General features: G+C 36.1%; 2 protein-coding genes across 5 annotated transcripts; both read right to left on the minus strand.

Annotated features, from left to right (window-relative positions):
* Positions 1-2,635: 2,635 nt before the first annotated feature.
* On the minus strand, positions 2,636-19,951 carry LOC106067363 (solute carrier family 23 member 1-like). The gene is made up of 13 exons (XM_056020980.1): positions 19,546-19,951; positions 18,569-18,726; positions 14,492-14,586; positions 11,997-12,091; positions 11,380-11,456; positions 10,623-10,727; positions 10,268-10,388; positions 9,622-9,778; positions 8,295-8,548; positions 7,690-7,854; positions 5,772-5,880; positions 5,452-5,547; positions 2,636-5,035 (listed from the first exon to the last, which is right to left on the minus strand). The coding sequence occupies exons 1-13, from the start codon at positions 19,774-19,776 to the stop codon at positions 4,839-4,841; spliced, it is 1,860 nt and encodes a 619-aa protein (XP_055876955.1). The 5' UTR covers positions 19,777-19,951; the 3' UTR covers positions 2,636-4,838.
* A 7,159-nt stretch (positions 19,952-27,110) lies between these two features.
* Positions 27,111-60,601, minus strand: LOC106073827 (ATP-dependent translocase ABCB1-like). Of its 4 annotated transcripts, none has more exons than XM_056020991.1 (27): positions 60,344-60,601; positions 43,813-44,093; positions 43,008-43,304; positions 42,753-42,853; positions 42,474-42,645; positions 41,524-41,648; positions 41,137-41,308; positions 40,107-40,331; positions 39,886-40,011; positions 38,478-38,681; positions 37,421-37,591; positions 36,937-37,098; positions 36,618-36,645; positions 35,949-35,987; positions 34,544-34,719; positions 34,272-34,427; positions 33,746-33,850; positions 33,478-33,555; positions 33,168-33,251; positions 31,795-31,998; positions 31,085-31,185; positions 30,488-30,628; positions 30,222-30,378; positions 29,575-29,772; positions 29,116-29,322; positions 28,817-28,963; positions 27,111-28,453 (listed from the first exon to the last, which is right to left on the minus strand). In XM_056020991.1, the coding sequence occupies exons 1-27, from the start codon at positions 60,372-60,374 to the stop codon at positions 28,250-28,252; spliced, it is 4,092 nt and encodes a 1,363-aa protein (XP_055876966.1). In that variant the 5' UTR covers positions 60,375-60,601; the 3' UTR covers positions 27,111-28,249. The 4 variants fall into 4 exon arrangements, with proteins under 4 accessions (XP_055876966.1, XP_055876993.1, XP_055876984.1 ...); XM_056021018.1 differs by lacking the exon at positions 60,344-60,601 and adding an exon at positions 52,708-52,896; XM_056021009.1 differs by lacking the exon at positions 60,344-60,601 and adding an exon at positions 52,537-52,896 and having other exon boundaries at positions 27,112-28,453.
* Positions 60,602-71,198: the final 10,597 nt, after the last annotated feature.

Here is a 71,198-nt window from a genome sequence, read left to right on the forward strand (position 1 = left end):
CGGAGCATGGGTCAATTATGATTCAGACATTGAAAGCAACTGTGTGACAAGTTCTAATGATCTTACTAAACGCGTGTCTATAGGTATTAGCTTTTTCAAGAATATCTTTTGTGCTCTATGTAATTTAAGACCTACTGCCTACCTTGATTGTTACAGCACAGATTCCAATCATGAAGTTATTACATTACCTCCCTTTTCGCTCTTACTAAAAATTAGAAAGAATTATCTAAACAATGGAGATGAGATCAGAGCGTTCCATACTTGTTTTGACGAGTTAGGTTCGAGTCCAGATTGCCCTTCAGTTCACTGCTCGGAAGGTAAGGTCTTGTCTAGCAATACCTGCATCACAGCGCTGCCACAAATAAGAGGCTTAGCCTATTATATTGTGGGGCTGTATGAATTTCATAACGCGAGCTACTTGAATGAGAGTTTGCTTTCAACAAATATCTTGAGCGACATAGTGGAAAGTCTTAAGTCTTGGGTCAATAATACATTAGGAGAGTGGGCAGTGGAAAGCAATGTGTTGGTCACCACTGCTGCTTCTGGTGCTTTTAACAAGACGGCGCTCTGCTGCTTGACCAACGGCTCAAACAATTTGCATTTACTTCCGCCCACGACATTGTTCGAAAAACTTTCATCTGAATTGGTTTTCTTTGTCAGAATTGATTTCATCGCCAACAATTTTTACGGGCGGGATGAAGTGGAAAGCTACTTCACTGGCGTCTTAACGCTGGGAGAAATAGAGCTTAACGTCAGCGGCGTTTCCGTTCTTCTGAAATATGTTTCTGATGAGGTAACAGATCCGATGATCTTATGCAAGGCTAAAGGAACAGTTTGTTTCACCTCAGACCCTGATCAGCAACCAAGTGTTAGGCTCTTAAATCAAGTGTGGAGCGCAAAAGATATATTTATAAGATTGAACGCAATGTCAACGTGCCCCCATGTTATTTACAATCATACCCATTTTTACGTGAGAGTTGTTGACCCTAGGACCCCGTGGAAAATACAAATTAGTTTGCAATTAGGGGAAATAACTATTAACTTTACGTCCCATACCGAGCTCATTAGACTCAGCGTTAATGGTTATAAGACTTTGCATATTTGCTATGATCTATTAAAAAACAAAATGGCTGATTTAAAAAGAGACGGCAAAGTCCATAAGATTCAATTCTCTCAGTATGTTTTAACAGTGGTGTGTCTTTCTGTCTCCATGCTCTGCCTGTTGTGGACAGTGTGTACATATCTCTTCTTCTCGGTTCTCCGAAACGTGGCTGGACTGCACAACCTCTTCATCTCTTTGAGTCTTTTGCTTGCACAGGCTTCACTGCTGCTCAGTGTCCACGTCAGACTCTATGGCGCGGCCTGTACTGCTGTTGGTATTATGACCCATTTTTTTTGGTTGACCACTTTCTGCTGGAGCTTCTTCTGCTGCTTTCACATGTATTCTATATTTAAGTCCACGAACCGAACAATCTACGCCAGTTCTCACATAAAATGGCTAATGGTGAAAAGAATCATTGTCAGCATGTCGGTTCCCTTAGCGATAGTTTCTAGCGTTATTGCTAGCGATTATTTCTCTTCTGAAGGTCAAGGATTGGGCTATGGGAACACCTCCTGCTATCTAAACTCTGCTAATCTAGTTCTTATCTCTCTAGGGGCGCCAATGGCATGCGTCTTGGCGCTCAACTCATTCTTCTTTATCTCCTCTGTTTATGAGATTTATAAAATACGAAAGCTTCAACAAAACGCCAACTTCAAGAAAGACGAACGCCAGCAGATGTGCGTGTACATGAAGCTGTCGACACTGACCTGTATGTTCTGGGGACTTGCTATACTGTCGGAGGCTCTAGACAATGATCCACTGAGGTTTCTCTCCATTATAATCAACGGACTTCAAGGTCTCTTTATCGCGATGTCCTACTTGGGTAACAGGAGAGTATTAACTCTCTATGTGCAGTGGGTGGGTCGTTTGCTAACGTCCCCTGCGTTCGATGACAATGGGACATATAACTATAACTAGAGGTATTAGCTTGGACAAGATATTATTTCAGTATTTTTCAAGTTACATCAATCACAACACAAGGAACAACAAAATAAAAATGAATAACGAAGAAATCTTACGGGGCGCAGTTGTCATAATTGAATGTTCCACAACATCTGCTTTACTGGAGTTCAGAGTATGGTGTATATTATACATCAAAACTAACAGATATTAAACAAATAGATTAAGATAATAAATAGGTCTCCTTATTTTTAAAAGGCAAAAACTTAAATCATGCAATTTTTTTTTAATAAAAGAAATTAGACTTTCAATGTTTAGAATTATAACCCTGTTAATATATTGTCCCCAAAAGAAAATACATTTTTTACTTTTCTTTCTATTTAATGATAATATTGAGCTGAACTGGTACAGTCATAATGTAAGACATATATAACTCCTTCTGTCTCTAAAGACAACGGATACGCCCAGGTGAGTCACTAGCTTTGGTTTCGTCTTGAGACGGGGCAGAATCTGGAGTAACTTATCAAGCCAATACAGGAGAAGCGAGTTAGACACAGTTCGTGCATGCATATGCATCTGTCCTAGGGCTAGCAGACAGGTCAGCTTTCTTCTTCTTTTTCTTGATTGATGCAGCTCATTACATAACTCATTGTCAAAAGTCATCTTGTAATGTACGGTGGAGGTAGCATGAAGAAAGGCTCGTCCAAAGAAAATCTGGCTGGACAACGTAAATGAATGGACCAACCAGAACAGCTGCTGACCATGAAAAGGGGTGGGGTTCGATAACTCGAGCTGCCACAGCACACTTGCAACAAAAGTCAAAGAACAGATGAGAGAGATGCGAGAATGATAACACTTAGAGAACTAATCTTTTAACGGCATCGAATTTAAACAGGGTTTTATTTATTTTTTTCTCCACTATCTCACATATTTACCATTTTTTAAGATGTTTAACATTTATACTGACAAGAAGTTAAAATCGACCTGTACTTTTTTTTTCTTACTAAACATGTGCAGGGGCTTGGTGGTTAAGCATTTAAATTCCGAACCTGGGCTCCTGGGTTCGAATGAATACTGTGATTTTGAAATTCGGTATTTTTAGGGCACCCCTGAGTCCACTCAAATCTAATGAGTACCTGACTTTAGTTGGGGAAAGTAAAGGTGGTTGGTCGTTGTGCTGGCCACATGACACCCTCCTCGTTAACCGTTGGCCAAAAATAAAGATGATTTTAAACATCATCTGCCCTATTGATCGCAAGGTCTGAAAGGGGACCTTTACTTTCTCTTTACTAAACATGTTCATTTTTTTTTATTTTTTATAAATTTGTTTGTAATTGTCTTTGAAATTGTTTTTTATCATTTTGATATTGTTAATAAATATTCAGAGTAAAAGGAAATCTATACCATGCACATCATTTGGTACTGTTTCATTGGACATTTAATATGACATCTTGATGTCATTGACATTTACATAACACTTCACCATACTGTGATTAAGATATTGTTAGTCGTGCTGTTTGGCTTTTGAAATTGGATACCTTCCTATGTTTAACTCTTTCTCTCCGTAATTATTTACCACATTCTAGTGGAATCAACGTTGGAATCGTCAGTTAGGAGAGAAAGAGTTAATGAAATTGACGTAGTGCATATCTTACATTAAAATGTAATCTAAATATTCATACAAATAAAAGTTTTTTAATCCTACAAAGAATTGCCTCCAAATTATATGAGATAAAATAATCTGAAATATATGTAATTTTTTAAATAATGTACTTATTGTCCTTTTGTCGAAGTAGTATTAGTTTATTTTGCTTTAGTTACAAATAAGATCCAACCAATATGGACGACGTGAAAATAGAATAGAGTCCATAAATAAATTTAGGCTAATTTAACATTGTTGTTGGTGGAGATGGAATACTGTCTGTTCTTTCTTTAAGAAACATGCTCTTTACAAATATGCTGAAAATACAGTCAGACTTGCAGAAATAAAAGAGTTATCTTTCCAAGACTTTTGCGTGGTATCCCGCATGGTTGGGCCACGAAGATAATTATATATATAGAGAGAGAGATTGACTAGAAATGTGTGCTCGTTCAGACAAGTGCTAGGATCATAGCGTATTGAGAAAGCTAAAAGTATGAACTAGTGCTAAACGAAAACAATTGGTAACAAACTATTTCAAATGTCATGATCCACTGGTCAGAATTGTTTTCATCATTACTCCATTCCTTAAGGAACTGTATGCATTACAATGCACGTTTATTATTGAGTTCATTGTATATAAATTAGAAGATACGCATGACTGAATTTGATTGTTGAATAATATAATTGATAGAATTTGATAGCTGGATAATATACCCTTGCAATAAACAACTAAATAGACCCCAGCATTTTGACACTTTATGGCAATGACTTTAAATGTTTGTAAAATGTTTTACAATTTTCGGATGTTCCTTCAGAGTTGAAGATAAACTTCTTCCTAGTCCAAACCTCCCGCAGGGTGACTGAGAATGGCAGCGGGCAGAGTATGAACCCGAGACCGTCGAGACGACCGAACGACTGTCCAGCGTGCAAACCGCACGACCAGGCAGGCGAACAGAAGACGCGACATGTCTTCCTTTAGCCTTCCTTTTGCCGGAGGTCTGATAACCCTGAGATGGTGGCAAGGCTGGAAGGAGTCTGATAACCCAAACTACTGTAGAAAAATTATTATTAATAGAACTTAACATTTCTCCTAAATTTTCTACGATAATTCATTGTTAAGAATGATATCCAAGGTTATAAAGATAAAAAATTATATTTTTCACAGAAAGAAAAATTATTATTTTTATTTTGTCGTCATCTACCAACGGACGTTTTTCTCTTGTTAAATGTTGATAAACGTCTGGCTAGGCTTGAGTTTGCCAAACAAGATGGCAGAGATGAAATGAGGTCATATGTTTCTAAACCGTCTTCATAGGTTTCGTCATCATCAGCGAATTCATCTGGATTTAATTCTCTCAGTTGGTGCAGCATTCCCCTTTCTTTCAAAGTACCTGTAGATCACAAAAAAATGTAAATATTAAATTTCTTATTCAACAGATTCTCAGAGGTAACTTTGTCAAGTACAAGTACCACTTCCTTTCTCATAAATATATATTGCTTTTAGAGGTGTTATTATTATCAAGTGCGTCTCTAGCTTAAAGAGAGTAGGCATCTCCACACAAATCATGACTAGGGCCTCCTCTTTCTAAACTCCGGCACTGATGCTCGTTTTTTGAAGCAATCATGCTCCCATACACATGAAATGATACTAGGAGTAACTAATAAGATACTACAAAGAAAGTTCAGAAATAGTTTATTTCATAAATAACATCAATTTGCTTTACAAGACATTGTACATATAGGCCAGCCGCTAGACTATAAATTGTATTTCTAGGATAAACTAAACATCCAATAACTAGAGACTCACCAGGTACAGTGTTGTCCAAGACGAAGGCAAACGTCCCGCCAACAAAAGAAGGATTAGATAAAAGCATTGTAATAGCATTGTTCAGATCATCGCTACCTTAGAAATAGAACAAACATTTGTCTTCAAATGTCAGCTTTTATATCTGCCTTGAATTTTTTTATGCACACCATTAGATAAGTATTTTAGCAAGTGATTCATTCATACATTCTTACTGAGAGTTCCTAATTAAAGATATCATTTAGATTTAACAACTAAACTGACAAATAAATCATGATGTTGAATAGCTCATAATATAGTTAGTACAGTTTAGGTCTATTTACCTGTATCGATAGCTTGTGGGTTATTAGTAATCCAATATGGCAACATCATGCCTAACAATAAAGCGGTACCAATTATAGCCAGATTTCTCTGAGAGTTTAAGTCGACAGTCTAAAAAATAAATAAGGTTTTCAATAAGTCTCTTCTATGTAGTGTGATGTTGCTTATTCAGGCTGCCTTGAAGTCAACCAATTACTCTGCAATCGTTTGGGTGTAATTGTTCGGGTGTATTCCGTGTAGTTGAACAACAATACATATAGAATAAAACAACACCTGTTTTATAACTAGTGAAGAGATGTAGTCAACTCTGATGAAATATTCAACATGTATTTATTCTGATAAAAAGGCCACAGTAGAAGTCTCTGTCACTAAACACGTCGTTACCCTGGAGTATTCTATTGCTAACTGATTTTCCGGTCTCTAACCCAACATATCCCAAACGTCACTAGTCCCGTTCAATATGCGTCTTCTATGGTGCGTCGCTAAATAACTAACCTATATAAATAAGGTGTCTAACAGTAGATTCACATATCTGTGACTACAGATTTCCTGACAAACATTCTTTCATTAGACAATACCGTAATGAATCGCGTACTAAAATTTAATTCGTTTAATTGTTTACTTTATAATCCCATCCCTAGATCTAAAACTCTAATTCAACTCTAAGATGATAAAACTTCTCTTCGCACAGATAGTTTTATACTTTAACACATAAACATATTAATTGAAGTCCATTCATTTCATATATTGATCAAATAAACATTCAAATTTGGTTTTCTAAAGCTACATTCGCTTATGAAACCTGCGAAGCCGAGTTAAGATAGGCCTAGATCTATATTCATTCATGAATCGCGTACTAAAAATTATTTCGTTTAATTGTTCACTTTATAATCCCATTTATTTAACAAAGCTATCGCTCTTTTCTTTTTTAATAGTTATGAATGTATCGGCCTCGGGTAATCCCATTTTCGCAAACCTAATTTTATTTTCGTAGTGAAAGAGAAAAAACTTGAAAGGATCATTAGTTTAGTTTAACATTCATCTAAATCCAATCCACTAGATTAGTAAACACAAACTTAGACCCGCAGGCCGCGGGTAATGTCTGGCGAACATCCTTTCATTAGACATTACCAAATGGTTACACATAAACAGTGATTAACACATCTCTCTACTGAGTCTATTCCTAGGCCTAGGTCTAAAACTCATATTGAACTCTAACACATAAACATACTAATTATTGTCCATTCATTTCATATTTTAATAAAATTAATATTCAATTTGTTTTTCTAAAGCATTTTTAATACATTCGTTCGCTGTTCCCTAAAGCTGCGTATCCGTGTTGAGATAGGCCTATATTCATTCATGAAAAAAGGTCACGCATGCGCAACACAGAATGAACTCTATAAAAGCCAATTTTTAACTCTAGATTAGTGTAGATTTAGATATATGTCTACCTCAAGATCTACTTTATACTTTAACACATGAACATACAAAATTAAGTCTATTCATCTCAAATTTTAATCAAATATATGTAGGCCTACAAGCAAATGTTTTAATTTGAACAAATGGATTTAAGCCTATTAGCTATTCTGATTTGATAACTTCATTCACAGTATTTTTACATTGACACATTCGCTTTACTTATTACATTATTATTTCGTTTTATTGTTTACAAAACACTCTCAGTGACTATATCGACAGTAATGCGCAAATAAAGACCTGCGGGTCGCGGGTAACATATGTCTAGTATTTATATAAATGAAGAAATAAATTATATATCTATATATATATATATGTTTAATATATATATATATATATTTATTATAAATTATATATCTATATATATATATGTTTAATATATATATATATATATATATATTTATATATATATATATATATATATTATTTTAAAGATGTTACCTGTAAGTAAGATAATACCACTCCAATAAAAATGCCCATGGAAATAAGAGAAGATCCGCCTATGACAGGGTATGGAATAGCTATAAAGACTGCTCCTAACTTGGCGAAGACGGCAAAGAGAATGAATAACAGTCCACACATTTGAAAGACACTCCGAGACACTACCTGGCAATACATACAGCGTGAAAGATCAAAGTTTAGATCCTCTGTCTATACAAAGTTATATTTCATATCAGATACAAAATACTTTTAATACCAAGCCAAAAGATGAGAGCATAGTACTTGACATTCATGTTCGTTTTTAAGTAAGCTGCTTATTGACAACTTTTCCCCATTTGTGCCATCCACATATTTAGCAATGAAGAGGAAGAAACAATTATATGGTTAGTTTTTATTAAATCAGATTAGATTAAAGTAGCCCACTATTTTGGATTAATTGTCATTTTAGATGTCGTGTTAGTGTTTGTAATGTTATTACAGCGCCTTGAGCCTACGTTTTGTTAGTTAACAGCGCTTTATAAATACAATTCTTCTTATTATTATTATCAAAATAATGTTATCAAATATTCAAGCTAAAATCTCCATACAAAAAAAAAAGTCTTTACCCTAGTTATTCCCATTGCGCCAATGTTTCCACCATACGAGACGGTAGCATGACAACATCCCATGGCGCCGCTAAAGAAACTCATCAAACCTTCTACGGCGATGCCCCTGTTGAAGGCGTATCTTGGCGGGGGCGGCACTCTACAGATGCGGGCAATGGCGTTGTAATCGCCAATACTGTCTAGGACTGATCCAATAGTCGCCATGAAAAAGCTGATGAAAGCGCCAAGACTAAAAGAAAAACTGCCAACTTTCCCTGAAAAGAGATTCATGTATAGGAAGGCGCTGACCAGTGGCTCAACAAGGGATTTGAGGGTCCGAGGGGCTTGGCCTCTTTAGGGGCCTATGCATTTTGACATTCGACATCATACTTAATAAATATAAAAGTTTAATGTGTAAAATACATACAGCATGGTCACTCATTTACATAACAACTTGAATAGCAAGATAGCATGGCATTATCTTAACATTTAATTTAAAAAAAAACAACATTTTCGACACTCATTTGGGGGCCCCCCTCAAGTGGTGGACGGGGGGGATTTTCACATTTGGACTCCCCCCCCCCCTCCAACCGACCCTAGCTACGCCTTTGGTCGTGAAATACGATACATTTACTAACATGATACAAGTTTCCTTGAAAAAGATACATGTATTAGGAAGTCGCTGTCATCATGTTTCCATTAAGTTTAAGACTGATGAATATTCACATAGGCCTAGACACCTGTTTAAGGGCTTGCAAAGTTAGTAAATAGGAAGATTAAGGCTGTGGACGTCGCTGCTGACCTATCTTTGTGGAGTGAGTTTGACGTCCTATTCGCCGAAGGGAGCGTGAGGATCTAAGTCTTATAGAGTCTAAGTCTTTATAAGGAATGTCTGTAACTTAACTGATAGATAAATTTTTTAAAATTCGTTGTTTATATTTTTTTCAGTTCGTTTCTAGCGTGATTCGCGTTTCACTTTTTACAGTTAATGTTGAATTAATAAGTGAATTGCAACAACTGTTCTGTTATCATTTTAAAAATTTATAATTTTATTCGTTTAAACTAGTACAAACCATAACTTACAAAAAAAGATAAAAGGCACATTTCATATTCCATTCCTAATTCATGCTAGCACTCTTCTTCCCTGGTGCTATTTGATCAAGGAACGGGTGGCCTGAATAACCCAGGAAAAACCTACGACTTAGCAGAGTTTGAGTCTCTACTTTTATCCACTTCCGTGTTTGTTATCGTTGTGCTGATCAGACTATCAGAAAGTTAGTCTATCAGATTATGATAATATATGAAGCCATAAACGTAGAGATGTTAAGAAAAGTTGTAATGATGTTACCTGGATAAGGAAAAATGAACCAATCGGATTCGTGCACTATATGTAGCCTGGCATCTGTTCTGGCAAACTGTTCGATGCTGTCAGGGTCATCTGACATTGTGCCGGCCACTGTCAGAATGAGGGCTACAATCCAGCCAATAATAATACTCAGGAGAACCTTTCAATCATTTTTTTTAATTAGTTTGATACTTTGTACATTTAAGGTCAGAAGAGCAGACAGTCAGAGAAGCAGCATTCAGAGGAGCAAACATAGAAGCAGGGAGTCAGAGGAGCAGGCAGTCAGAGGAGCAGATATAGAAGCAGGGAGTCAGGAGCTGATATAGAAGCATGGAGTCAGAGGAGCAAACATATAAGCAGGGAGTCAGAGGATCAGGCAGTCAGAGGAGCAGAAATAGAAACAGGGAGTCAGAGGAGCAAGCAGTCAGAGGAGCAAACATAGAAACAGGAGGACAGAGGAGCAGAAAGTCAGAGGAGCATACTAAAATTTTTTAGTTTAACTAAATTTAATGTTTTGTTATTTAACAAGATATAGATCAAGAGTATTTGATCTTTTAACTAAATTTATATTTGGTTTGGTTGTTTCAACTAGATCTTGGTTGTTTGGTTAATTTTAACTAGATCTACGCTGTTGGTTGTTTCAACTCACCGAAAACACTTGATGAAATGGAAACCACAGAATGTGAAATCCTTGCTTTCGGTTCCACATTGGTATTGGTGTTTGTCGCTTGGACAAATACAGGGAGAGGATAAGGTTGACAGCACAAGTACTTTGGGCAGCCCATTGAAAAAATACAGATATAATAGCAGAAATAAGAATTATTTAGTTGTAAGATATTTTTAATCAATGTATAAAACATTTTAAATACCTTCTCATCGGTTAATAACTGGGTTAATTTTTTTTAAACTCTAAATAAATGTTTACTCTTAGTAATGAATATTGATACTGCATAGTCGAGTTTAGATCTACCTAAAATAAACTTATCAGAAACCTTTGTACTTACATACATGATAGAAGCCAGTTAGTTTCACAAAACTTTACTGCTGCCTTGTAAATAAAGAGACCAACCAGTGTTACTGTTGGTACAATGGTGATTGGTCCAATGTACCTACAGAAAAAGTATTAGGTTTTTTATTTAAAGGGCGATAACATTTTATTTTACCTATCATGTAACATAACAAGTCCATCTCTCCGAAATCCCCCAATTTTCACGTTATTGTGATGAACCAGAACAGGAGCCTACTGCCAGGAGCTAGAATAATTCCTGGCAGTGTAGTATGCATTTCCTGTTACATATTTTTAATAATAGTCCGTCGGTCTGTCTGGGTGAAATCTTTCACACGTTGTTCTCCCAATTCCCACTTCTCAGAAAATGTTTAAGCATTGCACAATTATTCGTTGTCGATGACAACATTTGAATCAATCGAATAGCATAGTTTAAGTAGTTGATTAACATGCATAACTAGATTAACATATGAAATACGCAGGACGTAATTATCTATAAAGATAGTCTAGGTCTCTTTTTATTTTGATTTTATATAACTTTCACCAAGCAAAACAAGACCCTCGCACGAATATCCCCTGTCCATGGGCGGATCCTGAAAGGGCCACCTCTGAGTTGGTGAGATAACACAAACTCTCTTTGTAATCTTCCTATTTATTTCTTTCTTTATTTGTTGTTGTTGTTGGTAGGTCACTCATGTACATTACCCATAGCGCCGACCTTACATTTTCGATAACTTTTCTATATTTATAATTACCTAATTAGAATTCCAATCAAACCTGTGGCACCAATCAAAAAGTGTAGACCACCTGCTAGCATTAAACTTCCAGAAAGCTGAGAGTAATAGGAAAGAAGTGAAATATTTTTTCAAAGTTTTTTTTTAGACATAGACAGGACTTGAATTAATTTTTAAAATGTATCCAATTAGACAATTACTTACTGGTAACTCATTATTTTGTTTAATAGCAACAAAGGAAACTAATACTTTACCATTTCTAAATATGGGTAAATTTGTTGGGTTTAGGCCCTTAAATAATTGTTAATGCTTTTTCTCCCTCACGCATTTTTCGATAAAGACCACATTGTCATTAAATATTTATTGTCATTTGAAAAAAAAATCAGTAAACAAAGACATTCAATTAGTCAATAAATTATTGGAAATTAATAATTTTCTTTGATATCGAATAAGGGAAATAACGTGTACATTATTGGTAGATATAGTTTTATGGACGGAGTTTTTCCCCTTAAGATAAACTAAGGGTTTTTTTAAATAATTTTTTAAATTTTGCTTTTAAAAAAAAAATATTCTAATTGGGATGACCGGTTGGGAGTTATTGGCCTTAGATAACTTTCATTTTTAGCCTGACAAAATACCTGGGCTAGTTTGTTCTCAATCACTTCTCTCGCAGGAATAACTGTACCATTTCCTACATCCGCCATCAGCACAGTGATGTTGTCATGGCGACTATCTAAACAAATAATAAAAATTCTTTTTTTTTTAATTGAAACGAAACAATTTTTTTTTCATTCTAGAAAAATGTGATGATGCTGATATCAAATATTACGCTTGTGTGATTTTTTTTTTCCAAAATGTTGTTGTAACTCTAGTGACGGACTGAAAGGGTTAATGTGTGTGCGGCCTACTGATACACACGACTCAGGCTAATCACACAGGTCAACGGCTGTCGATAGACAAGGGACAGTACTGCTAGTTCATGCAAGTATGACCTGTGTTGTGGTCATGTGATCAAGAGCCTTCACGGTCGAGAGACAGTGTGTTAAAAAAGTCAGTTGAGTCCAGAACAGCAAGGCATAAGGACTGAGGTACCTTTGAGTCCTCGAAAATGTAGCTGTACGAGCTAGAGACACTAGTAATGTTTAGTTAGTTCAAGAAAGCATTTGAATTGATGTAGCCAATTGTGTTGAATTGGCTGTCGATGTAATTGTCATTAAACCGCCACTTTGTTACTTGAAGCTCTTGTTGTCAAGTTCTTGTGTTAGATGTGCTGTTGTGTTGTTAAGTAGTGATTGCAGAAGGCCTGATTGAGAAGATCGTAACAATATTTTACAGTTTTGAAGACATACTTTCATTATAAGATATCTTTTTTTATAAAGCTTATATCAACTCAATCTAGCCGGGTGATTTTAAAGGCTATACATTATTTCGTCCTTCCCAATTTTTAGATCAAGTTTAAATTTTGCACATTTATTCATTCTTGATTACAACACGGAATCAAGTTATATATATATGTGAGAAGGTCAGGCAGGCGCGAGTAGGAGGGCCTATTCTTACTGCTGCTCAACATTAAATTTTATACAGTAGGCAGATGTTTGCGCTACTGGGTGGGCTCAATCTGTGACACCTCAGTCTACTACCAAGGGGCTAGAGTCACCTAAGTAACCAGACAACTAACTATACTAACTCAACTAAATGAAAACAAGATAACAAACTTTAGTTTAGTATAAATAAACAAAATGAAACTTTATTTACATGGAATCAAATAATAATAAAATATAATATATACACTAACCACTATAAACTACCCTCTAAATCTACACCACTACAAACACTAACAAACTAACCAAACTATCTAACACAAACTGATCAAACCAACTATCTAACAAAATCACTACAACTACTACACTAGACCTAGATCTACACCAACACACTACAATAAACTAGTCTAGATCTACAATATCCTACCCTTAAGCTCAGTACCTTACTATTCACTAAGAACAGAACTGAGAAACAAACTATAAATTATGAATATAACTAAGTTTACTAATAAGGCGATAATAAAGAAACAAAATAACACTAGCTTAAGCTTCCCTAGAATTATATCTAGAATAGATCTACAGAAACAATAACAAAACTATCAATAGCAGAAACAAAGTAACACTAACTTCCCTAGAATTAGACAGAAACAATAACATTAACAAAACTATCAATAGCAGAAACAAAATAACACTAGATTCTAGATTCCCTAGAATTAGAATAGATCTAAAAACAGCAGTTATAAACAGCAGCTATTAGCAGTAATATCCAACAGCAGCAGCTAAAGGCAGCAGTAAAAATAGCCTGCAAAACATAAATGCAAAACTATATTAGATCTATATTCTATTAGGACTGATGGACGCCGCCATCTTCTGTACAGCATGTTGCCAACTAATATTAGCAACTACCTTACACATAGTATAGATCTAGTAAAAAATATAAAATATTTCTACACTTACAGGCCGTCCCAGGTACAGGAATAAAAATGTAATTAGACGACAGACCACAACGATCTTCAGCTGTTACACAGACAGATATGGTACTGACCACTGGTCAACTGTACACTGAACTGTTTTAAAACAGCGTGATCACTTTTTATACACAAAAAGCGGAAGTACAAATAATAAGTTTGGCACTAGCCTATAAAAATAAAATATATAAAAAATATAGCTCTGGGAGCGCAAGCTCACATATATATATATAATAACCAATTGTTAATCAGTTAGTGGTAATTATTTAAATTGGTTTTATATTTTTAAAAAATGGGACGATAAACCTTGCGATATTGAGAGATACGGCAAATTTAGACGATCCTTCTTCCCTAGCGCTATTAGAGCATGGAATGGGTTGCCTGAGCTAGCCAGAAAAACCAGTGACTTGGCGGAGTTTAAGTCATTGGTTAACATGCATGACGCGTAGGACGTAATCATCTTCTTTTCTGAAGTCGCGTCTGTATCATATAAGATATGATAAGATTGAAGTAACGTCTGTATCATATAAGATAAGATAAGATCCTCTTCCTTCATTTATTGTAGGCTATGTTTTTATTCTGTGTTTGCTTTACTTTATATCAAGAAACTGCATTGACTCTTACCTTTAAATATGTTTGGACATTTCCACTCTGGTAAAGTGGACATAGCGATTAAGGGAATCAGATATGTTGAAGCAGGACCTTGGAATACTGGTAGCCTAGCAAAGATAGAGTTAATGTGTGAAATGTGATTCTATTCAACGGACAAATGTTAAAGAGTTAAATAATACATAAAGAGGAAAAAACAGAAGCAGTTGAAAAAGCTAGGAGAGAAACTTGCCAAATAAATACGAGTTTTCAAGGCATCGTTTTCTCGTTGTAATATAAACAAGACGCGCTGATGCGCTTCCTGGTCACGGCAACATTCTTATATGCATGCGAATCTTGGACGCTGACTACAGACAGATGCTAGGTGTCACAAAGACCGCGTTACGAATGAAGAGATTAGAAACAGGATTTATACAGCAATCGGCCCCCCACGATGACCTGCTAACCACTATCAAAAAACTTAAGCTCCAACTCTATGACCATATCACATGGTCCTCAAGACTTGCAAAGACCTTCCTTCAGGGAACAGTAAAAGGAAGAAGTAGAGGAAGACCACATCAAAGAATGGACAGACCTGTCAGTGAATGAAATGTTTCTATACAAGGTTAAGGACAGAGAGGAGTGGAGAAGACTTTTGACAGATCGTGTGTGGTGCCCCAATGGACCAATGAACTAAGGGATAGGTGAAGATGTATATAATCATTGATATTTTATTTTTTAATACAAGCTAGTTTTTTTTTTTAAACCCAACACCATGATAATGTTCACGTAGCCTATGTCGTAAAGTTTCTATTGACCTGGCAATGGCTGCTGGCTACAAGATCCAGGACTGGATTTACACTTGATAAAGCTCTAAGCTTTTTGAGATTTGAAGCCCTTTATGAGGCCCCTTTTTTAAATCGATCCTGCACTGACTACGTCCAGGTTATCTACAACATTAGGCAATTTTTTGGTTGTTTTTTTTTCGAAATGATTTTAAATATTAATGAAACCAAAAAAAGTGGGGCCCAATTTATAACGTGTGTTGCCTGTTGGTAACTCTAGGACTGACAAGATCAGATAACACTTTTTCTGACAGAGGAGTAATTAGCAGATTGTGTTGTTAAGAAAATAAGCAAAGAAATTGGGCTTACGTATTGTTATGACTTTTCCATGCGCACCACCATCCAGGTTAGTGCAGAGATGCGCACTTCTAGTAACCAAACTAGATCTAGCCTACTGTGCCTAAGAAAGATGATGTTTTATGAACTTGTGATGTCGTGTAAATAAAGATATATGTGCCTCGTTGAGTTGTCTCACTTAAGTTATTACAATTGGTCTCAGAAGTGGGATCATAGGCAACTCAACGAGATGAGGTAGGCTTTGATTACAATGACATATTTGAAGCTATTACATCAGCTCTCAATTAAAGATCTACGACAAGAGCTTCGGGACCGAGGTTTAAAATCCCTCGGTAGCAGGGAAACGCTTACGGATCGTCTGCGGCAAGCCTTGGTCGATGAAGAAGACATACAAATTTGAATTTGGGATTGTTGAGTTCTTTAGCAGGATACATGAAGAAATTGATGCAATGCGTGAACAAATTAATAGGATGGGGAGTAAAGTAGATGAAAGTGTATTGCAAGTAGAAGGCCAAATAGACCAAAGTGATAAAATTGTGTCGCTAGCAAAAGGAGGAATAAACTCGTTAGGAAAGGAGCAGTTGCCTCCACAAACAGTGGTGATGGAGGCGCTGGGGATTGGAGCGCTGTCTGTGACTGTGTTGTGGGCAAGTCTGGCGGGGCTGACTTTCATGGCGAGAAACGTGACAACGATTGCTGCGACGATCGTAATGGGATATACAGAATTGAAAGAAAAGAAACAAATGAAGAAACTAGAGAAGTCTGTTAAGAGCCTGAAACTTTTGTTCCTGGTATACCTGCAACGGACAGATCAAGACAACGTTGGGTCTGCGTCCAAGCTTGCTGCTGTGGACTTTAAAGACCTCTGTTTATCTGTCAGTACCTTTCATAAGAACTCAAGCCATGAAAGCCTCAAGACCGTTTCTGATTCCTTGCCTTTGATGTCGTCGAGTGAAATTGCGAATACGGGCCCCAACAATGGCCGAGACAGAAACAACGAATTTGACTTTGGCAGCGGCATAAGAGAGAACTCGATGCTTGGCAGCTGCATCCAGGCGATTGACATGAACTGTATATGCGGCGTCCTGCGGGGACAGTGCCCATGCCAAGAACCCCAACTACAAGACCTGAACTTGACAGAAATGTGTACTTCTGCCCACATCAGTGAAAGTGACTTGAACGGTGGTGAATTAATCCCAGCAAATCCTGATGTAGTGGTGGATGAACATTACAAGGATGCTTCATGGGCATACCTTAAAGATGAAGCTGAGAAAGACTATGTGCTTGAAACCATTGCTAGCTGTGGGCCTACAACTGTGTCACGACACGTCCATGGAAAAGGTCCGCTGACTCAGCGTCTTAGAACAACAACCCTGGAATCTACGGTGATCGCCACAACATCCATTTGTGTTACGTGGCTGGCAACCCTGACCTCCACTAACTCTCACTGTGTCAGCTGGCTGGCATCAGCGACTATCGTCATGAAGTCGAAGCAGCGACCACGATATCGACTCAAACATTGACTGGCCAACTGAAAGAAGAGAAAGCGACGGCCGTTGAAAACTGTGCAGATGGCTTCGTGGGCAACAGACATCCTAACGTCTGTGGTTCCCACCGATCGACCTCCACCTGAACTGTCAAAGCTCCACTGCACTGTTTCTTTTCGGGACGAAAAGTGCTAAGACGGGGGCAATGACTTTTCCATGCGCACCACCATCCAGGTTAGTGCAGAGATGCGCACTTCTAGTAACCAAACTAGATCAGGATGTTGACATGAAGAGAACGATTTCCGCCCAAGTTGAGAGCCGAAGTGAAAACACTGTGCCTAAGAAAGATGATGTTTTATGAACTTGTGATGTCGTGTAAATAAAGATATATGTGCCTCGTTGAGTTGCCTCACTTAAGTTATTACAGTATAAATTTAAATTAAACGTCCTGAGTTCAGGGTTTAAAAGGGGGGGGGGGAGGGCTCGCGATATCGAGAATCTTTTGTTCTTTTAACACCGCCAGCCCATAGCACAAATATTTTTTGCCCTGATCTGACACGTATTTGAACCATCGAAACTATTTCTAGAAAACTCGGCCTATTCAACAGTCTTTGTCTACACATTGGACCATATGCTTGTTAAAAATGGAGAGCAACTGAGCAGATAGATACAACAAGCAAAATAATTCATTAAAAAAAAAAGCTTACATTAAGTGTAATTGTATCATTTTGTGAGGATCAGTCCTGTAATTAAATGTGTAATAGATCTAGACTAACAATAATAAATATGTGCGGCGATAAGTTATTATTTTTACCAATTGTTTTTATTTAGCGCAATGGAATGCTTTTAGTTTTCTCATTGCGCTATGATCCTGTCACTTGTCTGGACCAGTTGGGAAAGGGTGGTGGGGGAAAAACAAGGGTGAATGAGTGAATGTTACATTGATCGCTTTTTAAATGCATTTTATACATAATTTTTGTTAAAGTTGTACCGGTTAAATATTTTAACCACTGTGTCTGCCAGAGAAGTGCTTTGGAAAATAGAAGGTTTTATCTATTGTTTATTTCAAACCTTAAAGGCATAGAGAGGACTAATTCAACTTAAGCAACCACATCTGTCATGTACAATTTCGTTCCCTTGTTCGATATCAAACAAAACAATTAATTGTCAATAGTTAATTTTCCTTTTTTTATTTTTATTGATTTTTGTTTTGTCAGATATAAGAAATATTGATCAAAATTTCAACTTAATTCGAGATTGGGTTGGGAGAATGATTCTCTGTTAATGAGCAACCAACTCAAGTGAAAAGTAAATAGACATCGGGTTGCATTCGAGAATGTAAACACCGTCATAAAGTTTCTTCAACTGAAACCCTTAAAGACAAAGGAAAATAGGTAACATTTAGGATATAGTGAACCAGAAAGTCCTGGAGTTTTGAAGCCCTCTTGATCACTACTAAATTTAATGAGTAGTAATTAATTTACCTGACTCCGAATGTGCTCATGGCGAACGTAGACACGCCAATCATTAAGAAAGAAGAGCTGAGAATGTACGTTTTGATGGCTTCATCCTGCTGCGCACAGATCACCTCAGCCACAATGATAGTCACTGCCAGGGGACTTCCAATACTTAGAAGACATTGCTGAGAAATGTAAATGTTTTTTTTTAAATATGTAAAAAAAAAAACTTTTTGTTTAAAAAAGGGTTTTATTATGTATAATTGTATCAATTACTGGGATCAGTCATGTAATTAAATTGGTCATAGATTTAGACTAACAATAATAAATCTCTGCTTTTAGAAATGTTTTTAACAATTCATTTTTGTTTTGCGTTATTTCATGCTTTTAGCTTTCTCAATGCGCTATGATCCTACAGATCCTATCACTGGACCAGTCGATAATAGCGCAGTGGCGGACGGGACACTGCCCCATAGGTGCATATTTTGCCAGGTTCCTGCCCAATTTTGATGCCCGTTGCCGACACTGCGGGAAATCAGAAGAAACAGTGGTGCACGTCTTGCAAGAGTGTCCGCAGCTCCGCGAGCTGCGGGGAGACGTATCCAATGGTCAACTAGTTTTGTATGGAGGCTATGAGGCACTACACCGGACAGCAGAGTTTTTTTACCAGGGCACTACGGGAGACCTAGGTCTCCCTGCCTTGTCACCAATCGGAGTTCATCTCAGGATGGAGGCGCGGTGGCCGAGTGGTGAAGAGCTTTGATTCCGAACCGGAGGGTCCCGGAACTAAGATTTTTAATTTCGAGATCTTTAGAGCACCTCTGATGGGTACCTGACATTAGTTGAGGAAAAGTGAAGGTCGTTGTGCTGGCCAGATGACACCCTCGTTAACTGTGAGCCACAGAAACAGATGACCTTTACATCATCTGCCCGATAGATCGCAAGGTCTGAAAGGGAAATTGTTTTCTGTATGTACAAAAAAGAAACTATAGTTTGTTACTTACTTGTAAGGCAAAGAAGATCAGAAGATGTGGCGGAGGTACTTCAGAAATTCTATAAATGAGAGGTTTCTTGTCTTCAAGCTCCACTGTCACAGTTATGTCCTCTTTCTGATCATTTTCTTCATCCTCTTCTGCTGGACTTGTTGATAAGAGTTTCGTCCCCTCTCTACCATTACCAATCAGAATATGTTGATCTTTCAGATCTATCTGCTGCACTACAGTATACTCCTCCATTTTGTCCTATGACCATACCAAACAGATGTTTCTAGCTTTCTGACATTGATAAGTAATCAGAATGTCTTGAACGACAAATTAATTAATAATGTGTTAAGATAATTTAGCAGCATCTGAACATCACATCTCTGTGTTCAGTTGAGTGGAGTGTTAAAACAGTACAGCGTGTTTTGATAGCTTCTTTTCAATTTGATATGCATGCGTTTCTGTTGGTCCAGTCTTTTTTTTTCCTTTAACAGCGATTATGTCGCTATAATTACTATATTTGTTTTGTAATGTTAATTAGCTGTATGTATGCCTCGTTTTCAGAGCGACTGCAGTATATGCATAAACAGACATTATCACGGGGAAATAAACTTCCAGGAACTTAGTTTCGTTGCATTGGAGAATTAATTTATTCTATTAGTATTCTTGCATTGGAGAATTAATTTATTCTATTAGTATTCTTGCATTGGAGAATTAATGTATTCTATTAGTATTCTTGCATCGGAGAGTTAATTTATTCTATTTTTGTGGGAAGCGTGGTCGAGAGGCTAAGTGCGCTTGAACTTGGCTTGGCTTGGATACTTAGTAGGGGGCTCGAGGTTCGACACCCGACTCGGGCAGAGTTATGTTTACTGAGCGTTTGTTAAAGGCAGCACGGAACCAAACTAGATACCCCTTTCCCCCCCCCCACTTGTCCAAAGCTGAGCTGACTGAGCTTGCTTAAGCATAGCTATATAAAAGCTATAAATATATAAAAGCTATAAATATATAAAAGCTATAAATATATAAAAGCTATAAATATATAAAAGCTATAAATATATAAAAGCTATAAATATATAAAAGCTATATATATATAAAAGCTATATATATATATATAAAAGCTATAAATATATAAAAGCTATAAATATATAAAAGCTATATATATATATATATATATATATATATATATATATATAAAATGTGAATGCGCTCCTGCTCCCGCCAGGGTTTCTTTTCTACAAAGCTTATTATCACCTCACTCTGTCTCGCTGACTGACTGTCCGGTAAAAAGTTTGTACCCGTTATTTCTCGGATCAAGCTGAAATTTTGCATAATTATTTCATTTACCTGATTATACAAGAATCAAATTTTAAGAAATTACCAATTAGTTAATTAACTATTGGTAATTAATTATTTTGTTTGTTATCTCGAGCACGTGAAAGACTTGACTGAAGTGATGATATAAGCTGAACTAGTCCACTTTAAAGGTCGCCGCTCTAAATTAAAAAAGAATATATATATAACTACACATTCCTCACTAGTAATAAATACCTCACTAGCAGAGTGGTTAGCACGTCGGGCAGAGAAAGCGTGAGACACGAGTTCTAATTCATGTTCTTCCCCTTTCTTTTCTTTTTTTTTTTTTTTTCAAAAACTAAGTAACTCTTTTTCTTTCTTTCTGTCTCACCCCCCCCCCTCCCCACCAATGAACGCGTATTGAGAAAGCTATAAGCATGAAAAAGCACTTAACAAAAAACAAAAATAACAAATATTTCTAATCGCACAGATTTGTTGTTGTTGGTCTAGAATAGTCTACATGTATAACAAATGTAATTACTTGACTGGTCCAAACTAATTGATACACCTACGCTACGTATAAGGTTTGCTTATATTATTATTATTATTATTATTATTATGTTAGAAATGAACGAGTAGTCATTCTCTGGCGCTGCCAGGGTCGAGTTTCGCTAAAGAGAAACAAAATTCATCGTAGTCCCTTTAACAGTTTCCACTGAGGAATTTTCGAGTGATGTGGCAGGTCTGCAGCAGTACCGCCTTCTGACAGGCAACGAAGATGTTCCTAGGAATGTTAAGGGCCTTGAAGGTGTCTGTGAGGTCAGTTGTTATTATCCCCTCGGTTGATATAACAATGGGGTATATTGTTATTTTGGACAATTTCCATAGACGCTTAATCTCCAAGCCTAGGTTCCCATATTTTCTTTGTTTTTCTATCTCAGTTTTTCTTAAATTATGAGACAGTGGTACGGCGATATCGATAATGGTAGCGGTTTTTTCTTTTTTATCGATGAACAGCAGATCCGGGCGATTGAAATCTACCGTTTTGTCGGTCAGAATAGGCCTATCCCAGTACAGCAGATGTTCAGTAGACTCGAGAACCTCTTGCGGAGAGTATTTATAATAAGGGGGAGTGTCCTTACCGATCAATTTGTACGTCAAAGCCAGGTGTTGGTGTATTAACTTTGCAACTTGGTTATGGCGACCTAGGTAGGCTGATTCTGATAGGGCTGGACATCCTGCCATAATGTGTTCAATCGACTCGCCCACATTTCCACATTTTCGGCATTTGTCGACAACATTGAGTTTCAGGATATGCTTCTCGTAATTTTTTGTCCTGATTACTCTGTCCTGTATTGCTGTAACAAAGCCTTCTGTTTCAGGGTAGAGATGACCTGCTTTGAGCCATGTTAAGGAAGCAGCCTTGTCGATGTTGTCCCCATGTAATGAAGCCGGAAATTTTCCGTGGAGTGTTTTTTCTTCCCATTGGCGAATCTCATGCCCTACGTCGTCCAAACCGATATTGACATCAGCATTGTGTAGGTTCAGAGGGGTTGCATCGGAGTCGTATTTCCGTAGGAAGGAAACTAATTTATTGCTGGAGGCGAGCAGTTTTGATCGTATTTTTAAAACTTGCATCTTACACAATTTGAAGATGTTCTGCAATCCACGACCCCCATCCTTCCTGGGCAGGTATAACCTTATGGTGGAGGACTTGGGGTGTAGACATCGAAACTTGGTTAGTAATTTTCTAGTGAGTCTGTCAATGTCATGTAGGTCGGTGTCAGTCCATTTGATCACACCGAACGTGTAAAGGAGCACAGGGACGGCCCAGCTGTTAATTGCAGTGATGAGATTACTGCCAGACAGTTTGGTGTTGAGGATTTTATTAACTCTTTGCCTATATTTGCCAAGAAAGTCCTCTTTTAATTTCTTATGGTTTATCTTGGCATTCTGGTTTATTCCAAGATATTTATAAATAGAGGCGGAGTTCAATTCCTCGATGCCTTCAAATTCAATGTTGGTGTTCGTTGCCTTGCCCTTTTTAATGCTTATGATGCCACACTTATCCAGGCCAAAAGACATACAGATATCGTCACTAAAGCATTTTACCGTTTTGATTAAGGTGTGTAATTTTTGCTCGGTTTCTGCATATAGCTTTAGATCATCCATGTATAATAAGTGGGACACACATTTTGTACATTTAGTGTCAACCCTAAAACCGTTTGTAGAGTCTTGGAGTAATGTAGATAGAGGATTAATCGCTAGGCAGAACCAGAGTGGAGATAGTGAGTCACCCTGGTATATACCTCTTCTTATGTGCACAGAACCTAGTTTATCACGATTTAGGTGCAGGTTTATCTTCCAATTATCCATACAGACTTTCAATAGTTGTTTTATTCTTGGGTTGATTCTATGGATGTCCAGGGTTTTTAATAGCCAATCATGCGGAACTGAATCGAAAGCTTTTTTGTAGTCGATGTAACACATGTGTAAATTTCTCTTTCTTCTATTAGCTTGATGCAATATAATACCATCTATAGTTAGCTGTACTTTACAGCCCATCGACTCTTCAATGCAACCTTGTTGTTCATCTGCTAGTAGCTTATGGGCAGAACAAAATTTATACATTTTACTTTTTAAAAGTGAAGTTAATAGTTTATACACCACTGACAGACAAGTGATAGGGCGATAGTTTGATGGTTGGTTCGCATCCCCTTTTTTGGGGAGGAGAGATGTTCTCCCTTCAGTGAGTTCCAACAGCATTGAAGACGGTTCTGATATTAGCTCGTTAAAACTTGATGTTAGTGGTGCATGTACGGCTGTAAGTTTTTTCAGCCAAAAGTTGTGTATATTGTCCGGTCCAGGAGCAGTCCAGTTGTGGGTTTTTGAAATAGATGCGGAGACTTCCTCAGCTGTGAAATCCTCATCAGGCATTTCTGGTATTAGGTTGTTTTTAGTTTGGATTTCCTCGATCCAGTCAGCCTGCACATTGTAATGTAGTGGGTCGGACCAAAGCGCCGCCCAGTAGTCGGTAAAGGAGCCGTGTTTAGTGCTATCAATGGTTTGAATTTTGTCAGCACCATTATCAGCTAGTTTACGGAAGAACTGTTTTCTCATGTGCTGAAATAAAGCGTTATGCTCCTTTCTTTTGGTGGTTTCGTTGTAGCGCTTTAACCTAGCTCCCTTTAGTTTAGCTTTCTGTCTCAGAGTATCTTTCAAACATAAGAGTCGTGCGTGGCTATCACAGTCCGTCAATTTGATTCCAGTTGTTCTTAGTATTGTCTTCATTTTGTTAAGTATTTTCGCGGAATGGTTATTATTATTATTATTATTATTTCTGTTTTTCTTGTTTTACAACATTGTCAACGAATGTGACAAAAATTTAATGTTTAGTCACTTTTTTTTTTTTTTTTTTTGCATTACATTTGTAGTAATGGACTTGAGCTCACAAAGTCCAAAGTTTACCTGGAAAATAAGACAAAGGGAGAAAGGATAAACTGTTGCAGTAAAGTGAACTATGTTAAGACACTAGATTAAGGTTATCAGGCAGCTGCACGGGCATAGAAGAACTCAAAAGATGACAAAGCCCTTTTCACGGAAGTCACAAGTTCAGTGTATATCAGTGAGTAGGCGTATGTCCAATTCGTAGGACACAGAAAACTGTGCTTTGTCCATTAGCCAACAGTCACGAAACTGGGACACGATGACATGGCATGTTGACACGATGTCTGGAAGTCTAATCTTATACTGTGACTGGATTTAACTTGAACTATGACCCTGACTTATTCCATGCCCGTACACGAGTACCTTCACGTTTCTAAAGGCAACCCACAGATATATAAACATCAGGAGAGTGAGCGTCAGAAAGGATCTCGGGAGACTCAAAAGTAAATAGATAGGTACCGGACGTTTGGCAATCCTAAATTAAAATAACGGAGATATAATAGTGTCTGTTTTCACTGACATAAAAGTTTATATCAAATACAAGGTTGAAATAGTCATAGTATTTCCAATAACGGCTATGAGATTTGTATACGAAGCAAAGCCATTAATAGCAAGTCTATTGGTATATCCGGTGTACAAAATACGTGGTATTGATAATAGCGAAGTATTTAAAAAAAAAAAGAACATATATGGCCCTAGCATTTACTTTGCACTTTTCAGTGTTGTAGAATCAATGGAATAAGCTCTTTCTTGCGTAGCACAAAATATGTATTATTTTGTAGGCAGCATTGACCTTCTAATAAGGCGTCCTTGACATTGTTAATTTTGTCTATTTCAAACTCCCTCCCAATCTTTCTCGTTTCAGTCTAGTTCATATAAGAGTGAAACAAAATACTACAAACTATGCAGTAACTCTTATCTTATCTTATCTTCTTATCTTATCTTCTTATCTTGGTATTTTATAATCATAATTAGTTCTTATGAAAACGTTGCAACAATGAGGGGAAAATTCAAAAGAAAATTTAATAGTTGTCATATGAGAGTCTTTGCAGTGCCGACCCTAGGCCACTGCGACCTATATTGCGACCGCAGTGGGCCCCGAACTTTCATAGGCTCTGCAATGGTTAAGTCCGACCCTAAGTCTATGCAATGAAGTCATGATTCAGTTTATATCCAAGTCAAGCGAGGAAGAAACAGAGGTAAACTGTACCTTACAGCTTCAAGAGTGCATGGTGCAAGTTAAGAATACCAATATTTTAAATAATGTGTATGTGCATTGGACTCTTAGTTGAAGTGATGCAATGAAGCAAACAGTCTTTTTAGCGGCCCCCGAAAGGAGAAAAGACGCTATTAGTTTTGTTTGGAATGTCTGTCCGTCCGTCCGTCCTTCCCGTTTAGATCTCGTAAACTAGAAAAAATAGTGAAAATCCGACATCATAATATTTTAGACCATTCAAAGTTGTGATGCAACGGCTACTTTTTTCTTTTCTGAAAGCAAGAAATCTAATTTTTTAAATCACTTATGCAAGCTGTTGTTGTTTTTTTTTCATCAAAAAAATACACCACTTTTACAAATATTCACTATTAATAGTAACAAACACGGAGGCTCTATAGTAGGCCTAGGGGGAATAGCATTCTTCCATATTTTTAACACATTTAGGCAAATGGTTTTAGATTTTTTGTAAAAAGCTTTTTTTACATTTCTATTGCCATAAGTTAAATAATTTCTGTCATACTAACTACTACTTTTACACACAAAAGAAATGTTTACATTTTTTAAAGAGTAAAAATCTATTTAGTATGCATATGTTTGACATAATTTAAAACAACAATTAATGAGTAGGTTTTCATGTTATCGCGTATACTGTAGCATTCCATAATTACCACAGAATACTAAACTAAAGGAAAAACATTTTTTTTACGGAAATATTTTTTTCTTGAAGAATAAGAGATTGATCCTTTACAAAACAATTAGATATTCATTAGGCCTATATAAGGCATCAGTTAGGCCAGGTTCAGATCTAAACTTCACATTCACTTTCACCGATCCTGGGGCATCACAAAAGATCTGTCAACCTACCTTCTTTCTCCATTCTTCTCTGTCATTTGTCTTTAAAAGAATTTCATTTTTGATGTTCTTTCTGAAAATATTGATACCTGCCTTTTTACCTGCCTTCTGGACCACTTCGGGGGCCGATTTTGAATTTGTTTTTCCACACAAACTGTCTTTGTAACCTTGTTTTGTCATAAATTATTACTAGAAAAAAAAAGTGATATATACCCTAAAGAGAAGACTAGGTAATATTGATGTAATTTTAATTGTTTTTATTCTAAATTTTATTCATTAAATCAAAAGCAGTAGAAGAGATTCGTGCTTTGCTTTGTTAAGAGATTTTAAATACAATGAAATTTTTTAAATACCTAATGGTTGAGAAAACAAATATTTTGGCATTTTGGTTCTAAATGCCTCAAAAAATAAGAGAAATTTTTATTTAAACTGAAGAATTTAGCTTTTATGTTAATCGTGTATTCATTTATTATGATATATATATCTATGTATGTATATGTGTGTGTGTGTGTGTGCCAAATGCATCTTTTAGATATTCCAATGAGCATCAATAATCAATATAAGAATAGCTTTTGCTTCTATAGTTTTATGCCTAATGGTGCCCAAGAAAAATCTAGAAGTTCAATGTGAGCAATACTGCAGTGAACATTTCAGTATTTAGGCTTTTTTTTTATTTACAAGTAAAAAAAAAATACTTTTTAGCAAATTAAATCAATTATATCATTATAACTTTATTCATAAAATATACAACAACAAGGTTCATTATAACATATTTACAATGGCAGAAAATACTTCTGTTATTTTTTTAGAGAAACAAAATACAAGCTGTAACATCTACTAATATTTATTTTAAAATGTGTAAAAATAATATTTAATAAATTAATTTTTATTTAAAATAATTCTAAATTTTTTTATTCGTTTAAAATATAGTTTAAAATATTCACACTGAAGAATAACACTAGTTTCTCATCAATAGTTAAATTAGGCTGCAAAGATATCATATTGGTTTGGCTTTAGAAAAAAGGTCAATGAAAAATATTTAATATTTCTAAAAAAAAAAATCATTTGTTGAAAAAATGAGATTCAAAATCAGGACTAAATAAAATAAAATCAGCAATAAAAAAAAAAGATATTTTTTTAAAAGATTTAAATTTACAATATTACTACAGATGATTTTTCAAATACTGATATCCACAAATAAATAATTATGAAACTATAACAAGTATGTATATGTTTTAACAATGCATCTACAGGGTGGCCTAAAAGTAGATTTACAGTTAATACATAGACATTTTTTTAAAAGCAGGAAGAAATGTCTGTATTATATAAGATAAGTTAAGCAGAAAATTCATTATACCTGTTAACATTAACATAAACAATTAACCTCTCAGAGGCTCAAAATATCCACCTTCAATATTACAATATTAAATATATATCAAATATATCATGGTGTTATTAAGCAAGTAACTTTAACCTTATAGAAGGTATTTTAATAACTGTAAACCTCTACTTTTGGGCCACCTTGACAGCACTGATATGTATACAAAGCTCAATATATTTACATAACATAATCTAAATTGCACAATTTTTAAAATACACTAGAAAATCATAATTCAATCAGTCTTCTATTTTGTTCCTTAAAATGACTAATACATATATATTTATAAATACAGTAAGTAAAAAATGGCCGTTAAAGCTACATTCATTATAAATAAAACTAAATATATTGAAAGAACATGTGTACTTGTACAGTTTTGATGTACAGAATCGTCATGTTAAAAGTAATACATGATGTATGTGTATAAGTTTAGCAAATTATGTCTTGACATCAAAATGCATAGATATTAAATTGATGATTTTGGTCAACAATATATACTGACAGAAAACGAGATTCAAAAAATTCATTTTCAGAAAAATTTACTTGTGAGCTCTGCTTTGTGCAGTTAAGAGTCTGTAATATGCCCCTTTAGTGGACAAAAGCTGGCTATGACTTCCTATTTCGACTATTCTGCCTTTACTAATTACAGCTATTTTATCTGAGTTCTGAATAGTTGACAACCTATGGGCTATTGTGATGCAGGTTCTGTCTTTACAAGCTTTGTCCAATGCTTCTTGAACAATCTGAAAAAAAATATGAAGAAATGTGTGACAAGAGTAGTATAAACTGTTTGACTTGAGTTTGAACTCCTAATGGTATCACATAAACCTCCCAGATACCCTCCTTTTCCCAAGTGTCCACAAAAAGAGATTAGACCAGAGGGCTCTGGAGAATTCTATAAGATGAAAGATGTGCTATGGAAAAGCAATTTAAATATAATAAATATTGATATATCAATGACTGCTGTGATATAATTTAAATATCAAAATTTAAAGACTTTTAAAGAACTTAAAGCATATTATATTTGTTTAAATAAAATTTGATAAACTTTCATCTGACTTAATCATTTTTGTCATTATGTACTTATTTAATTAATTGCAACATACTTTTTCACTTTCTGAGTCTAGAGCTGATGTTGCTTCATCTAGTAACAATACTTTTGGACGTCTCACCAAAGCCCTTGCAATAGCTATTCTTTGTTTTTGTCCACCGCTGAGTTGTGCCCCTTTTTCTCCAACACTTGTTTCATAGCCCTAAAAACAATTTTCGTAGCAGTAATGTTATTTCTAAATGAAGTTATAAAGTTTCAAATAATGTTAGATAACAATTATTATATTTGTACATGTTTAACTTTTACCAATGTTCATTTATTTATATTGAATATGAATTTTTAAGTCATAATTACCTGTGGTAAGCTAGCAATAAAATTATGAATGTTAGCATCCTTAGCAGCTTGCATTATGTCTGACATTGGCACAATTCTTGAGTTGTCTCCATAAGCAATGTTCTCTGCAATGCTGCAATCAAACAAAGTTGGTTCCTGGGATACTATACCCAGCTGACTTCTGTACCACTTCAAGTTCAAAGTGCGTATGTCATTTCCATCAATTAGCTGGAAAAAAAAATGAAAATGTAAATATCTACTTTTCTGTGATATTTAAAAAGTGTTAGGAAATATATATATATATACATACACTTTTTATGACCTTTAAAAAAAAATTCTAAAAATATATAACTCTACTTTTTTTCTTTAATCAAAATTTTTAATGCAAAGCTAGTGATCTAATAAACTGGTGACTAAGTTTTTCATTGTTTACATTTTAATTAGAAATGTTTTGTTTTTACTTGTTCTAGAATGTCTTACCAGATTTCCTAATATAACATCATAGAAACGTTCAATCAACTGTACAGATGTACTTTTACCACAACCACTGGCACCCACAAAAGCAACTGTCTCTCCAGGCTGAATCTCTAGATTTAAACCATTCAATACTTTAGCATTTGGTCGGCTGGGGTAATTGTATGAAACATTGGCAAAAGTAAAATGGCCAGTGAAGGAATCCTGAAAAGTAAATGTATAAATATCTAAATTAAAAAATGCTATAGTGCATGCTTTGATTATTGTAGAGTTTTCTTATATACTTAACATGCACACATTGCATTCATGACATTTCAAATTAATGGCTTCAGTGAAAGCTTTCTTTACTGCTCAATCCATAAATTAAATAGTGCTGAGATTTCCAACACAGCAGTCAGAAATGTATGCCACCCAGCAACAAGTCATTATGAAAGTAAAAATCAGATCTATGACTGCCATGTATAGAGATTATTTTACTCAATATGTCATAAATTGATACAATCATTGATGAGACGTCTTTAAATTTTTAGCTTTTAAAATTTTGTTGTAGTATCTTATGTAATATTTCATCATTAACCCTTAGCATCTTTAACATCCAAATATTTTTGTAGCACTGTTTACTTATTTTAAACTAAGCTTCAAAATAACACTACCATCTTAATTCCATCAGTGTTGCGAACATCTATTTTGGGTTTCCTATTTATCAAAGCAATGATTCGAGCACCAGCAACCTTAGCTTTAGTAAAGTCTGCACCAAATGAAGATTGGCGTCCAATAGTCATACCACCAAATATGATTGCAGAAAATACCCTGTGAAGAAGTAAATGACAATAGACTATTTTTTGTTCCTTGAGGAAAAACTTATTTAGTTTGAATGAGTAGAAAATAAAAAGGTGAAAAAAGAAGATAGAAATGTCACCTGAAAACTTCAAAAAATTCCATCTCTCCATCATTCACTAAAACAGATCCATAGTAAAAGGCCACGGCATAAGCAAAAAATATAATGCAGTTGGCAATTGCATATGTTAGTCCATAGATCAAAGACATATTTCTGCTTGCTCTAAAGTTAGGGGGGGGAAAAAATTTAAAGTAATGTTTTAAATAACACAATTATATTACAAAAACAATAAAAAAAAATAAACTTAAACATTCTCTTTTTTATAGATGTATTTAATAAAACATCTATATATCCCATTAAGAAATGTTTATACAATTTATAAGGTAATGAATGCACATTATTGAAGCTCGTTTATATTTTTTGTCATTTTATTTATGGAGAAATGTTAAACTGTTCTGTGTAATGCATAGTGTTTTCTTTTTGTGCTTTTGTTTACAGTCATATGATCTGCTAATTAGCATATTGTTTGTTGGCTTGGATTAATCCCCATGTTGCTATGATAGCAAACTAAAAGTCTGCTAGATTTTAAAACAATAATAAAAGTAACAGTTGAAACTTATTGCCAATTTATCAGAAATAGTTTGTTTGTTTTTTCCTCTAGCTTCTTAAAATACTTACTTTTCTGTACTGTCAATTAGATCATCAAATCTCTTTAAGAAATAATCCTCCCTTCCTAATGAGACAACTGTTCTGATTGAATCAACCACTTCTGAGCATATCTAAACACAATATAGCATTTACTAAAATTATTTTTGAACAACAGGAATAAGAAAGAATGTCGTTTTATATCTTATAGCTGCAAAGTTTGCTAGGATTCACAGATGTAGCAATAATTTCAGCTTTTGTTTAATTTGTCTAATTAGTTGCCAATAAGAAATACAGGGAGTGAACTATAGGGAGATATTGATTATTGCATGCAATAAATTGTGACTAGACAATAAAGAGATGTAAAGGGGTGTTAGAAGAGAGCATGTGAGAATGAATTCAAGGGTGGTTTAGTCAAAAGATTAAAGAATGAATTCAAGGGTAGTTACAAAAGATTAAAGAATGAATTCAAGGGTAGTTTAAACTAAAGATTAAAGGATAAATTCAAGGGTAGTTTAGATTAAGAATTGGATAATGAATTCAAGGGTAGTTTAGACTGAATATTAGAGAATGAATTCTAGGGTAGTTTAGATATAGCATTTGAGAATGACTTCAAGGGTAGTTTAGGCAAACGACTAGAGAATGGATTCAAGTGAATTCAAGAGTAGTTTAGGTTAGTATAATGTGAGTAAAGAGTAGAAATGTATTTTACATTATTTAGTGGTTAAAAAAAAAGTATTTACTTTTCCAGCTTGTTGAATTTGTTTCTTTTCAGAATTATTAGCACCAGCAATCGCACGCCCCTGAATGATACCACCAATAATCATCAATGGCATGAAAGATAAAACCACCAATGTGAGTTTCCAGCCATAGATGAAAGCAATGACAAGAGCAGCAGTTATTGTAGAAATGGATTCAAGCATCTGACCTATTTTTGAGCCTGTTGCCTGAAATTTTTCAGTAACAATATTATATAGTTTAATAGCTAAGCTCACTAAATACTAAATAATTATATTAGATTATTTAAGTACCAAATAGGTGTGTACTATGCAATGTGCTATATAAAACAATGTTTATTATAATGCTGTTTTTTTTTATTCTTATTGTAGTTCTTCAGACTTCTAAGATCTAGAGTTCACATAATTTGTTTTTTGCTTTTGATGTTCTTTAGGTTTGAAGATTATTACACCCTAGCCCTACCCTCCTGCAGGATGGGGAAAGATGGCAGTGGGCAGGTTTCAAAACTGGGACTAAAACAACAGTCCAGAGTGTAACTTCATATTCATGTAACACCTCTTCTGGTGTTTATTACAGTGTCTGCTGTCTAATAATTAAATATACGTCTCTACCGCGCATGTCTACTAATGAGTACTATAACAAGAATAGCACAACAACATTGACATTCATAAGAATAACTCCTGGCTCAGCAGACATTGCATGTTTATTTATATAAACAAGGCACAAATATTGAAGAACAGTCAGAATCACTTGTAAAAAATTATATCCAATATGTTCAAGAATTATGTCTAACAAATTTACGTCCTTTCACTGCTAGAACCAAAGTAAAAACTGATGTCTGACCGTGTGGTCTGAATTCACAACGAGGCCTGTACGAGATTTCTATTTTCTCGTGAAAAACGAAAACCAAGTGTTCTCAGTAAAACTTGACTAGTTCATGTCACAATAGCTATCAAACAATGCTGTGACACAGAGCACATACCAAGAAGGCAGTAATTGTTTGTTCATGAAATCAGTAAAATTTACTTTAAGTACTATTGATTAATTTTTGTGAAAAATTCTTAGGAAAAATTAAAGGGAATAATTAATTTAAAGGTACTTTGATAAACTATTTTTAGTACAAGTAATCTCAGTAAGCTAGCATGCAAAAAAAATCCATTAGCTATTCTTATTTCACTGCATAGCTTTCATTAATATTAAGTATATGTGAACTATATTTTATTTTTATTTTGTCTTTTATTACTAAATTGAATCAAGAAAATCTTTCCAAAAGTTATTGACTTAACCTAATTTTGTTTAAGACCTAATTAAAGGAAAATGTGCTCTATTATTATCCTTGAAGACTATTTCCATGTCAATATGTTGTTGTTATTCTTACCCCTTGAACTAAAGCTGCATCACCAGAAAGTTTTGTTGACAGAGCTCCAACTTGGTTATTAGGCATGTCAAAATAGTCCATGTCCTAAACATTCAACAAAAAAAAATTATTTGAAACAAAAAAAAACTACATTCTACAGTCATTTTACATAAATATTTAAGTAATATTTAAACATTATCTTTTCTATTTAAGCATCGTCTGTAATTTACATGTTAAATTTTAAATTACATTGTCTTTCATGTCATTTCTGCAGTAATTAGGGCTAACAAAACTATTTCACTATAAGAACCATAAAATAAATGTAGATTACCTGATTGATCATTGAAGCAAATGTCAATTTTCGAAGGCGAGCTGTGAGGAAAGCCCCTGACTTGCTAAAACAATAACCCTGAAACAACAATTGTTTTGAAATTTAAAGTTTTATCTAATAACGATTTATATATATATATATATAAATTATTTTTTCTTAATTATACTTTTTATTTTTTTATTTTTTACAATTTATCCTATCATTATTTTAGCTCCACTAAGCTTATGTTTGTTTATAGGTCTAAAATAAAAATACTACAAATGTTTACCTGCAACATTCGCACAACAGCTGAGACACATGCAACACCAATAACAGCCCCACCTAGAACATGAACTTTCTCCCACTGCTCATTATGATCTTTAATTCCAAAAAGCTTTTAGAGAGAAAGTAATATATGACGTAAATAAAGTACATGCCTTTACCACAATAATATTATTGTTTTTTTGTTTTTTTAAATAGCTATCATAAGAGAAGATCATTTTGACTTTACAGAGATAGCATAAATACTATTTTAAAAGATTTAAAATATAAAAACATAACCTAATAAAATTCTCAGAAAGACAAAGATAAAGGCTTATTTTTTTTATTTCATATGCTAGGATAAGTGTTCGTTCTTCTTTATAGTGCCATTAGAACATGTGGAATGGCTTAGCATATGTTAAGTTTCTGATCAACATGCATGACTAGCTCACACATGGATATGGGTTCATGATGGGTTGGATGTAATTATTTATAAGATAAGAAATCAATAAGCCAAAAATTGTTTCTAAAAATGTTACTTATTTGATTCTTACCTTTATAAATTCACTGAGAATAAAAGTGAATGCAGGGTGAACAACTCCTGCTAGCATTGATCCAACACATCCAAACAAAATTAGAGGCCATTCTGGAGCATTGTATCGCATTAACTCTTTGATGCTTGCATTTCCCTCTTCATTTTCAGGATTTACCTAACAAATCATTAAAAAAGACAAGATCTTTATGTAGTAATGTCATCTTTATTAAAATTATAAAAAATATTTTTGTTGATGACAATGTTTCAGAATAAATAACTGTTTAGTCTTACTTTGTTGTTTTTCTGTTTAGATTTCTTTCCTTTATTAAAACTCGCTCTGGCTACCAGATTTTTTTCTTTGATCTCTTTTCCAGATATTCTGCTGAAAGATCTCCTTAAAAGTTCCTGATTGGCTGATTCTTTAGTATCTAATTCATCTTCTTCAATAATCTCTACATCTTCCATATCTGTGAAAAGCATTCATAAACCATCTGAACAAAGGATAGAGTATTTAATATATGAAGGACTACATATTTAAATCTTTTTTTTTTTTGGAGTCAACCTTAAATAATTATTTAATTTTAATTGACAATATTTTGTATAGTGACAAGTTTGTAAGTTATCATAAGAATAGAATTCTAATATGTAATAATCATGATTAACAAAATGTATAAAGTTACTGAAAACCTCTATTTATTTCTTCAATAAAATACATTTTCTGTATAATATCTGATGTAATATTGCATAAATATTTTTAATAAGTAGATTTAAACATTCAAACATGAATACTTGGAAGCTTATAGTCAGTTTAGCTTTGTAATAGTAGAAAACTAAGACCAGTAAATGCTACTTGCAAAAGTATAGATCTCTATGTGTTAAGTAAAAAAAAAAAAAGAAAAAGAAAATAATAAATTTCCCAATGCTTAGAGTGCCAATCATATTTTGCCAATTTTTAAAGCAATGGATGCATAGGCTTACTATATATATTTACCAGTAAACATTAAAAAAAAAACATAAAAAATATAAAAAAATAAACAAATTTTAGAACCAGATACTATTAAGTTATAATAGAAAAATAAAAATAGTTTCTAAAATTTTAATTGTGCTGTAAGCAAAAATTTATTGTTCTATTTGGAATGTAAAAAAATGTAACGATATTTTGGCACAGCATAAATTGCAATCAATTTAAAATCTAATCTATTTTAATGTAAAATCATAAATATATTTAATTATATTTTACACATTGAAAACACTAAGGACATACTTATACACAATAGAGCATGCAGAGGTCAACATACTTTACTTTCTTTTAGTAACATTAAAGACTTTTAATAACCAAAATTTAACAATTTTGTAGGATAATATAGAGGGGGCAGGACAAATGAATTCTTTCAGTAAAAAAAAAAATAGCATTTTTAGCATACAAAGGAAAATACTGAAGAATATAGCTACAGTTTTATTATAATTGCTTATGATGCATGATGCAAATAACATTTTTAAAAAATAAAGTCCTTACATATTTAAGGTTTCTAATGTGTAACCACAGCAAACTTAATCAAATTGTTTTGATTACTTGAGACAATACATAGAAAACATAAAATAATAAACTTTCATATGCATGAACACAAAGTTTAATCACATTTGTGATCAGGAAGGGCCAAAAAGAGTAGAACTCACTTTACCCTAAAAATCTTACCTTCTTTTTGTGGGGTTACCTTAATTTCCACTTTTGTCACTGGAGTAAATATTAGGCTACTATTTTAGCAAGCAGAAATGAAAATGAATACATATGGAGTGGAATCACAGATTAGAATGAAATTTTAATTAAAATAGTTAGAGGTGTAAAAAAGATTAGGCTACAGGATAATTATAAAAACACACAAAGAAAAACTACTTTAAATTAAAGCTTATGTTTACATACATTTATGAAAATATCATGCAAGCTCACAAAACTTTAAACTTTTTTTTTCAACAGATAAAAGTTAATTCTTAACAAAAGTAAAATTCAGAATAAAGATATATTTGTTCACAAAGGCATATGTTTCATAAAGCTTCTATTAACTACCAATTATTATCTGAAACTATGACATTCAAAAACAATTTACAATTCTATAATTAAAGTTTCAGCTTTTATATCAAATATCTATTTTATTTAATAAATAATGTAACTTGCATGACATTGCAATCAAAGTTTAAAATAGCACTAAATTGATAGTTTGGTGTAAATGATATTAGATTATAAATATACAAGCTATTAGTTGTTACTGGTGATATGTAACATTTTAGAGTAGTCTATATTACATTGAGAGTGTTAGAATAACTGGCGTCTAAATGATCTAAATGCTATAATGAAATATTATCTTACTCATTTCAGCTTCTTTTTTTATTTGTGACTGAAATACAAATAAATATAAGAGACTAGTTATTTATCTAAAATATAAGAATATGAACAAATTATGATTTTTAAAAACGTCTGTGCCTAAATCAAAATGTACAAATTTAATAGTATTAGATACTATGACATTTTTTTAATAACATAAATCAAATTATTTTTGCTTTACTTATCATAATAAAACTAAAATGTTATAAAGTAATGTTAAGTTATTATAGAAGACAAGATCTCAAATAATGACTTAGCTATTCTGATAAATTTCTTCAGTGAATGACTTTAAATCTTTATCTACCTGGATCTCCACAAGCTGAAAATACAATCCTTTCTTTTCCATTAGTTCCTGGTGTGTCCCTCTTTCAATCACTTCTCCTTCACTAATAGCAATGATCTCATCAGCATTTTGAATTGTAGAGAGTCTGTGTGCAATGGTGATGGTAGTTCTTCCTTCTCCTGCCTGTTAATTCATAAAAACCTCATGATGAAAGCTTACAAAAGCTACTATATTTGTTTTTTTAAGTTTTTATTCTGTAATATGAAGTAAGGATTTACAATTCTGTTCTAGTTGGAATTCTGATGTGTCTGAATTCAGTGCTTTTTAACAGCTAAAGAATGATATTGCTGGAGGCACTATTCAATTATAAATTATAAGCACTACTAACAATCAATTCTACCTTCACATGTCTTATAAATAAATATATATAAAGGGAACTTTTTTTTCTTTTATTAGTCCAGAATCGAAAAAATAAAGGCTATACACTATCTTTATTTTAACTTACAGCTTCTAAAGCATCTTGGACGACTGCCTCACTTTCCTGATCCAGAGCTGATGTTGCTTCATCAAGAAGTAAAATTTTGGGGTTTCTGACTAAGGCTCTAGCAATAGAAATTCTTTGTTTCTGTCCTCCACTGAGTTGGGCTCCTCTTTCACCAACATTAGTTTTGTAGCCCTGAAGAAATAGAAGGAAATATTTGGACATTCCTTATTACGTTGCCATATTTTAACCACCTGTTAGGTGCTTCTGCTATGTCTAATTCAGATAAGCCAAACAGAGGTAACACTCAATGAAATTCAATCCGATCACTCAATATAAGTTCTTTGACTCTGATACTGAACAAGAAGTTTAATAGCAATGAAGGGAACCATCAAATGTCAGCAAACTCTCTACGTTCATAACAAGCTTCCTATCTCTAAGGTGTCCTGAAAGAAGTCTGTTTATGTCTGCTGATATTTCATTCAGCCTAAACCTAATCTTATTTTTATTAGTTACATCATAATCTCTAAGTCAAAGCTTCACCTTTTTTAGAAACAAACAAATAATTACTAATCATGCCATAACATACCTAGCTTTGGAGTTAGCTTAGATTTAGTATCACTAGTACTATATACGTTTACTTATTAGCTTAGATTTAGCATCACTAGTACTATATACGTTTACTTATTAGCTTAGATTTAACATCACCAGCACTACATAATTTTACTTATTAGCTTTGATTTAACATAACTAGCACTACATAATTTTACTAATTAGCTTTGATTTAGCATCACTAGCACTACATAATTTTACTAATTAGCTTAGATTTAGCATCACTAGCACTATATAATTTTACTTATTAGCTTAGATTTAACATCACCAGCACTACATAATTTTACTTATTAGCTTTGATTTAACATCACTAGCACTACATAATTTTACTAATTAGCTTTGATTTAGCATCACTAGCACTACATAATTTTACTAATTAGCTTAGATTTAGCATCACTAGCACTATATAATTTTACTTATTAGCTTAGATTTAGCATCACTAGTATTGTATACATTTACTTTAACAAACCTCAGGAAGCTGCATGATGAAATCATGAGCATTGGCCTTTTTGGCAGCAGCCTGTATTTCCGCTAAAGTTGCGTCCATCTTCCCAAATCTAATATTCTCCTCAATGGAAGCATCAAAAAGTGATGGCTCCTGGCTAACTACTCCTATGTTTGAACGCATCCACTTTACATTAAACTTTCTTATGTCTGTACCATCAATCAAAACCTGAAATTAAAATTATCATAACCAATTGCAAATCTTCAAGTTTAAAGTCAATTTTTTTTTTGCAGTAAACATGTACAATTAGTTTATATTTGATAATTAGAGCCTTTCCAAAATTGTATCTCTTAATCTTTGTCAAATCTTGGTCAAATCATTTAATTAAATATTTTACATTACATTGACACTGTATGATCTATACTTAATCCACAAAATTAACAATTTATTGCTCAGCAAAACAGAAAGAGATTGTATAGGATTATTTCTTAATGTATCGTTATAAATGAACTGGTATCAGGAGAAAGGCAGATGTGTTTGACCTACCAGCAAATGACTGAGGCCAGCGAACTGAATGGTCAAGCAGAATTTAGGTCATTGGTTAATATGAATGACTAAATGTGCATGACGCGTAGGACTTTATCATCTTCTTTTTTGAAGTAACGTTTGTATTATATAAGATAAAAGAAGATGTAAAAAAAAAAAACACACTGTTGTAAATGCCTAGAGTGCAAATGGTCCAGATTCCAAAAGCTCACATTTTAAATATACAAGTTTTTAGCATTTATTTTGGAAGAACATAAACTAAAAAGTTAACCTTGGTTAGGCCAACAATAGAATATGCATCCTCCATTTGGGACCCCTCAACTCAAGAAAACATTAAAATCAGGAACAGACACAAAATAGAGCAGTGAGATTCATAATAAAAGAATATTCACATTGGATTCGTAACTCTTCAGGATAGAAGGCTAAAAGGTAAAGTAACAACTATACAAAAACAAAACATAATAATATAACTCAGATAGACACAAAAATAAAGGCACATTTCTTGTTCCAAATGCTAAGACATATTTGTAAAAATTCTACTTCTTCCATAGTGCTATTACAACATGGAATGGGTTGCCTGAGTCAGCCAGGAAAACCAATAAATTGGCAGAATTTAAGCCATTGATTAACAGGCATGACTAGATGCATTTTATGTAAACATCTTCTTTTTGAAGTAATTTCTGTATTTTATAAGATAAGATGTGAAAGAGATATGTGCTTACTTGTCCTATTATATTGTCTCATTACTGTCTTGACTTACAGGTATCTACTTAGTGACCACTAAAAATGGCTTAGTGCTCAGTGCCAACACTGCCTACTTTCCAGTGCCCAATACAAGTAGTAAAAGAAAGTGAGTGATGTAACAATATAAATTAAGCCTACTTACAGTTCCTTCAGTTGGATCGTAAAATCTTTGCAAGAGCTGCACTGTAGTAGATTTTCCACAACCACTAGGACCAACCAAAGCAATTTTTTTTCCTGGCTCTATTTTGATGTTCAGATCTTTGAGAATCTTAACAAAATATTGTATTCTTTAAATGCAATGCTTTTACTTCAATGGAATGTCTAAAAAAAGTTTGAAGTGAATGTATTTGCTACATTTCTTACCTGGACATCAGGTCGTGCTGGATAAGAAAACTTTATATTTTTAAATTCTATGTGGCCTTTAAGATTCTGTAGTTTTAGACCTTCTTCAGAAAAGGAATTAATTTTAGGCACCAAGGAAATTATCTTGAACACGCTGACGGCTGCCCCACGTGCATTGGAAAAACTTTCAAGATTGTTGAAGGCATTACCAAGGGCAAATGAACCCACCATGATACCAAAGAAAACCTGTAATAGATTTACAAATGCATGAAAAGAAATTCAGTTCTAAGCTTATGACTAGATGTAGAATCATAATTTACTAGTAGGCTAAAATTATTCTTTACGACATTCATAAATAATTATTCACATTATGGAAACCAAGTTTAAAAAAATTAGAATTGATATATTTTTAGCCTTAACACTGAGCCAAAATTTGAAAAAAAAAAAAAAAAAAAAAAAAAAAAAAAAAAAAAAAAAAAAAATTTAACATTTTTTTTCACCTCACTGTTTATAGCAAACAAAATTCCCACAAACCCTGTTTTAATTGACCTAAATTCAAAATCAATGTGATTTTAAAAGCGCTTTTGGCATTCCAAATTCATTGAAAAACCAAGATTTACAAAGTACTTAATTTTAATTTGATTGAATTATTTGTTAAGATTTAAATTGAGGCCAGAAACCAAGAAATTTTTTTCTTAGTATTCACTGGTTATTTACATTTCTTGTCAAATAATTCACTGAACCCAAATCACCATGCAAAAATGCAATTTTATACAAGACTTTTGATGTCCCAATTATTTTGATATTAGCCTACCTAAAAACATCTTTTTCCATACAAATGGTGTATGGAGTATTAATATAAGATAAGATGTATCAGACCAATGCACATGTCTGGCAGCAAATGGAATTACAATGCAAAAACTAATTTAAAGGGCTCATGTATTCAAACAGATAAAAAATATTTATAATAGTTTTTTTTTATACTAAATAAACTTTTAATAAAAATTAGTCTTGTTAAAAAAAAGTCTAATTAGACAAAAGATCCACTTACAGGTAAAATTTTACCAGACTGTAAACCATCTGCCTGAAGGAGATATGTGCCAAACCACATAACTCCAGAAAACATCAACAACAATATAAACCAGATCATTGAATTCCCAAGACCTAAAGCTATTCCTTTTTTGGTTGCTACTTGAAGGGCAGTAGATAAATTGTCATCATATCTGAAAGTAGTCACCACATTAGAATTTCAACAACAAACTACATTTCTTCAAATAGTTTATTTTAAATATTCTATAGCATTAAGAGTTTGTGTTTCTTTGTGTTCTAAAATTAATGTGTTTTATGCAGATTTTCTTTAACATTAAGTTTAATAGATATTTAAATGTAATTTGTTTTATAAATTGTTATTAATAATAGGTTTTTAAACTAATTATACTTTGCAACTTCTTTTTCTTGACCCTGAAAAGCTTGTACAGTTCTAATAGCTCTAAGAGTTTGCTCAGCAATTGCACCAGCTTTTGCATAGGCTTTGGCTTCTTGACTTGCCATATTTCTCATCACCTTAAAAAAAATAGTAAGCATTAGATCAGTGTTTCTCAAAGAGTTGTCCCTGAGGTGACCATAGAGGGTCGCAGAAAAGTGAAAATTGTATACCACAAATTAAAATAACTTCTTTGCAAAAAGCCAGTTTATCCGATTGGATATTTTTAATAGTAATAACAACTAGCCCCTCACTGTTAAATATATCTATTACATACTATTCTATGATGACTTAAACCAATATTCATAAAATAGAAACTTAACCCAACAAATTCTGGTTACAAAAACATTTTTCAAATTTATATTGTACATTATGGGTCAGTGTAAAGAATTTGTTAGCTGCTTTCCCATCTTTTTATTTGGTAGGATATGAATTCATTGCCATAATGAACCTCAACACAAATAAGACTAAGACTGCTTTATTGATCCTTACGGAAATTTGTTGTGATTACATAAGAGACACATAAGAGAAACCGACTTGATATTTGTGTTGAGCCAGGGATAAATACACTCATCAAATGTCATAAGCTTCATCCAAGACAGTTTTATTTTATTTTAAACAAAATATATAATCTCAATAAACACTCCATCAACAGAATGTGTTTTGTTTTACATTTGTTACTTATTTTACTTAATTTTGAGAACCTCTGCATTTCATACATCTTTTGATAACGCTAAATACCATTGACCATCTAAATGTATAAGACACGAAAATGTGTGTTATAGTTTTGGCAGTGCACAAATGTAAGCTATTTTTACTATAAAATTATATGTGTATAAAAAAACACAATTTAAGATTTACCAGTAAGCCTAACTAAATTTTGTAACTTGTAGACAGACACTTACTCTAACAAATGTAGCTCCAACCATGACAAGAATAGGACTGACTGCAATAACAGCTAGAGTTAATTTCCATGACCTTGTAAAGGCCATAATATAAGCAGCCAGCCATGTAGTAACCCATTGAAGGAAAATAGCCATCTTATCCCCCATTCCTTCTGATATTTTACTGATATCTCTGCAAAATATATGTACAATTATTAATCATAGTTTTTAGATAATATAAAAGTCTTAAAAACAGACTTTTATTGAAAAAGATTAATGATGAATTTTTAAAAATCTTACTCTGAGAATTTGGAACTAATTTCCCCTGCTTCATGTACATCAAACCAACCAATGTCTTGCCGTAAAACAGCCCTAAAAAATTGTTTCCGCATCGTGGTGACCTTAAAATGAACATAAGTTTATTAATTTTATGGAAATAATGGTTAAGAACAAAGACTAACAAAGAATAGAACAAAAAATTATTTTTTACATTTTTTATTAAGCTTTCTCTTATTTCTACATTAATGTCAAGAATAAAAATACTTTTTTACTTACTTGTCTTTCTGCTGCCCATTGCCAAAAACTGACAGCAAAAAATCCTGTTATAAAAGATCCCACTCCTAAGCCAATGAATTGATAAATATATGGCAATATAGCATCCTGTATTGGCTGTGTAGTGGTTTTGTTCAGCATCTGTGTTGTATTGGTTTTATTCATCATGTTGTTATCAACAAAGACATCAATGACATCTCCAAATGTTGAGATGTTAATAGGGAATGCTGTACCCAGAGCTATGGCTCCTATTGTTCCAATCACAATCAGAAATTTGTCAGTACATGTCGCAAACTGGAACTGGAAATATTGGAATTCAAAAATGGTAACCATTACATTTAAGAAACTGAGTGTGGTTACAAATATTGTTTTTTTTTACAAGGTTTCAGATGTTCCTTCAAAACTGAAGATTATTAGATCTAGATCTACGTCTTAACCCAAACCTTCTACAGGTCTGCAGGAGATGGTGGTTGGTAGTATTCAAACCCAGAATGCATGCAAGTAGTAGACCAACTAATCTAGATTTTGGCTTTCTATATTATTTGTATAACATGTCTTCATGTTTCTGTAATATGCAAAGTGGGCTTTAATCCACATTGTGACATTATTTTATATACAAATCATTACCACCAGATTGGTCCCTGGGATATTTACTAACTGTTGTGAAGTCCCCAATTAAAAAACATCAAAATTCTTATTTTAGCGGTTTTTGCCACGGAGCCACACATACCACATACACACAAATTCTTTTTAGTACAGATTATTTTTAATCACACCTAGTCCTGTATTTTATTTCCATGTCACTTACCAGCTCAAGTATTCCTATAATCTCTTTTTTCTCTCCTTCCTCTGAACGTCCTCCGCAACAAAGCCTGCCTTTTTTTTTCTTTTCTTTGTGGTCATCTGTCCGGTCTAGCGATGTTTTGCCATCGGGCTGTCCAGCAGTGTACATTCCGTTAGCCTCTGTCCCATTCTCGTGAGGTTTTGAATTGTTCCATCCGTTTTGTTCTTCGTGTGATGACTGTCTGGATAGCCTTGTTAGAGTAACAGCTGTCTCTTTAGTCATTTTAGGAGTTGGTTCTGTTGAAGCTAAGACAAAAGTCATTGGTTTCTTACGCTCAGTAAACAAAGTTGAAAATGATATTAGAGTCTAATAATGATATACAGACGTTCCTTCAACGTATAAATTTGAATAGATGGAATGAGTTGCCAGAGCCAGCCAGGAAAACCAATGACTTGGCAGAATTTAAGTCGTTGGTTAACATGCTTGACTAGATGAATGACGCGTAGGACGTAATCATCTTATTTTTTTAAGTAACGTCTGTATTCTACAAGATAAGGTAAGATTTTTGTAACCAGAATTGGTGGTAGCCTATCCTTGTTTACGCATTTGTTTCAAGTTCCGCGTTTGTGGATATTTCAATAAGCTGCTTCTGCTTTAGCATGGTCTCGTGTGTGATTGCAATGGTCAATTGCAACTGGAGATCTCTTGGACAGCCACAGAGCAGAAAGAGGAGAACTCTAGCTAGCATCTACCATGTTGATAAACAACACATGCACGCCAAATAGCAAGATTGTCTTACTGACTGACGCCAGGACAGCTCTTGTAAATCTCAACAACAGCAAGGTAACACTCCAGCGGATCTCAGGTCACATTGAATTAGAAGGCAGTGAAAAAGAAGACATATCCGCCAAAGATGGGAGAATCGTCCGTCTGTACCCGGAAGAAATGACCAAAAAAAAAAAAAGAGAGAGTTTAAGCGAGAAATAAAAAAAAAACTCTCAAACAGCAGAATGAGACAACGCATGTTCCGGAAGTTAAAAATAGGGACTAGTGAGATTTGCCCTTGTGGAGCGTCACCAGAGAATGCCGACCACGTCCTTCAAAGCTGAATACTCTATCGAGAGGCTCGAACAAGACACGGCCCCCCACCTACCTGAGATGAACTCCTATTGAAAATCAGAGCAGGAAGGACTACCCCCCACCTACCAAACTTGCCCCCTTCCTATAGAACAAAAACAATATGGAGAGCTGCCAAATCTGGAAACCAATGTCTAGTTCATCTAGGCCTGCCAAATCTGGAAATCACTGTCTAGTTCATCTAGGACTGCTTGTTTGAACCTTTCAACATATATATGAGAACGAAGAAGAAGAATAATCTTTGATTGGTATCTGAGTTTGTTCAAGAGCTAAAAGGTTCAATGCCCAGTTGGTAGTATCCAAGCGAATAATGTTTTCAAATCTTTAGTTTAGGGCACACTTAGGTTGCCATATAATTGCACGTAATAGACACATTACACAGTTAAACAGTTATTAAACAAGCTGATTATCATTCAAATTATCCGATCGTATAAGATGGCTTTTAGCGAAAGAGGTATTTTAATTGTATACAAATTTCATCTTTCTGAGGACCCCTTTCGGTCATCTCGCTGACCCTGGGGGTCCGCGGACCATCCTTTGAGAGCCACTGAGTCTAAAGGCACTAGGGAAGAAGGAGCACTTGTAGCCTACGAATATGTTCTATCCTTAGATATCTTTGTGTCTTTCATATTGCCTTAATGTGTTGTTTGTATATTTGTAAATTATGGTTCCGTGTTTATGTATAGGCTTTACTGCTACTTTACTTTATAGTCTTGTGTCCGGAAGTGTCTCTTAAAGTTATTGAGTTAACTAATGTTACTCTGGTTAGAGGTGAGTTTGTTTGTTTTTCGCTTGTTATAAATGTCTTATACAATACATATCTTATCTTATATGTAGGTCGCAGCTGGGACTTCGTAGCCACGCGAGATACAGTGCTCCTCGATAATCTTCGGACACGAAGAGAAGCCTTATAAATTATTATAAAATATAATACTAGTAAAATACAATATAGATTTTCAAGACTTATATGTTCTAGTAGAGACAAGGATGAACACGAGATTTGCGATGAATAGCACACGAGTTGTCTATCCGTAGCCGGAAAAAATAATACACACTCTATGATGTTTTAAACTATAGTATTGTTACGAATGAACAGTGACAGGTAGAGGTCACTATGTGTGACCCCGGCGAGATGACACAGCACCGAGTGTTATCTGGAATCTATGCATGTAAACAAAGACAGGATGGGACGTGCCTCACGTGTTGTTCCAGAGGACGAACAGATTTACGAAGGGGGGCATTGTGACAAATGAACAGTGACAGTTAGAGGTCACTACGTGTGACCTCGGCGAGATGACACTGCAGCAGGCATCCTCTGGAATCGACATGTATAAACAACAACAGGATGTGATGTTTCCTCCCATGTTGTTCCAGAGGGTACTAGCAGTGTTTTTGCAACAATAGACAAGCGATTAGGGACTCTTTATAAACCAGAGATGTTCATGTGAAAAGGGTCAGTACAGTCGTCGATAATGTTCTCTACTGTGCGAGACAGTAGAAGAGAGTGGACTTGAGCCGTTACAGTCGATACAGTCGATGTAAGACGTATACGCTACATGTTACAGTGACGAATTGTTATAGTTATAATTCAATAAAGTTATTTAAAGCTGAAAGTTGAGTCGTCAAGTTCTTTGCAGTGTTTCTTTTATTTGTGTGCCTAGTACATTTAGCCAGAAAATCAGAAATACGTAACAATTGGTGTCAGAAGTGGGATGTTTTCTGGCTGAAATGTCTTCGAGGAAACTACTTAACCAGCTGTTGGTCAAAGAATTAAGGCAAGAACTTCGTGAGAGAGGTCTGCAGCTCAATGGTAACAAAGAAACACTAACAGAACGCCTAAGACAGGCCCTTATTGAGGAAGATCAAGATCCAGATGAATACATATTTGAATTAAACCCAGATATGACAGAGATCCTGAGTAACATGCAGGGCCAGATGGACTTAATGAAGGAGAGCCTCAAGAAAATAAACGCCATGAATGAAAAAGTAAATGAACAGATGAGCTCTATGAACGAGAAGATTGACCAGAGAGTCAACACTGTGGAAAAAGAAATGGAAGAGATAAGGACTCATGTCCAAGAACAACTGAGTAAGGAACGGGGTACTAGAACAAAAACATTAGTGCCCGAAATCTCTGGGAAGATAAAGCCGCCTGTGTTTGATGGATCCATCTCATGGACTGTTTACAAAAGACAGTTTGAGGCAGCGGCCAAGGTTAATAACTGGAACACTGAAGAAGAGAAAGCGACTGCTCTGGTGTTAGCTTTAAGAGGGAAGGCAGCAGAACTGCTTCAGTCAATAACAAATCAACAAGATTACGCTGCCATTGTTAAGGCTATGGAGCTCCGTTACGGAGACGAACATTTACAAGAAGTTTATAGAGTTCAGTTGAAAACCCGACAACAACGCTCCGGTGAAACCTTGCAAGAGCTAGAGGCGGACATAGAACGTCTTGCTCATTTGGCATATCCAACAGCAGCACAAGACTTTCTGGACGTCATTATCACTGATGCATTCATTGATGCTATTCGAGATCCAGAACTGAAGAAGGCAATAAGAATCAGTGGTAAGCGCAAATCCAGCGAAGCTCTGGTCTACGCCCTCTCCTATGAAGCCGCCAAAGACGCCTCTAAGAATATCCATCATGGGCGTATGCTGGAAGTCCAAGAAGAAGATCTTACACAACTTCTCAGAAGGGTAACTGAAGTGCTAGAAGAACGCAGACCAAATAAGAAGCAAGAAGGACAGAATAGAACCAGTGTACGTTGTTGGAATTGTGGAGAACCTGGCCATCTACAAAGGAACTGCACGAGAAGATTTCCCCGACAAACAGAGTATCAGCACAGACCGGAGACAGATGCAAGGTCAGGTGCTCATGTCTACCAGGGAAACTAACTTTCGCCGGTTTTATGGGGCAAAAATCGGCGATCAAGAACATGACAGCCCCTGCAACTATAATTCCAGTCGCTGTGTTAGGGAAGAATAAAAGTCTATCAATGGTAGAATTGGATCTCGAAATTACCGTTTTCTTCTAGATACTGGTGCCTCACGTTCAGTCATTCGTCCAGACATTGTCAAAAAGAACGAAATCAAGAGAGTGAACTCTTACTCCTTGAAGACGGCCAGTGGAGAGATGATGCCTATACATGGACTGACAAATATAAACTTTGAGCTCGGGCATCAGTCATTTATACATGAATTTCTGATCGCTAACATTACGGATGACTGTATTATTGGGCTCGATTTTATGCAGAAATGTGAATTCTCTCTGAACATCGGAGGTGGTACTTTGAAATGTGGTGATGTTGAGATTCCCTTGCTCGGGGATGAAGATGAAAATATGGTCAAATAAGAAGAATCCTTTTAACAGAAGATACAAGTTTGCCAGCTCAGTCTGAAGCAATTATCTGGGGAAAGTTAGAGCATGGTCAAACTGCAACGATGACGGCGATAGTGGAAGGCATTGAAAATGACAACAGCGGAATGGCAGTAGGAAAAACATTGGTCCTTGTCGGAAAAGATCAAAAGGTGCCCGTCAGAATCATGAACCTCGGCCTACAGGAGAGACATCTAGAGAAAGACAGCCCCATCGCAATATGTAATACTCTTGACCTGATAAGAAACTGTAATAATGATATCACGATCGTTAATTCCACCAAACCTTTCAATCCACAAATTACCAAGCTCCTGACAGAAATGAAAGTGAATTTATCAGATGAGCAGTTCAGCAAAGCGGAACAGTTGATCATTGAGTTTGAAGATATTCTGCCATCTGATGAAACAGACTGCGGACGGACAAACATGGTACAACATCGAATAGACACTGGAAACACCAGACCGATTCGACAGCCACCACGTCGCTTGCCGCTAGCAAAGCAACAAGAAGCTATGGACATGATAGAGGGCATGACGCAGCAAGGAATCATTGAGCCCTCAAATAGTCCTTGGTGTTCGCCTATTGTCTTAGTAAAGAAGAAGGATGGATCTATGCGATTTTGTGTAGATTACAGAGCTCTGAATGAAGTCACACATAAAGATAGTTATCCACTTCCTAGAATCGACGATACTTTGGACACGCTTGCAGGGTCCCAGGTATTTTCTACTCTCGACCTAAAGAGTGGGTATTGGCAAGTTGAAATGCATCCCAATGATAGAGAGAAAACCGCCTTCTCTGTTGGCAATGGCCTCTGGCAATTTACTGTGATGCCATTTGGTCTCTGCAACGCACCAGCCACCTTTGAACGATTGATGGAGAGGGTTTTACGAGGACTTCATTGGACTACATGCCTTGTTTACCTTGATGACATTATTGTCATTGGCAAAACGTTTGAAGAGCACCTTGCAAATCTGAAGGAAGTATTTCAACGGATAAGAAGTGCGGGAATGAGACTCAGCCCAAAGAAGTGTTCCTTATTCAGGAAAAACGTTAAGTACCTTGGTCACATTGTGTCAAATGACGGAGTCAGCACTGACCCTGACAAAGTTGAGGCAGTGAAACGATGGCCTACGCCAAGTAATATCCATGAGCTAAGAAGTTTCTTGGGACTCTGTACATACTACCGACGTTTCGTGCCAAATTTCTCAAACATCTGTAAGGTCCTTCATCAACTGACAGAGCAAAAGAGGCCATTTATTTGGACATCTGAATGTCAAGAAGCTTTCGAGAGGCTGAAAAACACACTATCCTCATCACCAGTATTGGCCTACCCCATTCCAGGGAAGACATTCATACTCGACACAGATGCAAGCAACACTGGAATAGGCGCAGTCTTGTCCCAAAAGGTGGATGAAACTGAACGAGTCATCGCATACTTCAGTCGAAGCCTATCGAGAGCTGAAAGGAACTACTGTGTGACGAGACGTGAATTGCTGGCTGCTGTGGATGCAATAAAACATTTCCACAAGTACCTATACGGGCAGAAATTTATCTTAAGGTCAGATCACGCAGCTCTGCAATGGTTGCTTTCGTTTAAGAGCCCTGAAGGTCGGGTGGCAAGGTGGATCGAACGTCTTCAAACCTATGAATTTGAAACTAAGCACCGAAAAGGGCAAATTCACCAAAATGCTGATGCACTGTCTCGACGACCCTGCAAAGCAGAATGTAAGCACTGCAAGAGGGCTGAAGAAAAGGAGGTAGCTGTCAATTGTCTTCGGCTCGGATTAGATGTTTCCGGACCCTGGTGTGATAAAAGGATTCGAGAGGACCAAATGCAAGATGAAGATCTGGCTCCCATTCTTCTATGGAAAGAAGATGGACAACGGCCAGATTGGAAAGACATCTCTGAGAAGGGGGTAGCCACCAAGGCGTACTGGGCTCAGTGGGACTCGCTGACGTTAGTCAATGGTGTCATCAAAAGAGTTTGGGAATCTGCTGATGGAACATCCAATCGCCTTCAGCTGATGTTACCGAAGGTGAAAGTTGCTGAAGTACTGAAAGAGATGCATAATGGCGCTAGCGGATCTCATCTTGGTGTCAATAAGACTCTGGAAAAGGTTCGTCAGCGGTTCTACTGGTTCAGATATAGAGAGGATGTAGAGGAATGGTGTCGAAGGTGCGACATATGTGCGGCAGCAAAAGGCCCTCGACGCAAAACTAGGGGTCTTTTGCAGCAGTATAATGTTGGTGTTCCATTCGAGAGGATCGCAATAGATGTAGCAGGCCCATTTCCTGAAACCAAGAAAGGAAACAAATACATCTTGGTAGTCATGGACTATTTCAGCAAATGGCCAGAAGCTTATGCCATACCAAATCAAGAAGCTATCACAGTGGCCGAAACACTCGTGGATAACTGGATCAGTCGCTTTGGTGTACCTAATGAGTTGCACTCTGACCAGGGCAGGAACTTCGAGTCCAAAGTTTTCCAGGAGATGTGCAAGACACTTGGCATCGAAAAGACTCACACGACAGCTCTCCATCCGCAATCTGATGGGATGGTGGAGCGATTCAACAGAACCCTAGAACAACATCTGTCTAAGGTTACTGATGACCGACAAGACGACTGGGACAGCCATATCCCCATGTTCCTCATGTCATACAGAGGGTCCGTTCATAGCACCACAGGATATACCCCAGCGAAGATGTTATTTGGTCGTGAGCTTCGTCTACCATGTGACCTGTTATTTGGGATTCCGAGAGATACGCCAGTGTCTTCAACTGAATATGTCACCAATCTCCGAAGACGATTGGAGAATGCTCATGTATTGGCCCGCAGAAACATCAAGACCAACAGTGACCTGATGAAAACGAGGTATGACAAACGGGCCAATACGTCGGGGTTCCATGAGAATGATCTAGTGTGGCTCTATAACCCACAGAGACGAAAAGGCAGATCCCCGAAACTCCAAAGAGACTGGGAAGGTCCATACCGTGTCGTAAAAAGAATAAACGACGTGGTCTACCGGATACAGAAAAGTCCACGGTCCAAGCTGAAGGTTGTCCACGTTGACCGACTCCATCAGTACCGTGGTGAAATAGAATCTGTTCGGGACGAACAGATCTAAGAAGGGGGCAGTGTTACGAATGAACAGTGACAGGTAGAGGTCACTATGTGTGACCCCGGCGAGATGACACAGCACCGAGTGTTATCTGGAATCTATGCATGTAAACAAAGACAGGATGGGACGTGCCTCACGTGTTGTTCCAGAGGACGAACAGATTTACGAAGGGGGGCATTGTGACAAATGAACAGTGACAGTTAGAGGTCACTACGTGTGACCTCGGCGAGATGACACTGCAGCAGGCATCCTCTGGAATCGACATGTATAAACAACAACAGGATGTGATGTTTCCTCCCATGTTGTTCCAGAGGGTACTAGCAGTGTTTTTGCAACAATAGACAAGCGATTAGGGACTCTTTATAAACCAGAGATGTTCATGTGAAAAGGGTCAGTACAGTCGTCGATAATGTTCTCTACTGTGCGAGACAGTAGAAGAGAGTGAACTTGAGCCGTTACAGTCGATACAGTCGATGTAAGACGTATACGCTACATGTTACAGTGACGAATTGTTATAGTTATAATTCAATAAAGTTATTTAAAGCTGAAAGTTGAGTCGTCAAGTTCTTTGCAGTGTTTCTTTTATTTGTGTGCCTAGTACATTTAGCCAGAAAATCAGAAATACGTAACAGTATTGTCTAGAATACCAAGGCAGTAGACCTATTTAAAGTTTGATAATTAAAAACATAAGAGATACCCAACACCACACACACACACGACAAAATGGCTAGGGTCTATTAATAAAGTAAATATAAGAGAATTGAAACAAAATCATGAGAAATAAACTAAGCAAACTACAACGACCAAATTCTATGAATGTTGCCAAGAAACGCGATTGAATCTTCAAACCCCCTCCAACCCATTTAATAAAAGACAAAAACTAAATTTCATGAACGTCGTCGAGAGGTCCAGGTTCAACCCTTTCTACTCAATTAAAAAAGATAAATTTTTAAAACAAATTTCAGTGGAAAAAAATTGTAAAATTGTAAACTACTCGTTTAAAAGAATTAAATTTAAAAAAAAAGGCCACTAATTTGATGAGTGTCATAACAAATTAAATTTAATAGCACATTCAAATGATGATTTATATTTTTAAAACGATAACAGCCTACTAACCTTTGTTGTAAACTTCTGATACCTTTAACTGTTCTAAATATATATCCTCTTATTGTGTAATTATTTTGTTGTTACTTTTGGAGATAACAGATTTTTTTATTCAATTTTCCACACACAGGAATATGGCTTGCAATCAATGATTAAAAACTGAATGTACAATGAGAATCTTACACCACAGCGTAATGATGAAACGGTGTGTCTCGTATGTCGGGTAGATAACTCGAAATGTATACAGCTCGATTAGATCAAGTTTTGTCACTGCTTGTAAAATCAGTTCTCTCTCCCACTCTGTCTCCAAGTACTTTGACTAAAAGGTCAAACAGGCAGCTCTTTTCAAGTGACATCGACGTTGGAGTGAAAGGCTACGTCATTGTTACACTTTACGACTTCAAACATTATTGGGCTAGCCCCCCCCCCCCCCCGGCAGTTTGAATTGTGACAAAGGCAGAAACGGGTACACATATAAAATATAGGACTATTTCGAGCCCGCGTGCTGGAGGTCTACCGGGAATTCAAGGATCAGTGAAAAAGTGTAACAATCAGACGTTTCATAGTGACCTCAGACTAAAATTAGGCCATACCAGTAACAGTATTTATTGGTACAGATGTTTGTTGTGTGTTGAGTGGTCTGGCGAGAAAATACAGACTGCCGTGGTTAGTCAAGCATGTACATCTACTTTTAATACGCATTTTTTTCTTTGCTTACTATATCCTAGATCTAACTGCATAGACGAAAATATATTTCTTTTACGAGAATGTTAACTTTGCTGTATGGTCTCCCGTTATACAATAAGTCAATAGATTAAATTAGGAGGCTAGTGTGACGTCACATAGAAACCCGGTGAATGTCTGACTGTTTTGGATGCGCAGGAAAATTACGTCAGAAAAACATCAATTACTAAGTTATTATTGCAAATTAAAAAAAAAAAGAAGAATATATCCATTATATGTTAATCAAAACACATTATATCAAAAATTGTCAAAACCATAGGAGTTTCCATTTAAAGAAATAGTAAGTTATATCTTATTTATTGACTTTTCATGAATGTGATTATGTGAGCTTTTCTTTTAATAACTTAAAAATTTAGCACTCAACTTGAATAACTAAGTTCTCGAAATGCAAGGCCTATACATGAATTTTCTTTTCTCACTAGTGTAAGGTCGTTGTTTGTTTTCGTGTATCCCTGTTGTAAGGTCACGTTTGTTTTATCCTTATTGTGAGATCACTTATATTTTTTCTCACTACCGTAAGGTCTTTTTTTTTTCTTTCCTCCCTGTTGTAAGGTCATTTTTGTTTTTATTGTCTGTTTTATCTAACGTAAGGTCACTTTTGTTTTGTTTTCCTGAACTGGGCTATAGGATATAGTGTTTTCTATACCTTACATGAAAGAATTGTTCCAGAACTAAGTTTATGTTTTTAACAACTAAAGAAAAGAGTCCTGTATTGTCCTACACTTCAAGGTCTTAAAAGCTGAAAAGGATATCACGTGTATTTTTATTAATACAAAGACAACCCTCACCCCTTTCTTACTTTTTTTCCATACTTCCTATTTTAAAATATAACTGTGAAACTCGGGGCTAGTGGAGCTTCAGGCAAACTTTTGAATAGATAATGTTCCAAACAATACCCAGGGCGTGTTCACGTGTATTGTCTTGATTCACAGCTCTACTCATCAGGCCATACATTTACCTAGTTGTTGTTGTTTTTTTTTCCTAGTATGAAAATCTGTTATTGCTCTGTGACAAAAGAATTAGAAAAAAGACCGTGTTTATTTGAATCTTTTACCATATTTTTTAGTCTATCACAGCAAATAAACACATAAAAATGTGTGTGTTGTGTCAGTAACTGTAATAAAAGCTGTTGGCTTTTCAATCGAGCAGTCTATGTTTCGAATCCTGGTGAACACTGGGATTTCGAATTACGGAATTTTCAGGACGCCCCTGACTGCCATGAGCTCGCCCAACTCTAATTAGTACAGGATATTAGTTGGGGAATTAGTTTAAATTAAATATTAATGTTGATTATATATATACCGTGAAAACACTTTTTTTTTCAAAATATAATCATCTTAAAATTAAATTTGGCTTACGACTCTGTTATTTTATCAAATGTTTCTTTGCATAGAGTAAAAAGTTGAATAAGAAATAGACGAAGGCCTACGTTAACATTTTGAGCACTGGCCTATGTAGAACTCATTAGCTGGCTTGTTAATAGAACTTAAATCTTGCAAAGCTCACTGGAAAGATTCAATGCCAAGGTATAAGGTAGACTTCGATAGACTCAGACCAAGAAATTGGGAAACTACAGTGATTAAAATGGAGATCTACAAGGCATGTGTTTTGAGCACGCTACTATACGGCAATGAGTCATGGACTAATTTGACAAAGCAAAAGAAAAAACTAAATTCATTCCACTTGCGCTGCCTCCGAAGGATCTTAAAAATAACATGGAAAGAAAGAGTGTGCAATACTGAGATCCTCACGAGAACGGGCCTTCCCAGCATCTTTACAGTCCTCAGGCAAAGCCGCCTGCCCTGGCTCGGACATGTTCGCTGGATGGAGGACAATCGTATCCCGAAAATCATTCTGTACGGGCAACTTGCTTCTCGCTCAAGAAAAACTGGTTGTCCACACCTCCGATATGTGGATGCAATCAACCGAGACCTCAAAACACTGACCATTGGGAAGACATAGCTCATGACCGCACTTTGTGGAGAGAGATGGTGTCAGAGAAAGCTATGGATAGTGAAAAATCATGGGCCTAAGCTGTGGAAGAAAAGCGTGCCAAACGAAAAATGGCTATCTTTTCTACCACCAAAGCAAAAGCCACCTTAATCTAAAATAGGTCTATAATAAAACGATAAACTATCACGGAATCCCCATATTGATAAAACTATTTAAAAATCAGAGAATTAGGTATTACTTAAAGAAATCTCTACAAATCTTATACGAACTTAAGACTAAAATCTTATTTAACCTTGGTTAGGCCAATAATAGAATATGCATCCTCTTTTTTGGGACTCTTCAACTCAAGAAAACATTAAGAAAATAGAACAGACACAAAATATAACAATGAGATTAATAACAAACGAATATTCACATTTAATTAGAGTAACACCTGGAATGGGTTGCCTGAGTCAGCCAGGAAAACCAATGACTTGGCAGAATTTAAATCATTGATTAACATGTATGACTAGATTGACCTAGGAACACCTTAGGAAGTGATCATCTTTTGTAAGTAACGTCTGTATTTCATGAGATAAGAAGAGATGAAGTGTCTCTCTAAATTAAGGCTCCACAGTCACAAGAAAAAGTGCTCGAGATGAACCATAATCGTTAAATGGGGTTATGTGGCTTTCTCCTCCTTTATGTGGCTTTCTCCTTGTGTGTGTGTGTGCAAGCAGCCCTTAACTATATAATCGATCTTTCTACTCCATTACTTTTTCAGTGACATTTCAGAACCAATTCTCAGAATGAGATTAATCAAGGCTGTACTCTCAGTGACTCACATGCTACCTGACGTGTACATGCCACTATGCCTGACTATGCACAATTTTTTTCCCGCTGACGCTGTGCCCTTTCTTTTGTAAGTTCACAGAGGCGTTAAGAAGAACGGGAGCGGTCAATATTGTGATACCAAAAATTACTATACATAGACTATACGTAATATTATGCATAAATATGCGTAAATATTATTTAGGTGGTGTGAATGTGGTTACCGGCATTATGAATACGAATAATTAACAAAATTGTGAGAGGAGCTTGAAGGGATTCATTTAATAATTTATCAACAATCTAATGGATACGTTCTATCTGCTCAGGCGGTTATAGACCTTCGTCGTGGGTTTGATTCTTTATCTTTTGAGCTAAGCAAGTTAACTGAAAACTTGCAAATCATTATCAAACGGGAAAATGTCTGCTTTTTTTGGAACCGGTTTAGCTTATCGTAATGTGTTAATAAAATTAGCAAGTTGGTCTTAAAGAACCGATTCTGAGATTCAAGTGTGTCAGACATGATAACTTTCACGTGTGTATCAACCGACCCTGAACTGGGTCACTGTGATAAAGAGACACGCATAGCTAGAGAGTGTAACTATTTTATGTTCTCATCGACCTGGCTTTGTTGCTTTAGTACTATAGGGACTTTCATTTTTCACTTTCCATGCTGGCTTTTTTTTTTCATTTTTCATAGTTTACGTGGACTAAACCATTTCATAGTTTACGTAGGTTAAACCGTTTCATAGTTTACGTAGGCTTAACCGTTTCATAGTTTACGTAGGCTAAACCATTTCACAGTTTACGTAGGTTAAACCGTTTCATAGTTTATGTAGGTTAAACCATTTCATAGTTTACGTAGGTTAAACCGTTTCATAGTTTACGTAGGCTAAACTGTCTCATAGTTTAGGTAGGTTAAACCGTTTCATAGTTTACGTAGGCTAAACTGTCTCATAGTTTACATAGACTAAACTGTCTCATAGTTTACGTAGGCTAAACCGTTTCACAGTTTACGTAGGTTAAACCGTTTCACAGCTTACGTAGGTTAAACCGTTTCATAGTTTACGTAGGCTAAACCGTTTCATTGTTTACGTAGGCTAAACTGTCTCATAGTTTACGTAGGCTAAACTGTCTCATAGTTTACGTAGGCTAAACTGTCTCATAGTTAACGTAGGCTAAACTGTCTCATAATTAACGTAGGTTAAACCGTTTCATAGTTTACGTAGGTTAAACCGTTTCATAGTTTATGTAGGTTAAACCGTTTCATAGTTAACGTAGGCTTAACCGTTTCATAGTTTACGTAGGCTTACTTCATTCGATTGACTAAATCACTGAAACGTTGCCAACCAAGAAGTGATAAATTGTGTCCTACTAACCAGCTGGTCTGATTACATCAAATGTCTTGTGTTACAAGACTGGTTCCGTGCTTACGAACTCGGTTCAAAGAAGACTAGGTGGTGTTACGGAGTGTATGTGTGTGTTTTCTGATGTAACCATGAGTAAAGGTGGGCGGATGGTTTGGTAGTGCACGCTGAATAGTTTCTGATGAAACCACGAGATGGTCTGTCGCACTTCAAGTTAATTAACTGGGGTGTAAAAGTGGAAGTAGAAAGTCTACAAGGGAGAGGGGAGTGGCAGCAAGACGTGTAATTTTCAGACTTGAGTTATTTTGTCCAAGATATCATTATTTCATTTGTGTTTCTACATGCATCTATTATTGCAGTTAATAGATGTGTATGTTTATAAGTAAACATTATATTCTTTTTTAAGTTTATTTACAGTTCTATATTAATATTAATACGCCTACACGGTTTAGTAGCATTATCTGTTTATAGCGACAAACAAAAGAAAAAAATTATAGCTTTTATATAGCGCTACTTTTATGCTTATAGCATGCTCAGAGCGCTTTGGTCCAATCTCATTTGTGGACCAGTGGGGGGGGGGGGGGGTTAAGGTCTTCCGTGCTGCCTTTAGGCGCTCAATGAACACAACTCTGCTCGAGTCGAGTGTCGAGCCCCCTTCATGGAAAGTCAGCCTAGTTCAAGCGTACATACTTAGCCTCTCGACCAAGCTTCCCAGTATTCAACAAATGGCTGGTCTAATTAACCGCTGGTCACGAATCCATTGATTTCATCATTACTTTTTCTATTTATTTATTTAATTCCAGCTGAGTTTTTTTTTTTAATTAACGATCGTAAATCCCGATTGCAACCTTCACCTTTGTTCAGGTGAATATCTGTAACAATGCTATGCGATAACAGGTTACTGACGACCTTGCCGGATATGTATTTTTAAAGGCTTGTGACGGGTGATCGATGACACCTACTTTTGACTTGGTTAATTTTCTATAGACCGACTGGCAGTCAACCGTGTCGCCAGCGAGTACTGTTACGGTAGAACTAGTTCTACCTACTTGTCCAACTACACCTCTGTGTTATAAGCCAGGTAGATAGTCATTTATCCTGGCAATGTAAAAACATGTTGCCATTTTGACTTCTTTACCTTGCGGTGACGGCATAAAATGATGAAATCCTAAATATTTTGTCATTAGTTCATTCATTTTTTATTCATTTGCTTTATGTTTAGTTTTTTAAAAATGTATTAATCTAAATCAATAGGATCATATTGTTGCGTTCTTCTCTATCAGGCCTTCTGCAAACACTGCTAAACACAACAGCACATCTAACACAGGGACTTGACAACAAGAGCTTCAATAAACAAGGTGGCGGTTTATTTACAATCACATGAAAAGCCAATACAACACAATTGGCCACATCAAATTCAAATGCTTTCTTGTACAATAGAACTGCCTACTACACACTACAAGTCTTTCTCTGTCTACTTCTAGACTCGTACAGCTACAATTTCAAGGACTCAACTTGGTAGCACACAGTCCTTACGGCTTGCTGTCCTGGACTCTACTGTCTATTGTTACACACTGTCGCTAGTCCGTGAAGGCTCTCGATCACATGTCCACAACATGGGTCATATTTGCGTGAACTCGCAGTAATGTCCCTTGTTCAACAGCCTTTGACCTGTGTGATTGGCCTGAATCCTGTGTGTCAGTAGGCCGCACACACATTAACCCTTTCAGTCCGCCACTAGGGTTATAACAATATATTAGACCTAAAGTTATAAACAGTTAACATACTATAATAAAGTAAAGTATTAATAAGTAATAAGTATTAATAAGTAAAGTATTAATAAATCCTAAAACACAAAACTGTGTCAAAATTATGTCGTACACAGTATAAGAAAATGTTCGACCAATTTAATATATGGATAAACTGAAAACGTGACCCAGTGTATTCTTTTTTAGAATTATATTTTAATGGAATCTCTACAATTTATAGATCTCCGACATAAAAAATTCTATTTTCCAGAAATTCTTTATTTCCAAAAATGTCTTTTTGAATTTAAATCTGATCTATGGAAACATGATTATGATTACTATGATTAATTTAATCTCAAGATATAAACTTTGTTAAAACAAAATAGAGCAGTGAGATTCATAACAAACAAATATTCCAATTTGATTCGAGTAAAATCACTAAACTTAGAGACACTTCAGGACAGAAGAATAAAAAGTAAAGTAGCTATAAGACATAAAACATTGAACCATAATTTACAAATAGAAAAACAAAGCCTATGAAAGACATGAAAAGAGAGGCACATTTTTTATTCCATACGCGAGAACAAATTCGTACAAGTGCTCCTTCTCCCCTACAGCCATTAGAGAATGGAATGGGTTGTCTGAATCAGCCAGGAAAACTAACGACTTAGCTGCGACTTAGCAGAATTAAGTCATTGATTAACATGCATAAAATGCGTAGGACGTAATTATCTTCTTTTTGAAGAAACGTCTGTAATATATAAGATAATATGATTAATGTGATTAATTTAATCTCGAGATAGAACTTTCTTCTCTACTAAATGATAAATCTGATTAATCTCGAGATAGAACTTTGTTATCTACTAAATGATTAATGTGATTAAATTAATTTCGAAACTGTCACGTTAAGATAACCTCGAAACAGAAACAAAAGTTATTTCGAACTAAAGCAATTATGGACTTTCTGATCAGGAAATAATTAAGTTTTGGAAGCTGAAAGATAAATTAAACTTTCAAAACAGACTTTTTTTTTATTCTCAACAAAAAAAAAAGAACCTAGAGGGTCTCGTTATTTTTTAGTTGTTTGACTTCTGAATACCAGCAAGGGCTTGGTTATTATAGTATATAAGGTATTCATATAAAACTGCTTCAAATAAATACATTTGTCTACACATCTTAAATATGTTTAAAATACATTACCCATAGTGCCCTCTCTGACGTCTGAGCTCATTGGCTGTGTGCTGGTATAGACCTATCACGTTGCAGCACTCAGCAAAAGATGAGATATTTTTTTTTACTGTGCGAGCAATAGAATTCCCAGTTGACAACATACGCTGATGGTTATATGTATGCAAAGTAAACTAACTAATGCACACAAGAGAATCAGATTAAAGAGTTAATCAACGAAACGATGAGGGCTGTAGAATGAATTGTTCTAGGTCGGAGAGACTTAAAATAGGGTGAGCTGAAAACTAATTCCTTGCTATAGCTTCTCTGGCGCGAAGCAAGAGGGGGGAGGGGGGAGACGAGGCGGCTGACACGGAAACATGACAGTATCGATTAGTTGGTGCCAGAACACTGAGAGATATAAAAATCAATCACCTGTTGTGTAAGCTTTAGCTGTCTTTTCTCAAATGTTGTTGTTTTTTTTTTGTTTTTTAATTTGTTGACTTTTTGTGTAGTGCGTCTCCGAACTACAATGGCGATCTCACTTGAGGCCGATCAGGTTTCTGTGATAATATTCCATGCTGCTTTTAGACGCTCAGTATTTCTCAGTATTATACAATTAATCTTCCCTGATTTTAAACTCGTTGTTCCAGCTCGGCTGACTAGATATTTATAAAGGGGGGGGGGGCGCTCAGCTAACACAACCCGAATTTAAAATGTCTAGCCTACATCGAGTCCCCACTGTTGGGTAGCCAGGCAGCTTATGTAGCAGTTTATTACATCCATCCACACGTCCCAAGTGTGCAGACATTGACATATTAGACTAGCCTGGCATTGACTGTCATTGCCTAGTTTCTAAATATAAATCTCTTAAGCCTAGCCTCGGAGAACTACAATAAATGCACAACTGACGCTGTGGTGGATGTTGAAGTATTGCCTACGTGTGTACTTTATGATTAAATATGTGATTCAGTTGTTGGTGAATTTTTAGGCAACTTTTATTGTCATTTATTGCACAATTGTTAGGACGCAAGATTCGAATCACAATTGTATACATTATTATTATTGTAATGGCTTGAGGTTTATGATGCCCTACCGAATTGCAACTCACATTAAGTTGAAACATCTCGAAGTTTTAAAATATTTCACGGATAATAATTCAATACAAGTGTCGTCAGTGACCATGGGCGCCCGTAGGATTTTTTGCAAGGGGGTGCAAGTTGCCACCCATGGCTCAAAGTCGTAGCTCCAACTATTTTTATTACAGAGAATATTAAAGAAAAGAATTGGTGCCCCCCTCGCCCCCCCCCCAAACTTATGTGATATTAAGTTCACTGTACAAACTTGTTTCATGAAATTAAAAAAAAAAACTAGTGAAAAAAATATTTAGTGTTTATCCGTGCGGCCCGTGCATCCTAACGGTTCGATCAAACAAATAATTCAAACGCTGCCAAAGCTGTCAATAAATTTACTATAGAATTGCTTCTCGTCGTGATGGACAAGCCGGCGATGAACGCTTATCTGGCATTGCTGATATTGTTCTGTACGTTGCAATTCTTGAATTGCAATTGCTTGAAAATCGGGACGTTAGTGAAGAAACTAACGAATCAAGATACGGAATGTAAAGTCGTTTTCTGTAATAATCCTAAAATGCAAACTTGTGGTTTTTTGCTCTATCGACTCATCGACTGCAAAGTCTCGGCAGCACCAACTGATTACCAAGTTTTATCTGCCAGCAGTGTCACCTTACTCAGGATGCCATCCCTGTAGTGTTCCTCAGCATGGTCAAGTTGGTTTTTGATTATGTCATTAATGTGACTGCTGGTGTGCTGTTGAGCGGCCGCTTGTGCTGAGATGGACAGACTGCAACATCAAGGAAACTGGTTCAAGAACGGGTGAATAATCTATAACAATTAAAAGACAAATCAGAAACACACAAGAAGCAGGCACTGATTACACGTATGCAGAATGTCTGATTTCACTTACAATCGTTATTTTAAAACAGTCAAAGATCTTCTTAAAGTTGTGACTTAAAGCGCGAATTAATTTGTGTTTCTCTGTCCATCGTGTCTAACACAAGAGGTAAATTTAGCACCAATGCTCTCGCTTGGGACTGTTACGGAAAGAATAGATAATCTTCTTGATGATACCAACAGCATTACGTATATCTGAAACGTCATAAAGGCCAATGAGAACAAGTTAAAGTCTGTGGGACGCGCAACGGACAAGGTCTGCTTTTGGATATTTTTCACGAATCCTTGCCTGAACACAGTTCTGAATGCTACCCATTACGGGGGCAGCCATTGTAGCCTTGGCCGAGTAGTTTGTCATGTCTATATTGTACTTAATGTATTCGCTGTTAAGTTAAGGCGCGGGCGCCCACGTCAGTGAGTGGTTTAACTAATATCTGTATAACAAGCTAGAGAGGACAGCATGTACAGGGCCCTTTGAAATAATTAACTCATAAGTCCATCCTAAAACTCTCGCAAAGTGTCAAGCACGACTGCACATTAACTGTTAATTAAGTAGGTAGTAAATCTAGATGTCCAGCGAAGATTCGGCGCGAGACCTTGACCAATAGTGTAAACAAATACGTTGGCCGGCAGAAAAAAAAATATTCCAAAAAATATATTAGGATGAAAGGTTCAAAAATCATGCAGTTTGCAGCAATGTTTTTATAAAATACTATAAAAGAAAACAATGCGAGATATCGGTGTTTATTGTAAGTTTATTGGTGGTTATCTTATCTTATAAAATACAGACGTTCCATTTAAAAAAAAAAAGAAAAGTTGATAACGTACCTACGGGTCATGCATCTAGTCATGCATGTTAACCAGGCTCTAAAAAACACTAGAGAAGAAGGAGAATTTGTACAAATTTGTCCTAGCATATGGAACAAGGAATATGCCTTTATCTTTGTGTCTTTCTGAGTATTTTATTAGATTTTGTTTTTGTATATGAAGATTATGGTTTTGTGTTTTATGTATAATTGTAATTATTGGTTCATATAGTTGGAACCAGTGAAATCTGCCCATGTGGAGTATCACCAGAAAATGCCGACCACGTCCTCCAAAACTGCTCTCTCTACCAAGAGGCCCGTATAAGACATTGGCCCATGGGCGTAGCCAGGGGGGGTTTTTGGGGTTCAAACCCCCCCCCCGAAATGAAATCCCCCCCCATGGGGGGGGGAGTATCGGAATTTAGTGAATGATTTTTTGCTTTGATTTTGTTTATTTTAGGTGAGATTTTAATACTTAACCATCAATTGCCCCAGCACAACCAATGGGGTTTTTAGTTTAAAACCCCTTACCAGGGGGTTTTGAGTTTAAAACCCCCTACTAGGGGTTTTGAGTTTTAAACCCCCTACTTGGGGTTTTTGCAGTTAAACCCCCCTCTTCTATAAAACAAAACAAAACAAAAATGCAAACGAAAATCCCCTAATTCCAAGAGCACAGTTAAGGGAGATTTTGATTTTAAAACCCCCTTCAAAATTTACGATAAACCCCCTCTTCGATATAAAAAAAAAAGTTAATTACGATCTCAAAATGTTATGAGCGTAGCTAAATGGGTTTTGACGTTTTTTAGTTTAAACCCCACTTCAGCGGGGTTTGAAGGTAAAAAATACCTCTTTAATAATAAAAACAAAGCAAATTATACACTCAAAATGTTTTGAGTGTAGTCAAAGGGGTTTTGAGTTTAAACTCCCCGTCAGGGGGGTTTGAAGCTAAAAAATACATCTTCAGTGTAAGAAAAAAAAGCAAATTACGCACTCAAAATGATATGAGCGTTGCCAAAAGGGGTTTTGAGTTTAAACCCCCATTCAGAGGGGTTTAATGCTAAAAATACCTCTTTAATAGAAAAAAAAAAGCAAATTACACACTAAAATTATTTGAGCGTAGCCAATCCAATCGGGGGTTTTGAGTTTAAACCCCTCTTCTACAGATGGCGTTTGTTTAAAGTTTAAAACCCCTCCAGATGGTTTTGAGTTTAAGATCCCCCTACAGAGCATTTTGAGGTGGAAAACCCCCAACAGATGATTTTGACGATAAAACTTCTCTTTTCGACATAAAATCTAAAGCAAACTACAGTCACTTAATTCCAAGAGCGTATTCAAGAGTGGTTACACATTTTTACCAGTGGCAGGGCTCCCTTAATAAGCTGTAGTGAATAGTCATCTTCCGAAATTGAAAAACACTAAATGTGGCTCAACAAAGATGGCTAAGACAGATTTTAGTAGTCAGTTATAGAGATCGGGTTTAAATCAAAGAAATCCTATGCCGAACTGGGAGTCGACCCTTTAGTAAGATTGTGAGAGAGCGACGCATGAGGTTTGCGGGACATGTTCTCCGACAAAATGAATTACGCATAAGAAGAGTTGCAATGATATCCTAGTACAACTTGACGCCACTCATTCATTGAGGTCCTCATGGCAGGTGGGAAGAGGCTTCAGACATTACCAGTGACAGATTTTTATGGAAAAAGCTTGACGTCAAATGCTCCGAACGGCGCGGTAGGGTCTAAGTCAGTAAGAATAGCACATTAGGTTTTTGAAATAGAACTTTTTAATAGCAGGAAAATGCATTGTAGATACCTCAGAATATGCATTTTGTTGGCTTTCAATACCAGAAATAGTGCTTGGCGGCGGGGCTTCGCCCCGCGCTAGCGCTCCCCAGACCCCATTGCTAGTAATGGAGGGAATCTACAATTTTATGGAAACAGCTTGACGGCTAATGCGCCAAACTGCGCGGAGGGTCTAAGTCAGTAAAAATAGCTGATTAGGTTTTTGAAATAAAACTTTTTAATAGCAGGAAAATGCACTGTAGATACCTCAGAAAATGCATTTTGTTGGCTTTCAATATCAGAAATAGTGCTTGGCGGCGGGGCTTCGCCCCGCGCTGGGGGAGCTCCTAGCGCTCCCCCAGACCCCCTAGCTAGTATTGGCGGGGAATCTACAATTTTTCCACTAACTCATGGAAGAACCTATTCTAGGGCACAATAAACGTCTTCCGGAAGAATGAAGGGTCAGAATGCAATAAAGATTATGTACACACACACACACACACACACACATAAATACATATTAAAAAAAAATGCGCGGGGGGGGGAGAAAAAAAAATCCCCCCCCCAAAACCCCCCCCCCCCCGAAAAAAAATCCTGGCTACGCCCATGCATTGGCCCCAAATCACCCCAATAGAAAGAAAACTATATGGAGAGCTCCTTGATTTGGAAACCACTGCGCAGTTCATCTCATGTATTGGTCTAGTGATATGAACACTCCAACATAACAATGAGAACGATGAAGAAGAAGAAGAAATATAGTTTACTATTCATTGTTGTTTAATAGGCCTAATACTCAGATAGGCCTACTATTGTCTGAAAAAAATAAATATTCATTAGTAATTATAATAATAATGAGGCTTGTCTTCGAGTCTGAAGATTAGTGATGAATGCAGTATTTCTCGTGGCCGCATAGCCCCAGCTGTGACCTACTTACTAATTATACCGTATGTGCATACTGTCATTATTTTAACGTGGTCATGTAAAATAAAGTAGGGCCTACGCATATTTAATCAATGGAATCGAAGACGTTGCTTTTTTAGTTTATATTTTAACTCCATTTCTGTAAAAACAAAACAACAAATCAACCAAAGAAGTAAAAAAAAATGTTTTTATGTAAACTCAGTCTCAAACATTTTCATATTAAGCATCAAAACATTCATCGTAAAAAATTTTATTTACAGAAATAAGTGCGTCAGGAATTAATGTTATCTCCCTTTTGTTTGACGTAAGTATCAGTGCTGGGTATGTCAGCCATTTTGTTCACATTTTTTTAAAATCGCCCCTACCCCTTTTTTTACGTCTTCATTCAGAGAAGTAGGTGAAGCAGAAACTAGATCTGACGAAAGAAGCGAATAGTGCAAGTCAGAAAGTGGAAAAATAAAATAAGAGGTGCCAGTTTCAAATTTAATAATTTTATTTATAAAGCGCTGTTAACAAACAAAATGTAGGCTCAAGGCGCTGTAACAACATTACAAACAAAAAACACGAGAGCTAAAATGACAGTTAATCTAAAAAAGTTTTAAACAGATAGGTCTTAATGTTCTTCTTAAAAGTGGTGTAGCTCGTTGTCTGTCTGAGATCAATGGGGAGTGTTACGTATCAATGATTATGGCTTATGCTGGTTGTTCAGTCTGACCTTTGGCCTGACCTGACCTCATATGCGAGGTTAATCGACTAATCGGAATGTTGTGCCTTACTGATACATGACATTTGTATTTTACGTAACTGATAATGGGAGAGTCTAAATCTGTATCGTTAATTGATCTTAACACTTTGCTAATTGTTCCGTTGACATTGACTCACAATTCCATGCTCGTCTCATCACATCAACAATGAACCAATGACTACAAACTAAAATTCAAAATATTAAACAAAGTTATCTCCTCGCCAGGAGAGTTTATTTAATGACAAAACTAGCATGCTTCATTTTTCTAGCTTCGTAAGATACTTTCTTTTTCAACCTATCTTCGATAATGTTTCCGTGCATCCTTTACATAAGCCATTTACACACACACAAAATTTCCATTATTTCGTTAGATTTTATTTTCCCATTTTCTCTCATTAAAAATTTGGTCTCGGCCTGCTTTTTTATATGTAGGCCTACTTTGCAGGGGCGGACTGGGTGTCAAAATTGGCCCGGACATTTCTAAACCATCCGGCGCATAAATTGTATATTATATGATGGGTATACAATTCTAATCTACTGGTCTCAAAATCATTATGTTAAGTTTGATAATGTTTCAATAATTGTATACATTCACACAATGAACACTATATCCTTATAAGGAACATAAGCAGTAGCTTAGCTATGGTGGGGGATGAGGGGGCCCACAAGTGAGTTTTTTTACATTAAATATTACGCAAAATGCAGGGGCCCCAAAGAGGTTAAGCCCCCCGGGCCCCCAAAAGACGGAAATTTCCTAGCTACGCCCCTGAATACAGACCTTATGTTGCTTTTTAATCCAAAGTGTATAGGACCTAAAGGGATGGAGTCTGCTGGTAGCACTGTCTACGGAAAAATACAGACGTGATTTCAAAAAAGGAGATGATTATTGTGGTCCTACCGGCCCAATAGGATATCGGACCACCGGGCTTTGCCCAAATGCCCATATAGCCTGCCGCCCCTGGTACTTTGTATGGAGCACACACAACTACTTGCGGCTTTTCCTCTTTCGAGGACCGCTAACAATATTATTTTCAATTGCATATCATTGTACGACGAGATCTAGTGAATCGGAGAATTTTTTTTTTTTGAAGGTACACATTTTGTTACTTTAGAGCAAAACAAGACCATGGCTTGAATATTTCTCGACCAAGGACGGAACCCGGTGTAATCTTGTAATTTGTATTGAATGCTCAACTTTTATAGTTCTGTAGTTTTGAAACGTATTCAAAATAAAATGTTTAATTATCTTTATATAACAAATGGTCATAAGCTGACCTAGTTACGCTGATATGCTTTTTGATAACAACAGCAGCTGTGTGCTTGAGGGAATGGGCATTTCAATGTGGCCTTGCTCGACCGCATTGTACTTTTAAAAAAGTAAAAGTAAAGGGGGCATTGGATGTATTTCTATAGGTTCGCGTTGCGTAACGGCTGAAGACCCCCATTCATCTCACGTGTCGCCCAGCCTTCAGTCCAAACACCACAAATAATGGTCAGAGCTGGACCAAAAAGAAAAACTGAGGGGGTAACAAGTAGGCTATTCAAAGCAAGGGACTTCCGGTTTTGTTTGTCAGTATGATTGCCCCCTACCGGGGTAGTCTGCTGGGACTGAAAAACGGGAGACATTTTGGTGTTGTGACCTACAATCTTACCTCCGTGGCCCCTGGCCATACTTTTGACGCAGTGGCCATTAAAAGAGACTTTGGTTGCTGAGCTTAACCTGTGTAGGGTGCGCGTTAGCATATAATGTCTAGGCTTAGTGTTGTAATCCAGTTTTAAGTTTTACTTTTTCAACAATAACTGAATGATGGCTGCCTGGTCGTGAGGCGTACTCCCTAGATTGTGTTCTGGATTTCTCGATGGTCACGTTTTCATACCATGCCGCTGCCTTCCCCCGTCGTCCTGCGAGTAGCCTAAATTATCTTTAACTCTGAAGGAACATCCGAAACATGTTAAACATTTACAAAACAAAACAAAGATAAGAGAGAATCCCATCTACTCAACTCGTCTCGATAATAATATCAATCAATCAGGGGCGGACTGGGTATCAAAATCGGCCCGGGCATTACCATATAAACCGGCCCACAAATGTCGTGTCATATATTTTCGGTGTGTGTGGGGGATTTTAAACCTCTCCGCAATTTATATATTGTTACGAATCTCACTATCCAGGCTCTCTGCAAACTGCACCATACACCACCAACTTAAAGAACTTGACAAGTCAGGGCTCCAAAATAACGTAAAGGTTTAATGTTTATAAATAACAACCAATACTGTACAATTGGCAGCACGTAGAACAGTACAAATAGCTCTGCCATAACAAATACCTCTCCGATAACACCGTTCCGCCGTATCAAGTCTTGCACTGGCCTCTCCGTCTCGTTCCGGGCTTGCACTGGGTTCAACAGTTCAGGACTGACTTCACACACTTGGGCTCGTTGTGTCGGACTCGATCACAGACCAAGATCAAGACGCCGTTCGTCTCAACTGTACTTGACAGTACTCCGCACTGAACCGTCGTAATGCTCCATACAGAACCACACCGTTGAACTGTGCTGTAGTCGACCGTGTTCTGAACTCCTGTCGTGAACCCGCTTTCTGAACCTTGCTGTATTGAGCCCCTTTTCTTGACCGTCTTGGCTGCGACACCTCCGCTCTTATATAGGGTCCCTGCTGGCCTTCTCGAACCGGACAGAACGCCGCTCGACGTTTCTAGGTAGTCAGATGACTGCAACTCTCGTGACGCTTCTGAGCTCTGTTCACGACGTCGATCCTTCCCGAACCACCATGTTGACACTCGTCTCGGCCGATCGTCGTAACTCATCACGGTTGACCACTCGTCTAGCGCTGGCCTGGGGCGATTTGCGTCGGCTGACTACACTCACACCACTACCCCCATCTGTGCCACCACCAGGTTTATAACAATATATAAATATATATATATATTAGTGTGTGTATATATGTAATTAATCTTCATTACATTCTTATCTTTCATTCTTTCAAACGTTTTTTTTTCTACCCTAGAATACTCTCTTCCTATAATTAGTGAAAGGCAGTATACACCGCCAAGGGACAGCTAGGGAGTCTGGGGGAGCGCTGTAAGCTCAGTGGGGTCCGGATCCAAGCATTATTTTCGTTATTTTCAACTTTAAAAAATGCATATTTTGAGGTATCTACAGTGCAATTAGCCTGCTACGCTTCCGCTAAAAAAAAAATCAAAAACTAAATATTCTAGTCTGTGGAGTCCAGCGACTGAAAGAAAAAGGTAAAATACTTTAGTTTTTGTATTGGATGTGGGGGGAGGGGGGAACCACAAAACCCCTTTTGGCTAGGCTCATGAAATTTGGTGACTAGTTTGCTTAAGTTGGCTGCACTGGCGAATTAAGTAAAGTTTCCCTTTCAGACAATGAGATCTGAGGCCGGTGATGGTTTGAACTCCTCCCCTCTCGGCTACGCCCATGTGTTTTATCATAGGTGTAAGCCTAATCCTATTCAAAATATATAAAGTTTGATAACGCATCGAAAACTGGATGTATGCTTTCGTAGGCTTACATGATGTATTCTATTTATACATGTATGTAGTCTGAAAACTATAAACACTACAGCCTTAATGAGTTTCAAACTTGTTGGTATTACTTATAGATTACAGACGTTTCTTTAAAAAAATAAAAATAATTAGGTCCTACGCATTTCACGTGTCAATCTAGTCATGCATGTTGATCTGTGACTTAAAATATGCTAAGTCATTGGTTTTCCTGGCTGACTCAGGAAACCCATTCCTTTAAAGTGGTATCACCACAAATACAAAACTAGGGGTCTATCCTCCCTACATTGCTCTATGACTCAGAAACATGGATAGTGTACAGTTAACATGCAAAGAAACTGAATCACTACCACGACATGTCTGTGAAAAATACTGAATGTCAAATGGCAAGACAAAATACCAGATACTGAAGTCCTTCAAAGAGCGGGTCTGCAAAGCATCCACACAATCCTGATGCAGTCCCAGCTGCGATGGGCAGGACACGTATGCAGAATGGAAGACTACCGCATCCCTAAACGACTCTTGTATGGCCAACTAAGCGAAGGAAAGCGCTCACAAGGTGGTCAAAGAAAGCGCTTCAGGGACTCCCTCAAAGCTTCTCTGAAGACGTTGAGCATAAACCCAGCCACCTGGGAGACAGAGGCACATGACAGAGCATCATGGCGTCGCGCTGTGAAAACTGGCGCACAGGTTGCTGAGGAAAAGAGAACCAAGCTGGCAGAAGAAAAACGCCAGAGAAGAAAAGCAAGGCCAATGACACTAGCTCCAGTTGGAATAACCTGCCCAGTGTGCGGCCGAACATTCCGGGCTCACATAGGTCTCACCAGCCACACGAGGAGGCATAAAACCCCAGTGCAAAGCCCTCAGCCCCCTGGATGACAAAGTGGTCATAATCGAACTACGATGGACGAACTATATATATATATATATATATATTCCTTTATCAGATAAGAGAAAGCAGAACGGTTAGAGAGGTACTTCTAAATGTGAAAAGCTCTTGCTTCGTCCTAGTACATTCTCAAAAACGCGATTTGTATATGAATATATTATTTAAAATATAAATGATTATAAATCTCCTTTCATTAAATATCGGATGTGACAGCGCTATATAAATTATT

Source organism: Biomphalaria glabrata, chromosome 1 (assembly GCF_947242115.1).
Source record: "Biomphalaria glabrata chromosome 1, xgBioGlab47.1, whole genome shotgun sequence".
In the NCBI taxonomy this organism is placed as follows: domain Eukaryota; kingdom Metazoa; phylum Mollusca; class Gastropoda; family Planorbidae; genus Biomphalaria; species Biomphalaria glabrata.

Bases quoted from the DNA above. Each gene is read 5' to 3' on its own strand.
- LOC106067363 (XM_056020980.1), bottom strand. From the start codon at position 19,776: ATGGAGGAGTATACTGTAGTGCAGCAGATAGATCTGAAAGATCAACAT. The intron at 5,881-7,689 runs GTAACATCTTTA...TTTATTTTTTAG, and splicing joins TGGTATTATCTTACTTACAG to ACTGTCGACTTAAACTCTCA. The intron at 5,036-5,451 runs GTGAGTCTCTAG...TGTGATCTACAG, and splicing joins CTTGGACAACACTGTACCTG to GTACTTTGAAAGAAAGGGGA.
- LOC106073827 (XM_056020991.1), bottom strand. From the start codon at position 60,374: ATGAGCTCAGACGTCAGAGAGGGCACTATGG. The intron at 37,099-37,420 runs GTAAGTTAAAAT...ATGAATTAACAG, and splicing joins TCCAAGATGCTTTAGAAGCT to GCAGGAGAAGGAAGAACTAC. The intron at 34,720-35,948 runs GTAAGATTTTTA...TGCTTTTCACAG, and splicing joins GGTAACCCCACAAAAAGAAG to ATATGGAAGATGTAGAGATT.